The sequence below is a fragment of the Primulina eburnea genome, chromosome 1 (genome assembly GCF_022965805.1).
Source record: "Primulina eburnea isolate SZY01 chromosome 1, ASM2296580v1, whole genome shotgun sequence".
Classification (NCBI taxonomy): Eukaryota; Viridiplantae; Streptophyta; class Magnoliopsida; order Lamiales; family Gesneriaceae; genus Primulina; species Primulina eburnea.
Window position 1 is genome coordinate 34,634,894 of NC_133101.1, and position 72,089 is coordinate 34,706,982.

The following is a 72,089-nucleotide window of genomic DNA, read 5'->3' on the forward strand; positions in this document are numbered from 1 at the left end:
CATTTCCATTCAGGAATGGGTAGTGGTTTCAGGAGCCTTGCTGGTCTTTGATGTTCAATCTTGACCTGTTGACAAGTTAGACATTGTGCAACAAATTGAGCAATGTCCTTTTTCATACCTGGCCACCAAAATAATGGTTTCAAATCCTTGTACATTTTCGTGCCTCCTGGATGGATCGAATAGGGAGTAGCATGAGCATCAATAAGAATGTCGGTTCTGGTCGTTCCTTGTTTTGGTACACAGTCTCCCTCGATATGTCCATATTCCTTCCCCATTCAATTCAAAGTTTGAATGTCCTTTATCTTCATCTCGTTGTCTCAATTGCTGTAATTCAATATCTGTATCTTGTTCGACCTTGATCCTATCTGCAAGTGTTGGTCGAACTATGAGAGATGATAATTTTAATGTAGATCCCTTTGGAATAACATCAAGCTTCAAGTTCTGCAAATCCCATAAAATTTGTTCTTGTACTTGCATTGCAGCAACAGAACTGGACTTTCGACTTAACGCATCTGCAACAACATTGGCTTTGCCTGGATGATAATTAATAACACAATCATAATCCTTCACCAATTCCAACCAACGTCGTTGTCTCATATTTAGTTCTTTTTGCGTGAATAAATATTTCAGACTCTTGTGGTCCGTATATATTTCACACCGTTCGCCATACAGATAATGGCGCCATATTTTCAACGCAAATACCACTGCTGCCAGTTCTAAGTCATGTGTGGGATAGTTCTTTTCATATTCCTTTAACTGTCTTGAGGCATAAGCATTCACCTTCCCGTGTTGCATCAAGACTGCTCCTAAACCTTGTTTCGAAGCATCACTGTACACCACAAAATCTCCTGGTCCTTCTGGTATAGCAAGGACTTGTGCTGATGTCAATTTTGCCTTTAACTCTTGGAAACTACGATCACATGCTTCGTCCCATACAAATTTCACATTCTTTCGGGTTAAAGCAGTCAAAGGCAATGCTATCTTAGAAAATCCCGCTATAAACCGCCGGTAATAACCAGCTAGCCCAAGGAAACTACGTACCTCGGTAACAGTGGTAGGTCGTAGCCAGTTATTAACAGCTTCAATCTTACTTGGATCCACTGATATGCCTTCTTTTGAGATAATATGACCCAAGAATGATACTTGTTCAAGCCAAAATTCACATTTCTTCCATTTGGCATATAAATGTTTATCCTTCAAAGTCTGCAAAATTAATTGCAAATGTTCTCTATGCTCCTCTACAGTTCGTGTGTAGATGAGAATATCATCTATAAACACAATCACGAACCTGTCTAGGAATGGCTTAAAAATTCTATTCATTAAATCCATGAAAGCAGCTGGTGCATTCGTTAGTCCTAATGGCATTACAAGAAATTCATAATGCCCGTACCTGGTTCGGAAGGCAGTCTTAGAAATATCATCTGACTTCACTTTTAATTGATGATAGCCTGATCGTAAATCAATCTTCGAAAAGATAGCAGCTCCTTGTAGTTGATCAAACAAGTCATCAATTCTAGGGAGTGGATACTTATTTTTTATTGTCACTTTGTTCAACCCGATAATCAATGCATAGACGAAGGGTACCGTCTTTCTTCTTCACAAACAAAACAGGTGCACCCCACGGTGAAAAGCTCGGTCTAATAAACCCTTTATCAAGCAACTCCTGTAACTGTTCTTTCAGTTCTTTCATTTCTGTAGGAGCTAATCGATAAGGAGCTTTTGAGATCGGATGAGTTCCTGCCACAACATCAATTACAAATTCGATCTCTCTATCTGGGGGTAAGCCTGTTACATCATCAGGAAATACTTCTGGAAATTCACAAACAACATCTGTATCTTTTAATTCAAGAACAGGTGGATCACTAGTTAACACAGATGCTAAATATCCTTGACACCCCTTCTGTAGTAATTTACAAGCCTTCATACAAGAGATTATCCGAAGAGGTAAGGATATACCTGCACTTGCTACTGTGAATGGTTCAGCTCCTACTGGTGCAAACTTGATCATCTTCAGGCCACAGTCAATATTAACTCTGTACTTCGAGAGCCAATCCATTCCCAATATCACATCAAAATCGGTCATTTTCAAAACAATCAATTCAGCGTACATCTGATGACCTTGGACATATATTGGACATCCTCGCACAATCTGATCTGTCTATAATTCTTGCCCGGAAGGTAAGGCTATGGCGAGTTGTGTCTCTAGTGTAATTGCTGTAATGCCCAGTCTCTTTACAAATGATTCCGAAATAAAGGAATGCGTGGCTCCTGAATCGAGTAAAACAATAGCAGTAATACCAGAAATCAAGAACATACCAGTGATCATCGACGTATCCGCATCCACTTCTTCCTTGGTCATGGAGAAAAGGCGTCCCTATACTTTCTCAGAACTTCCTGGACAATTCTTGGCGAGATTCCCTGGCTTTTTGCAACGATAACAGACATTAGGACCTTGCATACATTCCCCGCCATGGAGTTTTCCACATTTAGGACAAGGTGGTCCGTCCTATTCTTTACGTGGAGGGGGACCCTTGCCACGGGGTTCCTCTGGTCTAGTACCCCTGCTATCAGTCTTTTTGCCTTGTCCTGTTCCTTGGCTCTTCTGAAAGTACTGCTGCCTTCGTTGTTGTCTGTCCCTGTCAATGTCATGTTCATCTTGTTCTGCCATAAGTGCTCTTTCTACTATCTCCCCGTATGTAGCAACTTTCGACATCCGCACATCTCTTTTAATTTCAGACGAAGTCCCCGCATGAAGTGTTCGCCCTTACTTGTGTCATCCTGTGCAATATATGGTACGTATTGGACTCCAGCTTCGAATTGTTGTATGTATTCCGTCATTGACATGGTCCCTTGCTTCAAATTCAGGAAGTCACTGGCTTTCTTGGCTCGTACATCTTTACTGAAATACTTGTTGTAAAACACAGTTTTGAAAGTTTCCCATGTCAATGGTCCAACCGGTAATGCGACCCTTGCACTCTCCCACCATATTATTGCATGTTTTTTAATAAAAAGACGGCACAAGTTACTTTGTCAACATCTTCCATATGAAGGTAGGAGAAGATGGACTCCAACGACTTAATCCATTCTTCTGCTACTGCTGGATCAGTGCTTCCCATGAATTCCGGAGGATTCAAACGTCTAAAACGATCATATACGTCGGTCTGAACAGGCACATGTCTGTGTACTATGGCTTGAGCTTGTGCCTGTTCATGAGTAGTCTGTTGCATCTCCAGTAGCTGCTGGATTTGTTCACCATGGACTTTTGCTTGTTGTTGGAGTAATTGCGCGAAGTCATCTATCGGTCGTGGTGCACTGCCCTCACCTTCGACTGCTGGGGCCTTGCCCTTAGATGACTCTCCTTCATGTACTTTACGTTTCGGTGGCATCGTTGCTTATCTTAACCTACATGTAGGTCACGTAGAAACACATAACTTAGCATAAACTATGGGATACAAAGATACTTACTTGCCGAGTTCTCCATGTGGATGAAGTGCAGTGTCTTCCCTGTCAAAGAACCGTGGGCTCTGATACCATATAAATGTCACACCCTTACTCTATACTTAGCATAATTACCATAATCAAAATAAGGTTTGAATGATATAACTATATTATGAATCAAATCAAACAACGGGCATCACTTTGACGGTTTGTATAATTTTTGGCATGATGTCCCTATATTTTGTATAAGCCAAAAACCCAACTCAAGCAACAACCTCAAGCCTATTCTCATATAAAAACATACTTTTTATCATCATTCATAACATGTAACTTGTTTCAAACCCTCATATAAAATTTACTACAATACATATGCGGAAGCTATACAATAAGAAGTCCCGGTTCTTGTCGAGGTAGGGCACGTCACTAGCATCCATTGGCGAACCGGCATACTAGGCATCTTCACTACCTGATCCTGTAATACATGAGCTACGTGAGTTTATAAAACTCAATAAGTTGGCACTTATACGTATCTATATGCATCGAAGGAACATACATATCAAGTCGTGATCAATAATGAATCTTAAAAACATGTCATACCGTAGCATATATTCAATGTTCATTTTTGTACTTGAGCCTCATTAGTTGACCTGTACTACCGTGCTTGCTTTATTATATAGCTACTACTGTGTTGGACGTCAGGGAGCAACCTTTGGCATCCCCACGCCCCATGAACATATATTGGCCAATAGCTTTGGTGGACTTAAAACCACCCATGATGTCAACAAGCTCTATATCATTGTAAATCAATCCTTTTCTTTTCATGTTCATGTTCTTGTTCATGACATAGCACCCATCGTCAATATTCATGAGTTCCTTACATATTTAATACATAACAATGGAATATGGTGCTATGTTTTCATCAATAAACATACTAACAATGTACATATATCAATAGACAATGAGATGCATTTGAAATTCATAATATTACTCATGTATTACTTCAAGAACATGCCAACTTACAGTCCAAGTGTACGAATACTGGTTTGAGACGATGCTCTCGCTCCTATACTGTCAAACATAACAATAATTCAATCACTATATCTATACTAGGTGAAGTTTGCTCCTCTACCTTTATAATAATCAAAAGAGATGAAAACTTACACCTTTAGGAAGCTCTTGGGATGAAGAACAAAGTTCTAACTTCAATTCTATGAAAGGAATGAAGAAGGAAGCTTTTGGGAGGAAGAAATCTTGTTTTGCTTCGTGTTCTTGCTGTGAATGAAGTGGGGGATGGTTGGAATGCTTGGAAAAGTCGATCCTTATCTTTTTATACAGTAGGCTTCGCTAGGGCGGACGTTTTTGACCGCTAGGGCGAGTAAATCTCGGCCCTAAAATTTTATTTTCTGTATAGGCTCGCTAGGGCGGACTCTTTTGACCGCTAGGGCGAGCAAGTTTCGGCCCTACACATTTTATTTCTGCACATGCTCGCTAGGGCGAACGGTTTTGACCGCTAGGGCGAGTCAATCTCGGCTCTGCACACTGTTTCATCAAAAATCGCTCCAGAAACGGCTCTTCCCTTCATAATCTGGAAAGGTCGTAAACTACAAAGTTGTAGCCCTATGTCTTGGCTTTAAGCTCCCCAAATTGCAGGTCATTTGGAGGTCTGAGTAAAAGGTTATGCCCATTCTCCTAACATGTGTCAGTGAAGAAATGACGGTATACACGATACACTTCGGGGCGCTTTTGGCTTGTCTTCCACAATGATTTGGACAAAACTCAAAACTTGAAAGTTGTAGAATTATATCTTAGCTTTCTAATGGTTATGGCCTCACTCAATTTGGATCAATATTCAACTTATTATGCTAAAACCCGTACGAACTACCATATCTACATCTCATTTCCCACAACTTCTATTACACTATTTCTATGTACACATCTTACCATCACTATTTTGACACATAATCATTCTCAATGCACCATAAACAATATAAAAGTCATGTTCAATCTCAATATTGATACCTCAGTCAATATGTAAAACATAATGAGCTAATTAGCTAACTAATAATGACATAAACGTATTACTAATCATTTGTACGAGTAACCAGGCTGTAATGCCCGAGATTGAATTATTATAATCAGACGTTGATTAATTGACATGATTGAAGTCATACGAACTCAAATGATGAGGTCGGGCGTCGGTGCTAGGAAAACAAGATTTTTGTACAGAACTTGTGGCGCCCGAGCGGCAGAAAGTTACCGCTCGAGCGCCAATGCACCATAAGAAGGGATTTGGACAGAATGTCTGGCGCCCTAGCGGTAGTTTTATGACCGCTCGAGCTCCAGGCGATGGTGAGATGAGTACCCGGGCAGAAGGTTCGGAGCCCGGGCGGTAATTTTTAACCGCCCGAGCGCCGCTTGCATAACACGAAAATCAGCCACGTTTCAAATTGCATGCAACATAAGATATATATATAAGTTTCCTTCTTCAGAAATGATAAGGAAGAAACGAAGAAAGGGAAAGATCGAAAGAAGGTTCTGAATAAGAGTTGAAAATCCTTACGCCTTTTGTGAGAAAGCCGCCCGTTTGATTTTGAAATTGACTTCAGTACTGTGTTCCTATCAACACAGGCTACAACTGGACGTAAGTTTTGTTACGTTTAGACATGTTTTGAAATTATGCTATGGTCAGAATTGAATAGGATTCATATATGATGTTCTTGTCATGTTAGACATCATAGAATCGAAGTCAGATTGAGAAACAGACTGTTTATACAATTGTTATGATTTTCAGAGTCGATTGGACTAGGATTTCATATCAGAATTGTATTATCGTTCAGAGTTTGAGTTGTATCGATATTGAGTATGAATTCTTGTATTATATCTGTGATGTTTAAACTGACGGGATTATCAAGACTGTATTGTTATGCCGTCGAAACATCAGTTGATTCAGATTGTTTAGATTCAGAAATGAATTCGATTATGTCGTGATGTCATTGTTATGAATCAGATTGTATCTTGTTCAGATATTGATCAGAGTAGATTCAGAGTTAAGTATTGATCAGAACAGACTGTATATTGAGTTATTCACTGATACAGAGTATTCGATATTGTCGTTTCAGATTTGATATGGACAGATTCGAGACATTGTCTTCGTCAGATCAGGAAGACAAAGGTATAATTCATGTGATATTCGGGAAACATAACTCAAATTAGATTAATTTGAGTTTCCCAATAAAATCACATACTAGATTATTGTTTATATTGTTACCTGATTATGCTTTGATTATAGAATTGTATTCAAGCATGTAAGATAATTGTGATATTCCGTTATGAATATGATTATGCTTTGTTTATAGATTGTTATTCATTTCATTTAAGATAGGAAAGTCTTGACAGCCATTGTCAGACTTCTAGACGTTCGGTGTATCTCAACTTAGGAGTAGCCATTACTCCTATTGCCAGCCGTCGATACAGCTCGGACCGAAGTCTAGGAATAAGACGTACAGTCGCCCCGAGTGGTTGGGTAGGTGACAGCCAGTGACGTCTTATTCACCCCGGGATCCCTAGAGTTATAGTTGAGTCAAGTCTAGACATGATTTGATTAGAACAACATGCGTTTATGGATTGGTTTCATAGACTATGGAACCTATTGTTATTGCTTTCAGTCAGGACAGCATGTTTCAAGATTTAGATTGTTTATATACATGTTTATCTGATTTGAGTTGCATGTTTAGTTAGACTAGATTTCAGAGATGATGAAATCTATTACTATCGCCTTTGTTTTTATTCATGACAGCATGTTTCATGAATTATTATGTATATGCATGTTTACCATGTTTTATACTGGGATTTATTCTCACCGGAGTATCCGGCTGTTGTCTTGTTTTGTATGTGTGCATGACAACATGTGGGGCTGGATCAGGGTCGAGATGACGATGAGAGAAGACGAGTTAGCGTGGTGATTCCGGACTTGTAGCAGACTTGGTTTATCACTTGAAATTAGTAACTGAACCTTAGACTTAGGTTGTACAGTATTGTACTTTTCTACTGAATTGTAGTGTATATACAGACATGTATATTATTTAGATTCCATTATCTTCCGCATTTACATTTTAAAAAGAAAAATTTTTAGACCCTATTTATCAGAATTGGTAATTAAATCCCAAAGATGATTAAGAAGATGATTAGCGTCCGGGTCCCCACAACAGGTGGTATCAGAGCTTATAGTTCCTTTAGACTTAGATTATCAGAGCGATAGATCCTTTAGATTGAGATAAATAGAGTTGATAGATTCTTCAGACTGAGTTAGCAGAGAATGAGCGGGGTAGATTGAATTTTTTGTCCTTGCATGTGATTGCTAGCATGAGATTTATTTCAATGTTGACTACATTGTGTGTGCTAGCATGATTTATTGCTTTCCCTATTACATGTTGCTTGTTATCTGAGTTGTTTGCAGCAAGTAATTACTAAGCCTGGATCAGAACCGAGTCTGAATCAGAGGTATATGATCAGAGGAGGGCTGAGACAGATTGTATAGATGGTGTACTAATCTGTTTGATATTCAGATATACCGCCTCGAAGAATTTCAGAAAAGGGCAGTACTTCGTCTGAACAGAGAGATGTATCAGAAACTCAGTTAGAAGAAAAGATGAAAGAATTTGAGTTATTACAGCCGCCGGTTCTGAATGGTACCGAGACATCTGAAGATTGTCAGAACTGGTTTGATGATATAGAAATCTTGTTCGATTTACTTGACTGTACAGATGAACAGAGGGTTCAAATGGTGCCTTATCAGTTACGAGAAGCCGCCAGGAGTTGGTGGATTACCAGTAGAAGAATGTGGGCACAGAGAGGTACAGTGATGTCGTGGGAAATATTCCGAACTGAATTCTATCGAATATTTTTCTCAGCTTCGTACCGAGAGGACAAGAAATTAGAGTTTGAGAATTTGAGCCAAGGGCCGCTGAATATTGACCAATATATTGCTAAATTCTCTACTCTACTGTATTTTGCTCCTCATTTAGCTGGAAATGATGAAGCTATAGTAAATCAGTTCATCAGAGGGTTGAACTCAGAGGTAGTTGCATTCATGAATTTGCAGCGACCTTACCATTTTGCTGACATCCTGAGTAGAGCGGAGATGAGTCTGATTAGACAATTGACAAGGTTGTGTGTGAAGCCACTTCAGACACAGCAATCCCCTCTTCGATATGATCACGGCAGTACGAATGGGAAGCAAGATTTGCTGAAAGCTCGAAAGAAGGCATTCAAGAGGTTGGGAAGTGGTTCCTCTAGCTCCAGTGGTTCTAGCCCGAGTTATACTGGAGTATATTGCAGGACTTGCGGAGGGAGACATCCCACCGAGCAATGTCAGGGAGTGACTGGTAGATGCAATATTTGTGGACAGCCGGGACACTTTGCTAAAGTCTGTCCCCAGAAGCGTTCCCGAAGATTGTAGGGAACAGAGTTCAGTTGAAAACACAGATCTAGAATTCACAACAGGTACTATTCTTTATGATTCTATTGCATATGTATTGATATATACTAATGCATTTGTTAAGAATATCTTTGACTAAGTTGCATGGAGATATGTTGTATCTGTTGAGTTTGTATGTACTGTAGTATTAATGTCCTTTCTTGTTGAGGAAGTGTTGATATCAGAGATTTCTGTATATATTGTATACTACAGTAAGATGAGAATGAAATAGAAATAGCTTATGATGTACTTGTGTTCCTGATTTGAATGCATTATTGATATGTATATGCTGAACAAGTATAGACATATTGGTGAATTTTTCCAGAAATGGTAAGAGTCAGATCAGAGATGACTGATCAGTGGAGATACCACGATAAGGATTCTAGATTTAGAATTCCTTTGATATCTGTATTGTATATGACTTGATTAATACAGAAAGGAGCAGATTGCATCCCTATGTATTCAGTAGACCTACTGAAATCGAGCCTAACATTGACAGATATGTCAATGATGTATGAGTTGGCTGATATCTGCCTAGATAAGATTTCAGATTTGTAGATAGATTTCAGAAGCGAATTACGATCCCGTATTGTTTGTCTGTTAGAGTCAGTACAGAACGATATTGAATATTTAAAGATTTTGTTGAATATTCAGAGAACGGTGAGTATTGTATACAGAAATTATTCAGATAAGAATTCCGCTTGAAACAGATTGTATTCAGAATATGCGATATCTGGAAGTAGTATACAGATTGATTTGATACAGTTGAGATTAGGATCAGTGACAGAGCATGATATCGATGTCAGAATGATCAGAAATTTCAGAAAAGTCAGAAATATCAGAATTTTTTATTGTCTGATTGGGCAGGTTATCTTATTCGACTGTTGCCTTATATCTGCTTGCGTATTATTATTGTTCTAAATCAGTATTTGAGATATTTTATATTGTTGGGAACATCTTGTAATTGCAGATGATATATAGCAGTTGATCAGAATGGCATGAAGATCTGATTGATTTGTCAGAATCGATAGTATTGCTAGAACTTACAATCTTATATAGGTACTAGATTAGTATAGATTATTGTTATTCTGAATCAGTATTGATACAGATTTTATGAACCGTTGAGAGTATATACAGGTTAGCTTGTATCAGAAATGAATTCGAGAATTTCAGCAGTTCAGAAACGTGATTAGAGTGGTCAGCACAGTATTTCGATAATCAGAGCAGAGTATCGGTCAGAGAAATAGATATGTGATTTTGTGATTTGTATTAGACTGGTTGTGTCATAATATCAGAATGTTTCAGAGTTGTATAACAGAATTGATATGTATAATCAGAGCCGAATACCAGGTAGGTATTTTTCTTTAAATTTTATTATTAACTGATTTGTTTATACCGAATAGTTTGAATTTGAAATTACAGACAGTGTCAGAAATGCATTGTAGTGGATTCAGTGTTCATTTTGCTGACTGATAATGTATGAGATTCGAACAGACAGGTATGATATAGATAGATTAAATCAGTTATAACAGAATTTGTACAGAAATGTTGGCAGAAATTGTACTGATATGTCTGAATCGCTAGCAGAGAAGACAGAAAGAGAGAAATCGGAAGAGTTATTACAGACTTAGTATATTTCTGATTCGACATGGGGAGTATATTTCGATGAATTTCGTAATAAGATTAACCCAATATGTTCCAGATTGTGATATAATATGATTATGATTAACAGATTGTTCAATCTATATCTATTAGTTTGTACAAGATGATGTACAAACAGAACCAGATGACACAGATTGATGTCAGAGGAATGATCAGAATCATCAGAATGTTGAGATAGAGTATATCAGAATGTGATTTTCTGATTGAGTTGGTACTTGTGACAGAATATATCATGAGTTTATCATTAGATTTGTCGCAGATTGACAGACCGTCAGAGTGTATCTTATCAAGATATTGGAAGATTTTGGTAGAATTATAGAGTGCTGGATGTTAGCACTAATGGACATGACTTAGTATCACTATGTGACCATACCTATAAGCTTATCAGATTGGTAATGGGATAGTTATAGTCAAGACAGTATACAGTGGATACTATAGATTTTTATCTCTTTTGAAGAAAATTCGAAGGAAGATGAAGATAGTTCAGAATGAACAAATTCAAGAAACCAACGTCAGATGATGACGATTGGTCTTTGAAGCTAAAGACTGTATAGATCCTTGATTGGGATAAACAGATTGAATGACAATTACTGGTATTGTTTGTTATAAATGGTAATTGGTTTATACGGATGTTGTATAACCAGCATGGCTAGATGGACTCTGTCAGAGCTAGTTAAGAAGTATTATGATAGCATACTTCATAAAGCCTTAGTATAGATTGAAATCAAAAGTTCACAAAAGAAAGAGATTTTAGAATGAAGATTGTTCTATTGTGGGACCACAGAAAGAGTATCAGTATGTCTACAAGATCATCTGAAGACAGAATCTGATAGCAGACTAAGATTTCAGACTTGATCCATTAAAATGAGTTTTCTGATTTAAACTTTGTATATATTTCTTCTAATACATCTGAATTGATTACTTTTGAGTTCGAGGACGAACTCAGATCTAAGAGAGGGAGAAATGTAATGCCCGAGATTGAATTATTATAATCAGACGTTGATTAATTGACATGATTGAAGTCATACGAACTCAAATGATGAGGTCGGGCGTCGGTGCAAGGAAAACAAGATTTTTTACAGAACTTGTGGCGCCCGAGCGGCAGAAAGTTACCGCTAGAGTGCCAATGCACCATAAGAAGGGATTTGGACAGAATGTCTGGCGCCCGAGCGGTAGTTTTTGACTGCTCGAGCGCCAGGCGATGGTGAGATGAGTACCCGGGCAGAAGGTTCGGCGCCCGGGCGGTAATTTTTAACCGCCCGAGCGCCGCTTGCATAACACGAAAATCAGCCACGTTTCAAATTGCATGCAACATATGATATATATATAAGTTTCCTTCTTCAGAAATGATAAGGAAGAAACGAAGAAAGGGAAAGATCGAAAGAAGGTTCTGAATAAGAGTTGAAAATCCTTACGCCTTTTGTGAGAAAGCCGCCCGTCTGATTTTGAATCCGACTTCAGTACTGTGTTCCTATCAACACAGGCTACAACTGGACGTAAGTTTTGTTACGTTTAGACATGTTTTGAAATTATGCTATGGTCAGAATTGAATAGGATTCATATATGATGTTCTTGTCATGTTAGACATCATAGAATCGAAGTCAGATTGAGAAACAGACTGTTTATACAATTGTTATGATTTTCAGAGTCGATTGGACTAGGATTTCATATCAGAATTGTATTATCGTTCAGAGTTTGAGTTGTATCGATATTGAGTATGAATTCTTGTATTATATATGTGATGTTTAAACTGACGGGTTTATCAAGACTGTATTGTTTTGCCGTCGAAACATCAGTTGATTCAGATTGTTTAGATTCAGAAATGAATTCGATTATGTCGTGATGTCATTGTTATGAATCAGATTGTATCTTGTTCAGATATTGATCAGAGTAGATTCAGAGTTAAGTATTGATCAGAACAGACTGTATATTGAGTTATTCACTGATACAGAGTATTCGATATTGTCGTTTCAGATTTGATAGGGACAGATTCGAGACATCGTCTTCGTCAGATCAGGAAGACAAAGGTATAATTCATGTGATATTCGGGAAGCATAACTCAAATTAGATTAATGATTTTCCCAATAAAATCACATACTAGATTATTGTTTATATTGTTACCTGATTATGCTTTGATTATAGAATTGTATTCAAGCATGTAAGATAATTGTGATATTCCGTTATGAATATGATTATGCTTTGTTTATAGATTGTTATTCATTTCATTTAAGATAGGAAAGTCTTGACAGCCATTGTCAGACTTCTAGACGTTCGGTGTATCTCAACTTAGGAGTAGCCATTACTCCTATTGCCAGCCGTCGATACAGCTCAGACCGAAGTCTAGGAATAAGACGTACAGTCGCCCCGAGTGGTTGGGTAGGTGACAGCCAGTGACGTCTTATTCACCCCGGGATCCCTAGAGTTATAGTTGAGTCAAGTCTAGACATGATTTGATTAGAACAGCATGCGTTTATGGATTGGTTTCATAGACTATGAAACATATTGTTATTGCTTTCAGTCAGGACAGCATGTTTCAAGATTTAGATTGTTTATATACATGTTTATCTGATTTGAGTTGCATGTTTAGTTAGACTAGATTTCAGAGATGATGAAATCTATTACTATCGCCTTTGTTTTTATTCATGACAGCATGTTTCATGAATTATTATGTGTATATGCATGTTTACCATGTTTTATACTGGGATTTATTCTCACCGGAGTATCCGGCTGTTGTCTTGTTTTGTATGTGTGCATGACAACAGGTGGGGCTGGATCAGGGTCGAGATGACGATGAGAGAAGACGAGTTAGCGTGGTGATTCCGGACTTGTTGCAGACTTGGTTTATCACTTGAAATTAGTAACTGAACCTTAGACTTAGGTTGTACAGTATTGTACTTTTCTACTGAATTGTAGTGTATATACAGACATGTATATTATTTAGATTCCATTATCTTCCGCATTTACATGTTAAAAAAAAAAAATTTTTAGACCCTATTTATCAGAATTGGTAATTAAATCCCAAAGATGATTAAGAATATGATTAGCGTCCGGGTCCCCACACGGGCATTACAACATCCGTGGTCAACTCCGAAGGCAATACCAAATCCATGCCAACGAGCTTGTCCACGAGCCCAATCAACTTTAGGCCATGCTCATGGACCGAAGCCCCATCTCGCATGCGTAAAGTGATGAGCTCCTTGACTGTGGCATGCCTTAGAGGCCGAGTCTGCTCACCAAAGAGCTCCTTGAGGTGCATATGAATGTCAGCAGCATTCTTTGCATCCTCTAATCGCCTCTGCAGCTCATCGTTCATCGAAGCCTGCATATAACACCTAGCCTTCAAGTCATGGTCGCACCAATCCTTGTAGGTCTGCAATTCCTCAGGAGTGCAACTAGTCAGAGCCTCAGCAGGGGGCGACTCAGTCAGTGTGTATGCAATTTTCTCCGAGTTCAAGCCAATCTTTAGATTTCTTAGCCAAGTGATATAGTTAGGTCCGGTTAGAACGTGTTTTTCGAGAATAACGGAAAACGGGTTGCGAATTGATGACATTGTCAAAGATTTGTACTGAAAAGTAAAACAGATAAACGTTAATGACTATTTTAAAATATTTAATAAGATATAAAGTTTGGACTTTTACTTTATAAATTGTCGCTCCCACTGTTTTGACATTTTCACTACCCTCTAGTGAAAACGGGAAACACTTTCCTCAGAAGGTACGTAAGGTCCAATTAGCGAATTGTGATCCCGAATAATATCAGCCAATCACAATTCCTAAAAGGTAGTTTCCAATTCCATCGCCATGCAACCCTCTACGTATACTTTTGTCTCACGTTTGATTAGGACCCAATAATATGACGTCGTTCATCTTTACGTGTCAAGCCTAACACATCGATATTGAACCTTAATGGACGGTCGCCATGAGTTCCCTCAATAATATGAGCCGAAATCATGGGAGTTCCACGTAGTTCACATCACCATGTTAATGGATGTCACAGCTTTCCGGCACCCAGGGCCCGCTCAATAATATGAGCCGAGCCCCGAGTACGGGTAGCGTTCATCATGCACCCATTGTCGATAGAAGACAAGGAAATTATAAACAAATTTATAATTCCCCTTTTCGGACTTGATATTAATTTTGAATCTTATTCAAAATGAGGGTTTTTTTTTTTAATTTTGAAAGGTCTCATCATTAATTTTATTTTAAAAGCTCGCCATGTTTGATCGTATGTTTGCCGGATTCATGCAACTTTGTTATTATCATAATAATAACGCACATACTCATTATTTATAACATATCATGCATATATTATAAACAGTAAACAAACAAGGATGATCAATCGCCCCAAAACTAATGGCCCGTGTGAGCTAAATACCTCGAATGGTCATCAGTAAAGGTAATGAAGTAGGATTGCCCATATTTTGTGCTAACACTTAGCGGGCCACAAACGCCTGTGTGGATCAAATCCAGTAGACCATGTGCACGTTCCACGTTTCCATTGAATGGAGTCTTGGTCAATTTTCCTTTTAGACAGGACTTACAAGTAGGTAGAGAATTTATGTCTGACAAGTCAAACATGCTTTCTCCCACTAGCTTGTGCATCCTTCTTTGGGAGATATGACCTAGTCTAGCGTGCCATTTTTGTGTGGAATTTGGATCATCTATCTTTCTTTTGGTTATTTTTGAAATCATGTTTACTTGGACATTCAATTATCATTTCCAGAACATTTCTGGCACATATAATTTCTTATGTCCGGACTTCTTGCAGTGAAATAAGTATGTTCTAACTTATCGAGCTTTGTTGGCCTTTTAAGTGTCTTTCAGAGTTTGCCTCTTATTGGGATTGTTTTTCTTGTGAGGGGCGGAACATTTCTTTCCCTTACCTTGTGGGCTATTTTCGTCCGACGAAAGGCCCATTATAAAAACAACAATTTTCTTATTTTATGGTGATCTCATAAGTCATAAGCATATTGACTAGCTCTTCAAGGCTATCAAATATCTTATTAAATTTTAAATTCACCATAACCCCGTCAAATGAGGAAGAGAAAGACAACAAATTGATGTTATCAATTAACTCGTTAGAATCACATATTCAAAGCCCACCACATTCTCAATAAGCCCAATCATATGTACACCATGCTCATGGGCCAGAACCCCATCTTGTATGCATGTAGTCGTGAGCTTTTAAAATGGTGTGCATCACTGTACGAGTTTCATGTATCATGCAACTCTTGCATGTTTATTCGAATGTCAGCAACATTCTACATTTCCTCAAACTGTCTCTACAGTTCATTTGACAAAGAAGCGAGCATGTTACACTTTAGCTTGTATACTATGGTCCTACCATCTTGCATGTTTTGTCAGTTCAGCAGGACTGACATTAGTGTGTATGCCATTTTCTCCGAATTTAGAACAATTTTCCCAACCAGTTTTTATATTCGGTTAGCTTGTTAATAACAAAATTGGATTATGTGCCGAAATCGAAAAATATACTGATATGGAAACATAATAATTGTTTCTGATTATTTTAAAATAATTTTAAGATATAAAATATGGATTTTTATTTTATAAATTACCCTCCTACTATTTTGACATTTCCACTACCCTCTAATGAAAAAGGGAAATCGTATTTCCTTAGTAGGCACGTAGAGTCCAATTGGCCAATTATAATCCCGAATAATATCAGCCAATTATAATTTCTAAAAGGTAGAATCCAATTGCATCCCTATGCAACCTCCGCGTGTTTTACCTCACGTTTAATCAGGACCCAATAATATGACGTCGTTTATTTTCGCGTGTCAAACGAACCCATCAATATTGAATTGTAGTAGACGGTCGCCATGAGTTCCCCCAATAATATGAGCCGAAGTCATGGGAGTTCCACTCAATTCACATCATATGTCCGGTGGAAGTCACAGCTTTCCGACGTACAAGCCTCCCCAATAATATGAGCCAAACACTGTCCGCGGGTAGCGATCAACATGCAACCACGGTTGATGGAAGGCAAGGAAAAATTAAACTCTTTTAATTTTTACTTTTTCGGTTTGATATAAATTTTGAATCTTATTCAAAATGAGGGATTTTAATTTTAAAAATTGTCTCATCATTTTAATTTAAAAATCGCGTGCCATGAGTTTGTATGTTTGCCGGATTCATGCAACTATATTATATAATAATATCATACATGCATACTACTATATATCACATATATCATAATATGACATTCAACAATAAATAAGGATGATCGATCGCCAACACTATTAGATCCATGTGAGCCAGACATGGATCCAGGTCCAAAACCTAGGTAAATGTAAGGATGCAAATGCAACAATTACAAGAGCTTCCAATATTTTACATGTCTTCATCTCGTTCATCGGGCCCACCATCTTCCAATCTTTGTAATAGCCGAGCCCGGTGTACGGTACGGTTTAAGTTTTCGTATGTTATAAATTTATTGATTAAGTTTGAGTTTAGTTGTGATGTTAAGAGTTGTGATTCTGGGCCATAGTATGATTGGTTATAGTTACTTGGTGGTTTTGATGTTGTTAGTTGTTGGTTGTTGCGTTGTTTCAGTGTTTTGGTTCGATTTTAGTTGCCTTAGATTTTGTCTTGGCCGTGACCAGACCGCACCCGCGCTCAGTGTAAGGACCGCACCCGCGGTCGTAATTGTTAGATTTTGGTGTTTTTCCCGTAGTGACACCGCACCCGCGGTGATGTTAGTACCGCACCCGCGTTAATTGCAGGACCGCACCCGCGGTCATCGATTTCAGAATTTTTGGTGGAGTGCCGTGAGCTTACCGCACCCGCGGTACAAGAGTAGCGCACCCGCGGTGATGAACAGTAGAGGTATGGTCGAGATTTAAAGTGCTTTTTGGAAAAGTTGACTTCACTTTTTCCCTTTCCTTTCTTCTCCATCTCGATTTTCTCTTGAAAGACAAGGGTTTTCTCTTATTTCTTTCACTTCCCATCTTTGATTCAAGCTTCTAGTTGGATTTCCGAGTTGAGATCGAGGTTCCTTGTTGCTCTAAGAAGCTAAGGTAAGCTTTTGGTTGTTTTATTTCTTGGCTTTGGAGAAGAGATGATATGGGATTGTTGTTTGAGTTGGTTTAATGGATTATTTGGCTTAGGTTCTTGGTTATTGAGTTGATAATGGTGTTATTTATGGATTATTGTTGTAGGTGGTGTATCAAGAGCTTAGATTGAGGTGTTCTTGTGGTTTGTAAGTGGAATTTCATCCCTTGTGCTCACATGATGTATATGTATTGTATTTCAAAGGTTTTAATGTGTTATTCCCTTCATTGGTTTCATAATTATGTATTGATTCACTTGTATATCTATTGGAGGCATTGTATGTCTCGATTGTATTGAAAAGGGAATACAAAAGAGTAAGTGATTGCAAAGTGTTGTTTAAATGCCAAAGAGAAAGAGTTTAAATGTTTTATGGATTGATAGATATATAGTCAGAGATTGCATGCAATTAGTTGATCAACGACCATAGGCTTATATCCCTCAGAGTTGTCGATTTATATCGATGGGATACGAGCATCACAGACAGAGTTACTATTGATATCAATCCATACCAGAGAAAAGAGAAATACCATCTCATTGTTATTGTTATTGCTATGTTATTTATGATTCATAGATTGATGGTATTCAATGTTTTAAAGCCATGTTTTACAGAGTATGCTATGTTTATTGCTATGTAAGAGTTCCACTTGCTGAGTTTTATACTCATTTCAGTTATTTCATGTGATGCAGCTAAGAGCGACGGACCAGGACAGTGATTGTGGCCCGAAGTTATTTGCATACGAAGTTGGAAGGATGGCATTTTTGGACATGATCATAGGAATGATATTTTGTATTTTTGTTATGTCATTGGAATGATCATGTATTTATTTTCGTTGCAAATATTTTGTAAATGATTTTATGTTATGAAATTGTAATCCTTCCATCCTTCAATTGAAAATTTTAAATTCCGCTGTATTTTTAATTGTAACGGGTCAAGGTGTCACATTTAGTGGTATCAGAGCACTGTTCTTCGGACCAATGCATATGACTTCGTCTACTTTCTACTGTCCGGGTATGTTTTCTTTGCATCTATCTATTGTTATTTATTGATATGTCTTTTGTGAGCACATTGTAGAGTATGCCTCCTAAGAGGAAAGCTGTAGAGGGTGAGGATAGTTCTTCCTCGAGAGTTGTCGACGAGTTCGGCAAGTTGCTTAAGGAGCAGGCCAAAGTCCATAGCGAGCAGATTCAGCAGCTGCTTCGATTGCAAGGAACAGGACAGGGTAGATGCCAAGTGAGAGGCCAAGTAGCTCAAGCATTTGGCACTGATGCCGTCTTTTCTGCTTTCAAGAGAATGGATCCACCAGAATTCGCAGGTAGCACTGATCCGTTAGTGGCTGTCGAGTGGGTCAAAGCGCTTGAAGCAATCTTCGATCATCTCCAGTATGAAGATAAAGACAGGATCAGCTGTGCAGTATTCATGTTGGTAAAGGCTGCACGTATCTGGTGGAATGCCACTAGGGTTGGTGTCGATGTTTCAGCTCTGAAGTGGTCAGAGTTCACTGATTTGTTCTATGACAAGTACTTTCCCGACGCACTTCGAGCTAGGAAGGTGACTGCGTTCTTGGAGCTTCGACGGGGAGGCATGAACGTCAATGAGTAAATTCTCAAGTTTGAGGAGGGTTGCCTATTTGCTCCGTACATTGCTTCAAACGACAAAGACAAAGGCTGTAGTGACCCGTTCCAGAATCACCTACTAATCAGAACTTAAGCATGCAATTAACTTAATAAAACTGAATCAGATAAACAGCGGAAAAACAACATATACAGCCCGATCGAATCAGTAAGTACGAATACTAAAACAACCAAATCAAACTAAATCCCAAGAATAAAATACCAGCAACTACAGGTCAACCCCTGCTAGCTCCCTGTCCTCTCCCTCCTGGACCGTCCAACCTGAGACCTGCCCCATCGAATAGGGTGTCCAAAACAGAGATAAACCGAGGACGTGAGCATAAAACGCTCAGTACCGAAAGAATGAGTATACAAGACTATGACATGCATGTATGCAAAATGTACTGGATACCAGGGTCTGGGTATAACGAAAAACTGCTCAGGCAAATGACGTCAAGGTATGTAGCACTCTGCGCCGTCGCACCAGGAGGTGGCTCCCATACCATAAACCTGTGGATATACCGGTATCCTGACCACCGTCGGCCAACGGGGTCCAACCATCCACAACAACCGAGGGCTGAGCACCCTCTGAACAGGCTATCTCAAAAGATAAACAGGCCCAACATGATTATGCAAATGCCGCATAATAAACCATGCATCATATGTCAGATAATAATGCAACACATAAACATGCAACACATAGTAAAGCATACTCAACCAGGATATCTCGGATAGTACTTCCGTACCTCAAACCAGTAGATCCTAGTAATCAGCCCTAGAATCAAGCCTACAATCCAAGTGATACCATATCACTAAACCACATCTAAAAGCCTTAACTAGACTAATAGATACTTCCAAATCTCAAGGGAACCTAGAACCATACCTGCGTCCGTAGTCAGCCCACTGATGCCGCTAGCTCCCAACTAGAGCACAGCTCCGCTACAAAGCCAGTAGCTCCCTGCTAGTGCCCGAACCTCGGGAAAAGCTAGAAACCCATCAGAAACGACTAAAACGCTCTGGAACTCTCGGAATTGGTAATTGAAAAGTGAAGCCTCGCGCCTCTATTTATAGACGACGATCGGACGATCCGATCCACTTCGGAAGATCCGATCCTGTGCACTTCGGACGATCCGATCCACTTCGGACGTTCCGAACTCTGCATGTCTTCCACGTGTCCAGCCACCTGTCTTCGGACGATCCGAACCTCTTCGGACGATCCGAACCCTGACACGGTCTACTGTTGACAAGACTCGGTCTGACACCGAACCGAACGGTCCATCCGAACCCACTTCGGACGATCCGAACCTCTTCGGACGGTCCGATCCTGGTTCGTTCCTTCCGAACTCGCAGAATATAATTAATCCAATAATTACTCAATTTAGGCATCGGGATACTACATTCTCCCCCTCTAAAAAGGATTTCGTCCGCGAAATCGAGTCTGAAGCATAACAATTCTGAACAATCAATACATTCATCTCAAGAATGAATTACAAATTGAAAGCCCAACTGAAATTACAATCATAACTGAAAATGCTACAACTAGAACAACTCAGGATGCTCTGACCGCATGCGACTCTCTAGTTCCCAAGTAGCTTCTTCAGTACCTCGGCGCTGCCACTGCACTAAGACAAGAGGAATAGTCTTATTCCGCAGTACCTTATCCTTCCGGTCTAAGATCGAAACCGGTCTTTCTACAAAAGACAAATCCGGATTCAACTGAACTTCTGTCGGATGCAAAACATGGGACTCATCCGCTACGTATCGTCTCAACAAGGACACATGAAACACATTGTGAACACTAGACAGATACGGTGGCAAGGCTAATCTGTAGGCCAAATCTCCCACACATTCCAAGATCTCAAAAGGACCAATGAATCTCGGAGATAGCTTACCCTTGAGTCCAAATCTCAGAATCCTCCGAAAAGGTGATACCTTGAGAAACACTTTCTCGCCTGCATCAAAATGAAGAGGCCTGCGCTTGGTGTTCGCATAACTCGCTTGTCGATCCTGAGCAGTCTTAATCCGCTGCTTGATCACAAGAACTTTATCCTTGGCCTGCTGAATCAATTCTGGACCCTCGACCTGTCGTTCTCCGACTTCCTCCCAGAACAGAGGAGTACGACAACGTCGACCATACAACGCTTCAAACGGAGACATACCAATACTCCTATGAAAGCTGTTGTTGTATGCAAACTCTATCAGTGGCAAATGATCCTGCCAAGCTGGCCCGAAATCCATCACACAAGACCTCAACATATCCTCAAGCGTACGAATAGTCCTCTCTGACTGTCCGTCAGTCTCTGGGTGATACGCAGTACTCAAACTCAAAGTAGTGCCCAAAGCTTGCTGAAAGCTACCCCAAAATTTAGACGTAAATCGAGGATCTCTGTCACTAACGATACTCACAGGCACACCATGAAACCGTACAATCTCCTGAATGTACAACCGTGCCATCCGATCGAAAGTGAAATCTCTGTTATACGGAAGAAAATGGGCAGACTTGGTAAGCCGATCTACTACAACCCAGATAGCATCTCTATTCCCCACAGACATAGGCAAGTGAGTCACGAAGTCCATCGTGATATGCTCCCACTTCCACTCCGGAATAGGAAGATTCTGCAACAAACCTCCAGGTCGTCGATACTCTGCCTTTACCTGCTGACAGACCAGGCACTTGGAGACATACTGATAAACATTGCGTTTCATACCTTTCCACCAAAATCGAGTCCTTAAATCTTTATACATCTTGTTGCTCCCCGGATGAACACTCAACTTGCTACGATGAGCCTGGGACAAAATCTCCTCCCTCAAAGTGTCATCCTCCGGTACAACAACACGACCAGATAAGCACAAAAGACCCTGAGACTGATAGTGGAAACCAGAAGTATTATCTCCATCAGCCAACCGAGCTAATTTCTGAACCTTAGAATCAGACATCTGAGCATCTCTAATCCGAGAGTACAACACTGGTTCAGACAAAATAGTAGCCACACGGATACTCTCTGATCCCTTCCGATGCTTATAATTGAATCCCATCGAACAGAAATCCTGAATAATCCCAGATACAGCACAAGTCTGAAGAGCAGACAATCTCACCTTGCGACTAAGAGCATCAGCCGTGAGATTCGCAGATCCTGGATGATACTTGATCTCACAATCATAATCCTTGAGTAGATCCATCCAGCGACGCTGACGCATGTTCAACTCTGCCTGAGTGAACAGATACTTCAAACTCTTATGATCGGTGAAAATCTCAAATCGCTCACCATACAGATAATGGCGCCAGATTTTCAAAGCAAAAACGATCGCTGCTAATTCCAGATCATGAACAGGATAGTTCTCCTCATGAGGCTTCAACTGCCTCGACGCATAAGCAATCACATGCTCATTCTGCATCAAAACACACCCTAGACCCTGCAAAGAGGCGTCGGTGTAAACACTAAAACCACCAGATCCAGCCGGTAAGGCCAAAACAGGCGCAGATGTCAACCGTCTGCGAAGCTCCAAGAAACTCTCTTCGCACTCTGATGTCCACTCAAATGAAACATCTTTCCGAGTGAGCTGAGTAAGTGGCTTAGCAATCTGAGAGAAGTTGACAATGAAGCGGCGATAATACCCAGCCAATCCCAGAAAACTGCGGATCTCGGCTACTGTCGTCGGACGCGACCAGTTCAATACCGCCTCCACCTTGCTCGGGTCAACTGAAACTCCCTCGCTAGAAATAACATGACCAAGGAATACAACCCTGTCAATCCAAAACTCGCATTTACTCAACTTCGCATAAAGCTGATTCTCGCGAAGTATCTGTAAAATAATTCTCAAGTGTTGTACGTGTTCTCGCTGATCACGCGAATAGATTAAGATATCATCTATGAACACCACAACAAATTTATCCAAGAAGTCTCGAAATACCCGATTCATCAGATCCATAAAAACTGCTGGTGCATTCGTCACCCCAAAAGGCATAACCAGAAACTCATAATGCCCATACCGGGTCCTGAATGCAGTCTTTGATATATCTCCCTGATGAACTCGAAGTTGATGATAACCAGACCTTAAATCGATCTTGGAATACACAGAGGTACCTTGCAGTTGATCAAATAAATCATCAATCCGTGGCAACGGATACTTATTCTTTATCGTAGCACGATTCAACTGCCGATAATCTATGCAGAGCCGCATAGAACCATCCTTCTTTTTGACAAAAAGAACTGGTGCTCCCCACGGGGACACACTGGGTCGAATATACCCCTTGTCAAGAAGATCCTGCAACTGCTGTTTCAATTCTTGCATCTCTGATGGAGCTAAACGATAAGGAGCTCTGGAGATTGGTGCCGTGCCTGGCACTAAATCAATGCTGAAATCCACTTCCCGAACTGGAGGAAAACCAGGAATCTCCTCGGGAAAAACATCCGGAAAATCGCAAACCACTGGAATGTCACTGACCCCGACACTGTCTGCGGACGAATCAATAGCATAGATAAGGTAGCCTTCTCCGCCCGACTCTAAGGCACGACAGGCTTTCAGAGCAGAAACCACAGGCATCGGGGGTCGCGCTCCCTCTCCATAGAAAAACCAACTGTCGCCCTCCACTGGACGAAACTGCACGAACTTCTGGTAACAGTCCACAGTAGCTCTATACACAGTCAGCACATCTATTCCCAGAATGCAATCAAAATCCTCCATCGCAAGAATCATCAAATTAGCAGTTAAGATATTACCCTCAAACTCTAGAGGACAACCCATCACTAGACGTTTAGCTAACACCGAATGACCCATCGATGTGGAAACAGATACCACAATGTCCAAAGAAGTGAAAGGTAAAGCATGACGCTTAGCAAACCTCGCAGATATAAATGAATGCGATGCACCAGTATCAATGAGAACGTAAGCAGGTAATCCACATAAATTACAAATACCTGCAATAACTCTCTCGTTCTCCTCAGCAGCCTGATCCTGGTTAAGAGCAAAGACCTGCCCTTGAGTACGCGGTCGGAGGTTAGAGCCCTGAGTAGACTGTCCCTGCTGTGGCCTCTGATGAACTGAAGCCTGAGAACCAGATCCTGATCCTCCACCCATCTGTGGACAATCTCTCTTCATGTGGCCCATCTCACCGCACCTGAAACAAACACCCGCAACTCTGCGACAACGCTCTGTCGGATGGTCCTTCCCGCAATGCTGACACGGGCCCTTCTTCTTCCCAAAATGGTGAACTCCTCCAGATCCAGAGGAAGAAGAAGTAGATCCAGCCTTCTTAAATGATTGGGCACGGGGACCCAAAGAACTAGTAGGACGAGCAGACTGCATGGCTCGACCCCTCAGCAAACTGCCCTCTGCCTGGCGACAACGGTTCACAAGGCCCTCATACGACGTCGGATCATCACAGACCACGACCCGATCATAAATCTCCTGATTGAGGCCCTGAAGAAAATGATTATACTTGGCCACCGCATTGTCACTGACGTGCGGAACATATGGGAGCAACTCAAAGAACTTCTGCTGATACTCATCAACAGACAAACTCCCCTGCTTCAGATTGATCAACTCAATCGCCTTGGTCTGCAGAAGAGCTGGCGGAAAGTAAAGCAGCATGAAAGCAGCTCGGAAATCGGCCCAAAGAACTCGGCCCTGTCGCTGAACTATCGGTGCAGAGGTAGACCTCCACCACTTACGTGCACCGCCCTCCAGCAAGAAATCAAGGGTATCCATCTGCTGCTCCGCCGAGCACTGGAAAGACTTGAAACAGCTCTCCATCCTCTCAAGCCAGTTCTCCGCAACATCCGGAGTCTCGCCGCCAGAAAGAGGTTTCGGCCCCATCTGCAAGAACCTATGCATACTGAAACTCCGAGGCTCATCTCGTCGGTGTGGACGACGTTCCCGATGCTCTCGACGACGCTCCCGATCGTCGCGGTCTCCCCAGCGTCCCACGCTGCCATGACTACTAGCATCGTCGTCAAAACCAGACATCTCTACAAAAAGTCACCAGAGATTAGACCCAAAAGAACAGTTCTAAATCCCAAAATCTTAATGCATGCTCTGATACCATAAATGTAGTGACCCGTTCCAGAATCACCTACTAATCAGAACTTAAGCATGCAATTAACTTAATAAAACTGAATCAGATAAACAGCGGAAAAACAACATATACAGCCCGATCGAATCAGTAAGTACGAATACTAAAACAACCAAATCAAACTAAATCCCAAGAATAAAATACCAGCAACTACAGGTCAACCCCTGCTAGCTCCCTGTCCTCTCCCTCCTGGACCGTCCAACCTGAGACCTGCCCCATCGAATAGGGTGTCCAAAACAGAGATAAACCGAGGACGTGAGCATAAAACGCTCAGTACCGAAAGAATGAGTATACAAGACTATGACATGCATGTATGCAAAATGTACTGGATACCAGGGTCTGGGTATAACGAAAAACTGCTCAGGCAAATGACGTCAAGGTATGTAGCACTCTGCGCCGTCGCACCAGGAGGTGGCTCCCATACCATAAACCTGTGGATATACCGGTATCCTGACCACCGTCGGCCAACGGGGTCCAACCATCCACAACAACCGAGGGCTGAGCACCCTCTGAACAGGCTATCTCAAAAGATAAACAGGCCCAACATGATTATGCAAATGCCGCATAATAAACCATGCATCATATGTCAGATAATAATGCAACACATAAACATGCAACACATAGTAAAGCATACTCAACCAGGATATCTCGGATAGTACTTCCGTACCTCAAACCAGTAGATCCTAGTAATCAGCCCTAGAATCAAGCCTACAATCCAAGTGATACCATATCACTAAACCACATCTAAAAGCCTTAACTAGACTAATAGATACTTCCAAATCTCAAGGGAACCTAGAACCATACCTGCGTCCGTAGTCAGCCCACTGATGCCGCTAGCTCCCAACTAGAGCACAGCTCCGCTACAAAGCCAGTAGCTCCCTGCTAGTGCCCGAACCTCGGGAAAAGCTAGAAACCCATCAGAAACGACTAAAACGCTCTGGAACTCTCGGAATTGGTAATTGAAAAGTGAAGCCTCGCGCCTCTATTTATAGACGACGATCGGACGATCCGATCCACTTCGGAAGATCCGATCCTGTGCACTTCGGACGATCCGATCCACTTCGGACGTTCCGAACTCTGCATGTCTTCCACGTGTCCAGCCACCTGTCTTCGGACGATCCGAACCTCTTCGGACGATCCGAACCCTGACACGGTCTACTGTTGACAAGACTCGGTCTGACACCGAACCGAACGGTCCATCCGAACCCACTTCGGACGATCCGAACCTCTTCGGACGGTCCGATCCTGGTTCGTTCCTTCCGAACTCGCAGAATATAATTAATCCAATAATTACTCAATTTAGGCATCGGGATACTACAAAGGCGCTCACTTCATTCGAGGCCTTCGTGCAGAGATTCGGAGGGATATCAACATGTCCAAGGCTGTGACTTTCAAAGAGATCGTGTCGAAGGCTTTGTTGGCCGAGCAAGACGAGAAGGATATCGCCAGAGAGAGGCAGGAGAGGCATCAAGCTATTGCTCAGAGAGGCCAAGGCTTGAATCAGAGAGGCAAGGATCGTTTAAAAGGGAAGGGCAAGGTGGAATCGAGTCCTAGACCACTGTCAGTTCCAGTTGATCCCGAGAAGCCACTGTGTCCTAAGTGCAGCAGACATCATCGAGGAGAGTGCAGATTTGGCACTCATAGTTGTTATCGTTGTGGCACTGCAGGCCACATTGCTAAAGATTGTCCAAGGGGAGCGAGCAAGGATAAGGTGCAAGGTCGCATCTTTTCGATGACCAAGGAAGGTATAAACCATGATTCTTCTGTGATCTCTAGCGCTATTTTAATTTCAGGCAGAGTAGCTACGACTTTGATTGATACAGGTGCTACTCATTCTTTTATGTCTGAATTGTTTTTGAGATCGTTGGGTATAGTTCCTTCTGTTCTTCCCCTCCAGTTCAATGTTGTTTTGCCTTCGGGGGACGTGTTGTGCCCGAATTCTATTGTTTATGCATGCCCTGTTTGTATTGAGGAGCGAGTTGTTTTTGCTGATTTGATTGTTATCCCGATGGTTGCCTTTGATGTTATTCTTGGCATGGATTGGCTGTCGACCTATCGTGCTGTTATTGATTACGTTGCTAAGACGGTGACCTTTGCAGATGATAGCATTAAGGGAGGAGTTCTCGCCAGTGCAGGTACTTCGCTGGTCCTTCCTTTTATTTCTTGTCTTGAGGCTGAGAAGTTGCTGTGTAGAGGTTGTGATGTGTTTCTGGCTTCGATTGTGGATGTGGATAGAATGATTAAGTTGAATATTGATGATATTGATGGGGTGAGAGAGTTTGCTGATGTGTTTGAGGATGATGTGCCGGGTTTGCCGCCGGACAGGGATGTTGAGTTTGTGATTGATCTAGCTCCAGGTACGGTTCCTATTTCTAAGGCTCCGTATAGAATGGCCCCTACCGAGATGAAGGAGTTGAAGACGCAGTTGCAGGATCTTTTGGACAAGGGTTTTATTCATCCAGTTCTTCTCCTTGGGGAGCTCCGGTTCTTTTCGTTAAGAAGAAAGATGGGTCTTTGCGGCTGTGCATCGACTATAGGGAGCTTAACAAAGTGACTGTCAAAAATAAGTATCCGTCGCCACGGATAGATGATTTGTTTGATCAGCTTCATGGTGCTACTGTATTTTCGAAGATTGATCTTCGGTCTGGCTACTATCAGTTGAAGGTTAGGGAGTCTGATATCCCTAAGACAGCGTTCCGGACCAGGTATGGTCACTATGAGTTTCTTGTGATGTCTTTTGGTCTGACCAATGCTCCTTCAGTCTTTATGAACTTGATGAACCGTGTGTCCAAGCCTTATTTGGATAGTTTCGTCATTGTCTTCATCCACGACATCTTGATCTATTCCAAGACCAGAGAGCTTCATGCAGAGCATCTTAGAGTTGTTCTCCGATTGTTGAGGGAGAAGAGGTTGTTTGCCAAGTTGAAGAAGTGTGAGTTCTGGTTGGAGCAGATTTCTTTTCTAGGCCATGTTGTTTCGAAAGATGGCATAGCTGTTGATCCAGTGAAGATTGAGGCAGTTCAGAAGTGGCCTATTCCTACTACTGTTTTTGAGGTACGCAGTTTCCTTGGTTTGGCGGGTTATTATCGTCGCTTTATTTCAGATTTTTCCAAGATTGCCTTGCCATTGACCAAACTGACGAGGACGACTGTGAAGTTCGAGTGGTCCATTGATTGCCAGAGTTCATTTCAAGAGTTGAAGGATAAGTTGACGACAGCTCCTGTTCTTTCATTGCCATGTGGTTCAGAGGATTTTGTTGTGTATACCGATGCGTCGAAGAAAGGCCTTGGTGCAGTGCTAATGCAGTGATGTAAGGTTATAGCCTATGCTTCTCGCCAGTTGAAGGATTATGAGAAGAATTATCCGACGCACGATTTGGAGCTAGCAGCTGTGGTTTTCGCCTTGAAGATTTGGAGACATTATTTGTATGGCGAAAAGTGTGAGATCTTCACAGACCACAAGAGTTTGAAGTATCTGTTTTCCCAGAAAGAGCTCAACATGCGGCAGAGGAGGTGGTTAGAGCTTGTCAAAGACTATGATGTGACGATTAGTTACCACCCAGGGAAGGCTAATGTTGTAGCAGACGCTTTGAGCCGTAAGTCGAGTTCTTCTTTGAGTTCTTTGATTCAGAGACCTTTGTTGATGGACTTGCAGAGAGAGGAGATTGATTTGGTAGTTCCTGGGACCATTGCTCGTCTATCAGCGTTGGTCATTCGGGTTACATTGACGGACAGGATCCGTAGAGAGCAAGCTACTGATTTGCAGTTGTTAGAGTTGAGAGCTAGAGCTGAGGAGAGGGGTAACTCAGAGTTTGCGTTGAATGGTGATGGTTTGGTGACTTCCAGAGGCCGTATTTGTGTTCCCGTTGGTGATGATATTCGGCGAGACGTCTTGTCAGAGGCTCATACCGCGCCATATTCGATACACCCAGGTAGTACCAAGATGTATCAGGATCTTCGTCGACTTTACTGGTGGCCAGGTATGAAGAAAGACATTGCCGTATTTATTTCTCAGTGCCTAACTTGTCAGCAGGTGAAGATTGAGCACCAGAGACCTGCTGGGACATTGCTATCTTTGCCGATTCCTCAGTGGAAGTGGGAGCATATTACGATGGATTTCGTGACTGCTCTTCCCAGGACGTAGAAGGGTTTCAATTCCATTTGGGTTATTGTCCATCGATTGACCAAGTCAGCGCACTTTCTTCCGGTCAAGACGACATATTCCATGAATCAGTACGTCGAGGATTACATAGCAGAGATTGTTAGACTTCACGGTGTCCCTGTGTCGATCGTATCTGATCGTGAACCCTAGATTTACTTCAGAGTTTTGGAAGAGTTTGCACAGAGCTTTGGGTTCACGGTTAGCGTTCAGTACAGTTTATCAGCCTCAGAGCGACGGTCAATCAGAGAGAGTCATTCAGATTCTTGAGGATATGCTCAGAGCTTGTACTATTGATTATTCTGGTAGCTGGGATTCTAAATTGCCTCTTGTGGAATTCACGTACATTAACAGTTACCAAGCGACGATTGGGATGGCACCGTACGTAGCACTTTATGGCAGGAAGTGCAGATCTCCCTTGTATTAGGATGAGGTTGGTGAGAGGAAGATGTTGGGACCAGAGTTGGTCCAACAGACAGCCGATGTTGTTTCTGTTATTCGAGAGAGGATGAAGACTGCGCAGTCGAGACAGAAGAGTTATGCAGATGTTCGTCGTAGACCTTTGCAGTTTGAGGTTGTCGATCACGTGTTCCTGAAGATAGCACCTCTCAAGGGTGTGATGCGGTTTGGCAAGAAGGGCAAGTTGAGTCCGAGGTTTATTGGCCCCTTTGAGATCTTGGACAGAGTTGGAGATCGAGCCTACAGGTTAGCCCTACCGCCAGATCTTGACAGAGTTCACAATGTTTTTCACGTATCGATGCTCAGGAAGTATATTGCGAATCCTTCCCATGTTCTTCGCCACGAGCCATTGGACTTGACGCCGAATTTGACGTACCAAGAGATTCCGGTTCAGATTCTGGACCGCAAAGTTAAAGTTTTGAGGAGCAAAGAGATCGGCATCGTCAAAGTTCTTTGGAGGAACCATTTGATCGAAGAGGCTACGTGGGAACCGGAGGATGAGATGAGAGAGAGTATCCTGTGTTGTTCGTGCAGTGACGTCAATTTCGAAGACGAAATTCCTCTAAGGAGGAGAGATTGTAATAGCCGAGCCCGGTGTACGGTACGGTTTAAGTTTTTGTATGTTATAGATTTATTGATTAAGTTTGAGTTTAGTTGTGATGTTAAGAGTTGTGATTATGGGCCATAGTATGATTGGTTATAGTTGCTTGGTGGTTTTGATGTTGTTAGTGGTTGGTTGTTGCGTTGTTTCAGTGTTTTGGTTCGATTTTAGTTGCCTTAGATTTTGTCTTGGCCGTGACCAGACCGCACCCGCGCTCAGTGTAAGGACCGCACCCGCGGTCGTAATTGTTGGATTTTGGTGTTTTTCCCGTAGTGACACCGCACCCGCGGTGATGTTAGTACCGCACCCACGGTAATTGCAGTACCGCACCCGCGGTCATCGATTTCAGAATTTTTGGTGGAGTGCCGTGAGCTTACCGCACCCGCGGTACAAGAGTAGCGCACCCGCGGTGATGAACAGTAGAGGTATGGTCGAGATTTAAAGTGCTTTTTGGATAAGTTGACTTCATTTTTTCCCTTTCCTTTCTTCTCCATCTCGATTTTCTCTTGGAAGACAAGGGTTTTCTCTTATTTCTTTCACTTCCCATCTTTGATTCAAGCTTCTAGTTGGATTTCCGAGTTGAGATCGAGGTTCCTTGTTGCTCTAAGAAGCTAAGGTAAGCTTTTGGTTGTTTTATTTCTTGGCTTTGGAGAAGAGATGATATGGGATTGTTGTTTGAGTTGGTTTAATGGATTATTTGGTTTAGGTTCTTGGTTATTGAGTTGATGATGGTGTTATTTATGGATTCTTGTTGTAGGTGGTGTATCAAGAGCTTAGATTGAGGTGTTCTTGTGGTTTGTAAGTGGAATTTCATCCCTTGTGCTCATATGATGTATATGTATTGTATTTCAAAGGTTTTAATGTGTTATTCCCTTCATTGGTTTCATAATTATGTATTGATTCACTTGTATATCTATTGGAGGCATTGTATGTCTCGATTGTATTGAAAAGGGAATACAAAAGAGTAAGTGATTGCAAAGTGTTGTTTAAATGCCAAAGAGAAAGAGCTTAAATGTTTTATGGATTGATAGATATTGTGGGGACCCGGACGCTAATCAAGTTCTTAATCATAATTGGGACTAATTAATCAATTAAAAACAGGGTCTAAAATTTTTTTTTAAAATTCGGAACGTAGTGAAATCAAACTCATATACATATCAGTATAAAATAAAGTACATGTCCTGTACCGTCTACAAACCAGTAAAACTAAGGTACAACATCTATATATCAAGTGTCACACCCTATATACATCCAAGTCCGAAGTCTCCACTCTATCACGATCTCTCCTCATCTCCTGGACCCTGATCCTGTCCCACCTGTTGTCATGTACACATACAGACAAGACAACTGCCGGATAATTCCGGTGAGAATATAATCCCAGTATAAATCAACAAAACATGCAATCATATAAACAAATATAAAGCATGTAATCAGGTAACAAATATATGTATCAAAATCTGAAACATAATCAATATCAAACTGACGACAATGCTCGTGACTCCACGACTCACACTAGACTCAATCCTAGTCTAGGGATCCCGGTTTCCAGACATTGGCATTCCATATCGACCAACAGTAATAGAAAAGACTCCAGTTCTATCCACGTCGATATAGTATCGATCACCAGTAATAGAGAAGCTCTGTTTCTATCCACATCAGTATAGTATCGATCAACAGTAATAGAAGAAACTCCGATTCTATCCACATCGATATAACATCGATCAACAGTAATAGAAGAAGTTATAATTCTATCCACATCGATACAATACGGATCACCAGTAATAGAGTGAGCTATAATTATATCCACATCGATAGCCCATTATCCAGTGACAGACTATGGCACTTCCGCCAATACAATATCTCATGACATCGTGCAATGTGCCCGTGGTAATCCCACCACTATCAGGCACTTCTGTCATAAGACTACTCGTCTAATACCTGCTATCTATAAATCAAGAGAACAAGTATATCAATCAAATAAATGCAATATGAATGCAATACAGTAAAGTATGTGATTTAGGGAAACTCAAGTCTAACCCGACTCAAGTCGATCTCCCAATACCACATTGACTTATACCTTTCTTTCGTCGGTTTCTGGTTCAGTCGAAATCCTGAACTCACAGTCTGTCTGGCAATGACAATATCAATAATCTCATGTCAATATACCTTTTAAATCAATTACAATCTGATCAATCTTGATTTAATTCAAAATCAACGGCATAACGGTACAATTTCAATATCCCCGTCAATCCAATATTCTCAGATAATAGTTACAATCCATAACTCATATCCAATACATTCTATAATCAATCCATAATCCAAATTTGTCTGGTATAAATCAATATACCCCAGAAAATTCATAACAATTCCAAAATCATTCCGTTTCTTAATCTGACTTCGATTCTACGATGTCTAACATATCAAGAACATCATATATGAATCCTATTCAATTCTGACCATAGCATAATTTCAAAGCATGTCAAAACGTAGCAAAACTTACGTCAAGTTGTAGTCTACGTTGCTAGGAACTCGGTACCGAAGTCGGATTACAATTCAGACGGACGGATTGATCGCAAATCGAATTTTGGAATCAAGGATCAAAGCTTTCCCCGGATTTCCGTTTTCTTCCCCGGAGAATTGAATGCATGTGTATATATATATATATATACATCTCCCACATGCATGAGGCCAAGTGGCTCGGTGTGCCTACTGCACGTCTCGCGCATATGCGCGACCACCTTCCGCGCATATGCGCGAGACATTCTGTCTCGGCGCGTAGCTTCACGGGGACTCGCGCATATGCGCGACACTCTTCCGCGCATATGCGCGAGGATTTCTTCACAACTCTCGGGTTGTGTCGCGCCTACTGTCTGCTTGGCGCATGTGCGCGCGTTCTGTCGCGCATGTGCGCCGATGCTACTGTCCTCGCACATACATTTCCACACGTATTATTATTTCGTGTCCTGATTAATCCTCTCATAATCACATTAAATTATAAATCAATAATTACGGATTAATAGGATTAAATTTCCGGGCATTACATTTCTCCCCCTCTAAGATACGATTTCGCCCTCGAAATCATCGATAATCAAATCATATCATTAAGAAGGAACGTAATTACAATCGAGTACATATTTACATCAGTGGAAAAATGCTGGAAATTCTTGTCTCATATCAGATTCATTCTCCCAAGTAGCTTCTTCAACGCCATGACGAGTCCATTGTACTTTCACCAACGAAATCATCTTCGTTCTAAGCTGTTTTTCTTTACGATCGATAATCCGGATCGGCTTCTCGACATAACTCAACGTCTCATCCAGCTCAGTCTCGTCTGGTTGAATAACATGTGAATCATCAGGGAGATATTTCCGCAGCATTGATACATGAAAGACATCATGTATTCCAGATAAAGAAGGCGGCAATGCAAGTCGATAGGCACGATCTCCTATCTTTTCTAGAATCTTATAAGGACCCACATATCTTGGAGACAATTTTCCTTTCTTGCCAAATATGACAACACCTCTGAAAGGAGAAATCTTCAGGAATACTCGGTCTCCTACCTCGAATACCAACGGTCGTCTTCTGAGGTTGGCATATTTGGCTTGTCGGTCCTGAGCTGCCTTCATTTTCTTTTGAATCAATTTCACTTTCTCAGTCATATCTCTGATCATATCAGGTCCAGTCTCAGGAACTTCAGAGATATCATCCCAATACAGAGGGGATCGGCATTTCTTTCCGTACAACGCTTCGAATGGGGCTATCTCAATACTCGTCTGATAGCTATTGTTGTACGAAAACTCGCAAAGAGACAATGCATCTTGCCAATTAGTGCTAAAATCCAGCACTACAGCTCTCAACATATCTTCCAATGTCTGAATCGTTCGTTCTGACTGTCCGTCAGTCTGTGGATGATATGCGGTACTTAGATGTAGCTTTGTACCTAGAGCTTGCTGCAAACTCTGCCAAAAGTGCGAAGTAAACCGAGGATCACGGTCTGAAACAATCGACTTTGGCACTCCGTGCAGTCTCACTACTTACTTGACATAGATATCGGCCATCTGATCATATCTACAAGTCATCTTGTATGGAATAAAGCATGCTGATTTGGTCAATCGATCAATCACGATCCAAATCGCATTACAACCTCGGGAGGATCTCGGTAACTGCGTCACAAAGTCCATGGAAATGTGATCTCATTTCCATTCAGGAATGGACAAACTCTGCAATAATCCTCCTGGTTTCTTTCTTTCAGCTTTCACCTGTTGGCAATTCAGACACTTGGCTACAAATTCAGTCACATCAGATTTCATTTGTTTCCACCAATACTGTGTCTTTAAATCATTGTACATTTTTCTGCCACCAGGATGAATGCTAAAACGACTGTTGTGCGCTTTTGTCAGTATTTGCTGTCTCAAATCCGAAACATTCGGCACAACCAGACGATTATTCACATACAAAATGCCATTTCTCACTTGATTCCGATTGATGACCAGCTCTGACCATTGCAATTGAATTCTGTACATTCGGATCAACCTTTTGTGCCTCTTTTATTTTCACTATCAATTCTGGTTCAGCTCGAATCGCACATAATCTTAGAGGCTGACTGATATGAATCTTGACACGAATAAATAGCAAACACGATTAAAAATAAATCGCACCCTCTATTCAATTACGATATTAAGATTCGTGTGTTTTTCCCGATCTTTTGAATCAAGTATGGTGTGATATTCACCTCTAAACTAGCAAGAGTTTAGCAACAAATAAACACGAGGATAAACAATCGAAAACTATACGAACCTTCGAAGAACTTTGCCTACGACAATCCGCACAAGCAACGATCGACAAACGCCACAAAGTTGAAAACTTTGATAAGTTTGATTTGATTTTGACAAAGCTTGGCTTTGAAAAGTTGAGAGAAAATTCTCAAAGTTTTGATAAACTCAAAATAAAATATGTATTGTGTGTAAAAATTCGTCCAACATAGTCAATATATCAAAAGATATCAAAAATCTAGTCTCCCAAAATAATAAAACTCTAGAAAAGGAAATAAATCCGCGCAGAAAACGCTAGGCACGGACCCCGTGCAGACCTCCGTGTCTGGGTCCGTGTACATACTGTAAAAATCTTCAATCTGGATCAAAGGACACGGACCCCGTGCTCACCTCCGTGTACGGGTCCGTGTAGGCACTGTATTCGCCAACTTCAAAGGGCACGGACCCCGTGCCTGGGTCCGTCTCCAGGTCCGTGTAGGCACTGGATTTGCTCATCCCAGCTTGGAAAGGACACGGACCCCGTGTGCAGGTCCGTGTATGCGTCCGTGTGGCCTCGGGTTTCTCCAACAATGCGTGAATGACATTCCGTTGGCCTCCAATCGTACTCCCATGCATCACGACCTCTTCCGGCTTGCTCATGACTCCTTGTAGCGCCTCCTTGAACCTCTTTAGTCGACCCCTCGTGATTGGTCCCTCCGGCAACTGCAAAGGATCCCATGCTTTCCTTGGAACGTCCACGTTCGCATCATCCTCCCCTTCTTGAGAAGGATTTGTCCTCAAATCTTGCTCGTCACCTACATCAAACAACGACAAGTCACTAACATTAAAAGTAGAGCTAACATTATACTCACCCGGCAAGTCGAGTTTGTAGGTATTGTCATTGATCCTTTCAAGAACTTGGAACGGTCCATCGCCCCTAGGTAGTAGCTTTGAGCGTCGCTTCTCCGGAAACCTCTCCTTCCTCAAGTGTAACCACACCCAATCACCCTTCTCGAACACCACTTTCTTTTTCCCCTTGTTAGCTTGCTTGGCATATTGCTCATTCTTCTTCTCAATGTTGGCTTTAGCCTTTTCATGCAACCCCCTAACAAATTCAGCCTTCTTTTTGCCATCCATGTTTAACCTTTCACTCACAGGTAAAGACATCAAATCCAACGGAGTCAAAGGATTAAAACCGTATACAATTTCAAATGGTGAATAGTTAGTAGTAGAATGCACACAACGATTATAAGCAAACTCAACAAATGGCAAGCAATTCTCCCAATTCTTTAAGTTCTTCTTGAGAATAGCACGTAATAAAGTTCCTAACGTCCTATTAACTACCTCAGTTTGACCATCAGTCTGAGGATGACAGGTCGTAGAAAACAGTAATTTAGTGCCAAGTTTAGCCCACAGTGTTTTCCAGAAATAACTTAGGAATTTAACATCACGGTCCGACACAATTGTCCTAGGCATGCCATGCAGCCTAACGACTTCTCTAAAGAATAGGTCCGCAATGTTAGATGCATCTTCCGTCTTGTGACAAGCAATAAAGTGTGCCATTTTTGAAAACCTATCCACAACAACAAATATAGAGTCCCTCCCCTTCTTTGTCCTAGGTAACCCCAAAACAAAGTCCATGGAGATATCAACCCATGGTTCACTAGGGACGGGAAGTGGTGTATATAATCCGTGTGGTAGTGTCCTAGACTTAGCTTGTCTACAAGTTATGCACTTCTCACAAATACGTTCAACATCACGTTTCATGTGTGGCCAATAAAAATGTTCATGCAAGGCACTTAAAGTTTTAGCCACCCCAAAGTGTCCCATTAGGCCACCCCCATGTGCCTCCCTAACAAGTAATTCACGAATTGATGACTTGGGAATGCACAACCTATCCTCTCTAAACAAGAAACCTTTATGCAAGTAGAATTTATCATGTGGACCATGCATACAAGTTTCAAACACTTCCTTAAAATCATCATCTAGCACATACAACTCTTTAACTAGTTCAAACCCCAATATTTTAGATTCCAAAGTAGAGAAAAGTACATACCTCCGGGATAGTGCGTCGGCCACTACATTTTCCTTACCTTGCTTATACTTGATCATGTAGGGGAATGTCTCTATGAAGGCCACCCACTTAGCATGCCTCTTGTTCAGCTTTTGTTGCCCCTTAAGGTGCTTAAGAGACTCATGATCCGTGTGAATCACAAACTCTTTAGGCCTCAAGTAGTGCTGCCACGTCTCTAGGGTCCTCACAAGTGCGTAGAACTCCTTATCATACGTGGGATAGTTCAATGCAGCTCCATTGAGCTTCTCACTAAAGTATGCCACCGGCCGCCCTCCTTGCATCAACACTCCACCAATACCTACACCTGATGCATCACATTCAATTTCAAAAGTATTAGCAAAATCAGGTAAGACAAGTAAAGGAGCATTAATCAACTTTTGCTTAATGATATTAAAGGACTTCTCTTGCTCCTCGCCCCAATAGAATGGAACGTTCTTCTTGATCACCGCCGTCATGGGTGCCGCCAATGTGCTAAAATCCTTGACAAACCTCCTATAGAAGCTTGCAAGACCATGAAAGCTTCGGACTTGACCAACAGTAGTAGGCGATGGCCAATCTCGAATAGCACTTACCTTGTCTTCATCCACTTGTATCCCTTGTGAACTCACAACGAAACCAAGAAACACAAGTTTGTTTGTACAAAAATCACACTTCTTTAAGTTAGCATACAAATTTTCAGCCCTTAATGTGATTAGCACAAGTTTCAAGTGTTTAACATGCTCTTCAAGATTCTTGCTATACACTAGGATATCATCAAAGTAAACCACAACAAATTTACCTATATGTGCACGCAAGACATGATTCATTAACCTCATAAAGGTGCTAGGTGCATTAGTTAAACCAAAAGGCATAACCATCCACTCATACAACCCATACTTAGTTTTAAAAGCAGTTTTCCACTCATCACCTTCCCTCATTCTAATTTGATGGTAGCCACTCCTCAAATCAATTTTGCTAAAAATGCAAGAACCATGCAATTCATCTAACATATCATCTAGTCTAGGTATGGGATGCCTATACTTAATGGTTATGTTATTGATTGCCCTACAGTCGACACACATACGCCATGAGCCATCTTTCTTAGGGACTAGCAAAACAGGCACCGCACAAGGTGACATGGACTCACGCACATAACCTTTATCTAATAACTCACTTACCTGCCTTTGTAGCTCCTTAGTCTCCTCCGGATTGCTCCTATAAGCTGGACGGTTTGGCAAGGCACTCCCGGGCACCAAATCAATTTGGTGCTCAATTCCCCTCAATGGTGGTAAGCCTTGAGGTAGCTCCTCCGGAAATACATCGTCAAATTCCTGCAATAGTGAAACAACAATGCTCGGAAGGGATCCGGCTATATCACTTGTGTTAAGGAGGATCTCCTTGTAAAGAATTAACACAAGTGGCTCATGTGTGTGCAACAAGTGTTTTACCTCACCTTTTTGGGCCATATAAGAATTCTTTTTGGCCTCTTTCCTCTCTTTTTCTTTTCCCTCATTTTCTTTCCGCTCTTTTTTTGTTTTTGTGGCTATCTCACTCTTTTGATCACTCTTTTTTTCAGCCACTTCATTTTTGTTTTCAAAGGCCATCTCACTTTTTAGTTCACTCTTTTTTTCGGCCTCATCTCTCTTTTTCTTTTTCAAGTGGTCCTCCAATACTTGCTTTGGGGACAATGGAAGTAGGACAACAGTTTCTTTTTTCAAGACAAACGAGTACTTATTTTTGAACCCATCGTGAGTCACTCGCCTATCAAATTGCCATGGCCTACCCAACAAGATATGACAAGCATGCATGGGCACCATGTCACACAAAACCTCATCTTTGTACTTCCCAATTGAGAATGACACTAGAACTTGCCTATTAACCCTCACTTCCGCACAATCGTTCAACCATTGAAGCCTATATGGTTGAGGATGTTTTATTGTAGGCAATCCCAATTTCTCAACCATCTCAACACTAGCCACATTGGTGCAACTACCCCCATCTATGATGACATTGCAAACCCTACCATTCACAAAACATCTAGTGTGGAACAAATTCTCCCTTTGGCTAGCCTCCTCACTCTTGACTTGGGCACTCATGATTCGCCTAGTCACTAGCGCTTCTCCTACAACCGCCCCATATCCCTCATCGGGATCCTCCAACTCAGGCATATCATCCTCACTACCCTCGCCATCTCCCTCACTTTGAGATTCATACTCACCATAATCATTCAAGATCATCACCCTCTTATTAGGACAATCACTAGAAATATGACCCATCCCTTGACACCTAAAACATCTAACATCTCTAGAGCGATTAGAAGGAGTTTCAGATTTACCTTGGACTCCTTGCTTAGGCGCCTCTTGTTTGGTCTCAAATTTGGGCTTGGCCACCACTTTATTCTCCTCACGCTTCCCCACATTTGATCTCCAAGAAGATGATGCACCTCCGGTTTGATTGGTGCGGCCAACTCCTCGCCTCTTGAGTTGTTGCTCCACCTTTATGGCCATTTGCACCATCTCGTCTAGTTCCAAGTAGTGCCGAAGCTCCACTTGATCTTGGATCTCCCTGTTCAAACCACAAAGAAAACGAGCCATAGTTGCTTCATTATCCTCCTCAATATTTGCCCTAATCATGAGTACTTCCATCTCCTTATAGTAGTCCTCAACACTCTTCAACCCTTGCCTCAAAGTCTGTAACCTCTTAAACATCTCCCTATAGTAATGGTTAGGCACAAACCTCTTCCTCATTACACTCTTCATCTCATCCCAAGATTCAACAGGTCTCTCATTATATTTTCTTTTAGTGGTCACTAATTGATCCCACCAAATGAGAGCATAGTCTAAGAATTCAACCACCGCCAACCTCACCTTCTTTTGTTCGGAATAGTGGTGACATGCAAATACGAACTCTACCCTCTTTTCCCATTCTAGGTACGCCTCCGGGTCAGATTTCCCATGGAATGAAGGGATTTTCATCTTAATACTACCCATGTGACCATCTTCCCTAGTCTCCTCATATCTACCCCTCATAGCTTCCCTTCTTCCTCTACCAAGTCCTCTATCTCTACCATTCTTACCCCAATTCTCATTTTGACTCTCATCGCCTCCTCCTAGATCATACTCCTCATCATCTCTACCCAAATCCCTAGGCTTAGGTTTACCCCCACTAACCTCAAGTTTACCCAACCTCTCATGCAACGACTCCATTTGGGACGCCATCGCTCTACTAAAATCCCCAAACAACGCATCTAGATGAGCTTTGGACACCCCCGAATTCGGACTATCTCCTACCTCCCTCTCCATTTAATTTCTAAGTTGTACCTGCAAGAAAAGGTTAGTAGAAATAAAATAATCCTCACCCAAATGCTCACGATCACTCCAAAGAAATTCACTCGTCTTTTACCTCTTTATTTGTATGCTCACAACAAATACTCACCGTTCACTCCAAAGAAAAGTCACTCTCACTCAAGTGTATCACTCGAATTTTGAAAGCCCTCTTGGAAGTGCTCAAGCTTTGTATTGTGGGTATCAAACAATCAAAGTTCAAACTTGTGAACAAATGCGACCGACTCAATTGGACCGTGTAGACAAGCAATTCGAATATAAATATATATATATATATATATATTTTTTTTTTTTGACTGTGTGAGACAATTGAATATGACTCTATGAAGACAATAGATCAATATATCAAAAAGAAATAATGGTGAATTTTCGGAATTTTTGTACTCTTTTTTTTTTTTTTTTTTTTTTTTTTTTTTTTTTTTTTTTTTTTTCTTTGAATTCCGAAAATTCAAAAGAAAGACAAGGACTCAAAATTTCGTGTATCACAGATTCACGAAAAAAATTACGAAGAACGATAGAACATAAACAGATCTGAAAATACGTGAAGAAGTAATACAGATCTGCAATTTAAAAACAAGATATGTACTTGAATTCAATAAACCTGGCGCTCTGATACCAAATGATATGAATCTTGACACGAATAAATAGCAAACACGATTAAAAATAAATCGCACCCTCTATTCAATTACGATATTAAGATTCGTGTGTTTTTCCCGATCTTTTGAATCAAGTATGGTGTGATATTCACCTCTAAACTAGCAAGAGTTTAGCAACAAATAAACACGAGGATAAACAATCGAAAACTATACGAACCTTCGAAGAACTTTGCCTACGACAATCCGCACAAGCAACGATCGACAAACGCCACAAAGTTGAAAACTTTGATAAGTTTGATTTGATTTTGACAAAGCTTGGCTTTGAAAAGTTGAGAGAAAATTCTCAAAGTTTTGATAAACTCAAAATAAAATATGTATTGTGTGTAAAAATTCGTCCAACATAGTCAATATATCAAAAGATATCAAAAATCTAGTCTCCCAAAATAATAAAACTCTAGAAAAGGAAATAAATCCGCGCAGAAAACGCTAGGCACGGACCCCGTGCAGACCTCCGTGTCTGGGTCCGTGTACATACTGTAAAAATCTTCAATCTGGATCAAAGGACACGGACCCCGTGCTCACCTCCGTGTACGGGTCCGTGTAGGCACTGTATTCGCCAACTTCAAAGGGCACGGACCCCGTGCCTGGGTCCGTCTCCAGGTCCGTGTAGGCACTGGATTTGCTCATCCCAGCTTGGAAAGGACACGGACCCCGTGTGCAGGTCCGTGTATGCGTCCGTGTGGCCTCGGGTTTCTCCAACAATGCGTGAATGACATTCCATTGGCCTCCAATCGTACTCCCATGCATCACGACCTCTTCCGGCTTGCTCATGACTCCTTGTAGCGCCTCCTTGAACCTCTTTAGTCGACCCCTCGTGATTGGTCCCTCCGGCAACTGCAAAGGATCCCATGCTTTCCTTGGAACGTCCACGTTCGCATCAGGGGCGGAGTTTGCCAATTTGAGACAGGGTCAGCTGAACATTGAAGAATATGTGACCAAGTTCTCTACCTTGTTGAAGTTTGCTCCACATGTGGCTGATAATGATGAAGCCGTTGCTGATCAGTTCATCAATGGCTTGAATCCCGATATTTTTACATTGGTGAACACAGGGCGACCGAATAATTTTGCTGATGCCATGAATAGAGCAAAGGGCGCTGAAGCGGGCCTGATAAGGCAGAGAGGAGCTGAATTTGTTCCTCCAGTGGCGAGACCACAGCAACCACCTCCCCGATTCGAGAGTGGCAGTAGCAGTGGTGGAAGGAAAGAGTTTCTGAAGGCTAGAGGAAAGCAGTTTAAGAAGTCTGGCGGCAGTTCTTCTAGCTCCAGTGGTTCTCAGCAGAGTTATACTGGCGTTTATTGCGGAAATTGTGGAGGCAGACATTCCACTGAACAATGCCAAGGAGTACTTGGTAGCTGCCACTTATGCAAGCAACAGGGACATTTTGCCAGAATATGTCCACAGAGGGGTTCCCAAAGATCCCAGGGAGCTGAACCATCTGGATCAGAGGCACAGTGGCGTAGACGATCAGCTGCCGTTCCTTCATTTCAGCCAGCACCATCTCAGTCACAGCAGAGGCCAGGAGGAAGCCAGACAGTTGGCCAGCCTCCTAGACAGCAGGCCAGAGTATTTGCTTTGACCGAGGAGCAGGCTCAGGAAGCACCAGAGGATGATGTTGCAGGTAACTGGTTTGTTTGATTATCCTGCATATGTATTGAGTGATGCCGGTGCTTCACACATTTTTATTTCTGAAAGATTTGCATTGATGTATGCATTAATTGTCGAGTCCCTATTTACTGTAGTATTTGTTTCTTTTCCTTTGAGAAAAGATCTTGTATCAGTGATTTCTGTTAGATTTTGTATACTACAGTAGGGTAAGAATGAGATCGAGTTAGATTGTGTGGTAGATGGTATTGTACTGGTCTTCCCTGATTTTAGAACTACATTACTGATATTGATATGTTGATCAAGTACGAAGCTACCATAGATTGATTCCAGAAGATAATAAGAATCAGACCTGAGATGACCAAGGGATGAATATAGTACGATAAGAATTCTAGACTGAGAATTCCTTTGATATTCGTACTAGCTATGACTCGATTATTACAGAAAGGAGCAGAATGACTCCTTATGTATTCAATTGATTTACTGAAATTGAGTCTATCATTGGCTGATTTACCAATGATAAGAAAGTTCTTGATGTTTTCTCTGATAAGATTTTAGATTTGATTTCAATCAGAGAGATTGATTTTAGTCATGACTGATATCAGAAACTGTTGAAATGGTAAATCCTGATTGAGACAGATTGTGTTCAGGGATTTTTGTATCTGAAAATGATATATTTGTTGATGTTAACAGAATCGCGATTAAACCGTAATTAGTCAGCTGAGGTTGACATCAGTGTCAGAAAGTTGCAGTTTATGAATTTAGCATGTTTTGAATTTGATTGAATATTGATGTTATTCTGAATATGTGGTTGAGACGGATTGTAGACAATGGAGATTATATTGTACCGCCCGAACCAGAGCTAATTTTGAAACGTTAGCAGTTCAAAACGCTGATTAGAATGTTTCGAACTCAATATCGATAATCAGAACAGAGTGTCGATCAGAATATCAGGCAAGTAATACTGTATTGTATGAGATTGATTATTCTGTGATGCCAGATGTGTCAGAATGGTACAATAAAGCTTGATATTGATAGTCAGAGCCGAATACCAGGTAGGTATTTCCTCTTTAATTTATGTTATTAACTGATTTGTGTATATCAAATAGTTCGAATCAGAAATGACAGATATTGTCAGAAGCTTACAGTCGTGGATTTAGTGTTCAGTCTGATGATTGAGACTGTATTGTATTCGAACAGATAGTTGTGATATAGACAGATGAGATCAGTTATAACAGAAATGTATTGAAATGTTGGCAGAAATTGTACTGATATGTCTAAATCGCTAACAGAAAAGATAGAAAGATAGAAATCAGAATATTTATTACAGAATTGTATAATTCTGAATAGAAATGGGAATACATTTCTATGGCCTTCGTAATAAAATTACCATCATTTTTACAGATTGTAATATGATATGATTAAGATTGACGGATTGTTCAATCTATATCTATTAGTTTGTACAAGATAACGTACACACATGACCAAATGTCACAGATCGATGTCAGATCTATATCTAGACTATGAATGCTGTAAATCATATCTAGATTTCATTTGTTTCCACCAATACTGTGTCTTTAAATCATTGTACATTTTTCTGCCACCAGGATGAATGCTAAAACGACTGTTGTGCGCTTTTGTCAGTATTTGCTGTCTCAAATCCGAAACATTCGGCACAACCAGACGATTATTCACATACAAAATGCCATTTCTCACTTGATTCCGATTGATGACCAGCTCTGACCATTGCAATTGAATTCTGTACGTTCGGATCAACCTTTTGTGCCTCTTTTATTTTCACTATCAATTCTGGTTCAGCTCGAATCGCACATAATCTTAGAGGCTGACTGATATGAATCTTGACACGAATAAATAGCAAACACGATTAAAAATAAATCGCACCCTCTATTCAATTACGATATTAAGATTCGTGTGTTTTTCCCGATCTTTTGAATCAAGTATGGTGTGATATTCACCTCTAAACTAGCAAGAGTTTAGCAACAAATAAACACGAGGATAAACAATCGAAAACTATACGAACCTTCGAAGAACTTTGCCTACGACAATCCGCACAAGCAACGATCGACAAACGCCACAAAGTTGAAAACTTTGATAAGTTTGATTTGATTTTGACAAAGCTTGGCTTTGAAAAGTTGAGAGAAAATTCTCAAAGTTTTGATAAACTCAAAATAAAATATGTATTGTGTGTAAAAATTCGTCCAACATAGTCAATATATCAAAAGATATCAAAAATCTAGTCTCCCAAAATAATAAAACTCTAGAAAAGGAAATAAATCCGCGCAGAAAACGCTAGGCACGGACCCCGTGCAGACCTCCGTGTCTGGGTCCGTGTACATACTGTAAAAATCTTCAATCTGGATCAAAGGACACGGACCCCGTGCTCACCTCCGTGTACGGGTCCGTGTAGGCACTGTATTCGCCAACTTCAAAGGGCACGGACCCCGTGCCTGGGTCCGTCTCCAGGTCCGTGTAGGCACTGGATTTGCTCATCCCAGCTTGGAAAGGACACGGACCCCGTGTGCAGGTCCGTGTATGCGTCCGTGTGGCCTCGGGTTTCTCCAACAATGCGTGAATGACATTCCGTTGGCCTCCAATCGTACTCCCATGCATCACGACCTCTTCCGGCTTGCTCATGACTCCTTGTAGCGCCTCCTTGAACCTCTTTAGTCGACCCCTCGTGATTGGTCCCTCCGGCAACTGCAAAGGATCCCATGCTTTCCTTGGAACGTCCACGTTCGCATCACTGACAATCTGTTTCAAAAACTAGTCCAAACAAACAGCAGTCTTCTATCAAATTCGAAACACCTATCGTCGATAAGGATAGTGCACATACCTTTCGACTCAGCGCATCTGCTGCTGCGTTGGATTTCCCCGGATAATATTTGATTTCACAATCAAAGTCTTTCAGTAAATCCAACCATCTCCGCTGTCTCATATTCAACTCTGATTGCGAAAACAGATATTTTAAGCTTTTATGATCAGAATAAATCTCAAATTTCTCACCGTACAGATAATGTCGCCATATCTTCAGTGCGAAGACTATGGCTGCCAATTCAAGATCATGAATTGGGTAACGAGTTTCATGGGGTTTCAGCTGTCTCGAGGCATAAGCAATCACATGCCCGCGCTGCATCAAAACACAACCTAATCCGCGGTGAGATGCATCACAATAAACGACAAATCCACCAGTGCCTGAAGGGATCGTCAACACAGGCGCACTGGTCAGTCTCTTTTTCAACTCAAGAAAACTGGATTCACAGTCTTATGTCCACACAAATGGAGCATTCTTCTGAGTCAACTGTGTAATCGGTTTGACAATACTCGAAAAATCTTTAATAAATCGGCGATAATATCCTGCCAAACCCATAAAGCTGCGTATCTCTGGTACAGATGTTGGTCTCGGCCAAGAAATCACTGCCTCAACCTTACTGGGATCAACAGATATACCGTCTCCGGATATAATGTGACCCAAAAACACAACCTGTTTCAACCAGAACTCGCATTTCGACAATTTAGCATACAGTTTCTCCGACCTCAAAATTCTCAACACAGTCCTCAGATGATTAGCATGCTCAATCATACTCTTTGAATAAATCAATATATCATCAATGAATATGATAACAAAATCATCCAGATATTTCTGAAAGACGCGGTTCATCAATCCCATAAATACCGCCGGTGCATTGGTCAAACCAAATGTCATGACAATAAATTCATAGTGTCCATACCTGGTTCTGAATGCTGTCTTAGAGATATCAGAGTCCCTGACTCTCAGTTGATGGTATCCAGATCTCATATCGATCTTGGAATATACAGATGAACCCTGCAACTGATCAAACAAATCATCAATACGAGGCAATGGATATTTATTCTTTACCGTTGCCTTGTTCAGCTGCCGATAGTCGATACAAAGTCTCATCGACCCGTCTTTCTTCCTCACGAACAGTACTGGAGCACCCCAAGGAGATACACTCGGTCTGATATACCCCTAAACCAGTAAATCCTCCAACTGTTCTTTCAATTCGATCGGTGCCATCCTATATGGAGCTCTAGAAATCGGAACTGTTCCTGGCATTAACTCAATGCTGAAGTCTATTTCTCGAATCGGAGGCAATCCAGGAATCTCATCCGGAAAGACATCAGCAAATTCACACACCACTGGCAAATCCGCCAATGATGGGCTCGATTTCAGTAAATCAACTGAATATACCAGGAATCCATCCGCTCCCTTCCGCAATAATCGAGTCATATTCATTGCAGATATCAAAGGAATTCTGGCACGAGAACCTTTACCATAAAATTTCCACTCCTCAGCCATCTCAGGTCTGAATCGAACTATCTTATGGAAACAGTCGACTGTAGCTCGGTACTTGGTCAACATATCGATACCGACAATACAATCAAAATCAGATAAACCAAGCACAATACAGTCTAACTCGATCGTATGACCATCGTACTGCAGTATACACGATTTAACATATTTCACCGATATCAAACATGTTCCTAACAGAGACGTGACAGACACTACTGCAGACAATGACTCAATAGGCAATGCATGACTCAATGCGAATCTCTCAGAAATAAAAGTATGAGATGCACCAGTATCAATCTGTACATATACAGGATAACCAAAAATAAAACAGTTACCTACTACAACCTCATCAGGTGCATCCTGTGCCTGCTCCTCAGTCAAAGCAAACAATCGGGCATGCTGTCTCGGAGGCTGGCTCACTGTCTGGCCCCCTCCTGGCCTCTGCTGTGACTGAGTAGGCGGTGCTGGCTGAAAAGTATGAACGGCAGATGGTCGTCTACGTGCCTGAGCCACGGATCCCGATGACTCAGCCGCCTGTGATCCCTGGGCACTCCTCTGGGGACACACTCGGATAAAGTGTCCCTGCTGTCTACAGATATGACAGCTGCCGACCACTCCTCGGCACTGATCTGTGGAATGCCTCCCTCCACAAATACCACTGTACGGTCTTGTATAACTCTGGCCCTGACCGGTCTGTCTAGAGCCACTTGAACTGGACGAGCTTGTTTCTGATTTCTTGAATTGCTTCCCTCTAGCCTTCAAGAAATTCCTCTTCCTGCTACTGCTACTGCCACCTTCAAATTTAGGAGATGGTTGTTGCTGTCCCGGTACTGGAAGCACAAACGAAGCCTCTCTCTGTCTCATCAGTCCTGCTTCGGCTCCCTTGGCTCTGTTCAAGGCATCGGTGAAATTATTTGGCCTCCCGGTATTCACCAAGGTAAAGATTTCTGGATTTAGGCCATTTATAAACTGGTCCGCAACGGCCTCATCATGTTCAGCTACGTGGGGAGCGAATCTCAACAATGTAGAGAACTTGGCCACATAGTCCTCAATGTTTAACTGGCCTTGTCTCAAGTTTGCGAACTCAGCTCCCTTGTCCTTACTATAAGATACTGAAAAGAACCGTAGATAAAATTCAGTCTTAAACACATTCCAGGTAATGGCCGTACCTCGTTGTTCCAATGCCCGTCTAGTCGTAATCCACCAAAGTTTAGCAACGTCATGCAGTTGGTGTCCTATCAGTTTCACCCTCTTTTCCTCCGTATATTCCAAAAATTCGAACATCGCTTCAATATCGTCCAACCAACTTTCACATTCCATGGAATTCTCCGTACCTTTCAAAGTCGGTGGACGGAAAGACTGAAATCTTTTCAACAGTTTCTCCATCGGTGTAGGAGTCACATCCATGGGAGGATTCGATGTACTCCCTTGTTCTGGTATTCTTCTCGGTGGCATATCTGAAATCAAAATGATTAGTAACCCCAAACAAGAGTTCTATTTCAATCCTCCTCTGATCATCTTAGTGCTGATCCAGAATCGGCTCTGATTCATTCTCAATAACACATGTTTTCAAATCAAATCAGATAAACAGATAAACATGCATTCTAAAGCAGTAAATCATGCTAGCAATCAAAAGCAGGAAAGGAAACACATTCTACCCCACTCACTAGCCTCTTCTATCTCAATCTAAAGGATCTATCGCCCTGATACCACCTGTTGTGGGGACCCGGACGCTAATCAAGTTCTTAATCATAATTGGGACTAATTAATCAATTAAAAACAGGGTCTAAAATTTTTTTAAAAAATGCGGAACGTAGTGAATGAAAGCGGACCGGTTACGGTGGCCGGAAGCGCAACGGAAGTCAAAATTTTTTTATTTTCATGCTAGAAAATTCGGCCACCTCATTTTGTGCAAGATTTACATTTTAAACACCATAGCATACATAGGGTGTAAAAAAGTTATTACCTATCAACCTCACAAGGTTGATGATGGCACCAACTTAGTTGACAAGCAACTAAGCTCTTGAAAGGGATGACAATCTACAAGCTCTCCTCCTCCTTCAAAATAAGGCCCACCACTAGCAAGGTAAAACCCGGCCTCTTGATTTGCACTAGAAAATCAAGAGGATTTTTCAATGAAAAGATTTTTACTCTCCAACAAAAATGAAGAACAAAAGAGAGAAAAATGAGAGAATTTTTGAGTCAAAAATTCGGCCAAGGTGAGAGACTAGGAAGAGTGAAGTGTAGTCTAGATTGTGGGAAAAGTGAAAAAGCTTGTCTAGCATGCCATGCATTTTTTTTATTCAAAAATAATCCACACCTCTTCACCTCCCAAGCATGCAAACCCTAGTGGGCTTGCAACTTTTGCAAGGCCCATGGACTTTTAATTGTCTCTAACACTTTTGAGCCCAATTAAACTTTACTTGATTTTACTCAAGCCCACTAGTTAAATAATTATTTCCAATTGAGCTCTACAAGGCCCAATGTTATTTAATTAATCCAACACTTGAATTAATTTAATTATTTGGACTCTACTAGGCCCACTAGTGTTTAATTAATTCAACACTTGAATTAATTTAATTTAGTCCATAATAATGTTTATGAAAATCACAATTTTCAAATACATTATTCACTTGGCCAAATTTTAATCTAGGAACACTTCCATAAATTAAAATTTATATTTCTCTCATAGAAGTCATACTTCTATTTTTCTTTACGCTTATAAACACATTTATAAGCCGTTCAACACATTGAACTATTTTACTTCTCATCGGGATTTACAAAGCTAGTACTTGTGTGGCCCTCAATGGTTCGTTGATACAACTAGCCGTGGGTTCATATCTCCATGTGATTCGGACTAAACATGTCCTTATTCGAGCATACCCCAATTGCTCCATTCTTACTTATCAACTCCTTGATAATAAGAACGTCAGAACTCAAGTCTGATAGTACCCAACCAATCAGGTTAAACGCCTAGCAGCATCGCTTACGTGATTCCCTAGGTATCACATGATAGTGCCTGCAAGAACCATTCAATTATGGTTAGCGTACAGTACGGTCCCTTCAACTCATATATCCCGACCGATTCGACAACTATTGGTTTATCGAGAGTTGTCAATGAATCGATACTATGTGTCATGTTGCGGTTGCATCGATGGTGTAATCTATGAAACCCCTTTCATAATTACCACCATACTCTGATCAGAGATTTCAACCCACACATACATGAAAAACACATAGGATATCCATACCCGTAGGTAAGCGGTGAATCCCCGACTACAATGCATCGACTCCTATATGTTTTGCCGTAACACCCAACCTTGCCACCTGATGACCCCATAAGAGTCGGTAAACAAGTCAAAGTGAAACGCTGGCACATAGAGTCTCAATGTTGTCCCGGGTCATAAGGACTAATGGTGTACAACCATAAACTAGGACTTTTCCACTCGATAAGTGACAACCACTTGGAAAGTCCTTTATAGAGGGTTGTTCAGTGCACTCTACCAGGAGCACCTATCTGCATGCTCGGACATCACAATGTCCCCTACCAATGAAACATGGTACTCACATCGCAGATACTAGTCTCTAACTCGAGCAGCCTATATCCTTCTTAGTGGCGGCTGAATCGACTAGGAACCGTTTAGAATATACAGTATTACAAATATGAGTTTCATGATACTCATCATATGAGCATCTCATATTCTTTCTACTATTTGTATATTCAAGGACTTTATCTATGCAACTAGCATGGGTATACAGATAAAGATGCGCAAAAATTAATAAATTCAAATATTATTAAAATAAAGATCGTTTATACATAGAGTTTCATTGTGAACACTCGGCCAACACTTGGCTCGACGTGCACCTACTCTAACAATCTCCCACTTGCACTAGAGCCAACTACCCATATACTTCAAACCCAATGATTCGCGATGCTTCTCGAATGATGGTCCAGGTAAAGGCTTAGTAAGCGGATCAGCAACATTATCTGCGGAGCCGACTTTGTCAATCGTGACATCTCCTCTTTCCACGATCTCTCTGAGGATGTGGTACTTTCTCAATACATGTTTGGACTTCTGATGAGACCTTGGCTCCTTTGCCTGAGCTATGGCTCCTGTGTTGTCACACATCACCGGGATAGGAGCAACTCCATTAGGAATGACACCCAACTCTTGGACGAAATTCCTAATCCAAACAGCCTCCTTTGCTGCAGCCGATGCAGCAATGTATTCTGCCTCAGTGGTGGAATCCGCAGTACTGTCTTGCTTGGAACTCTTCCAAGAGACAGCACCACCATTGAGCATGAATATGAATCCGGAGGTTGACTTCGAGTCATCGATATCGCTTTGGAAGCTAGAGTCGGTATAGCCTTCCAATTTTAGTTCTCCACCCCCATAGACCAAAAACAACTTATTGGTCCTTCTCAAATACTTGAGGATGTCTTTCACAGCTTTCCAGTGTGGAAGACCAGGGTTGGATTGATATCTACTCACTAAACTTAGTGCAAATGCCACGTCAGGACGTGTAGATATCATCCCATACATGATACTACCAATAGCCGAAGCATAAGGAATTCGTGTCTGAAAGCGGACCGGTTACGGTGGCCGGAAGCGCAACGGAAGTCAAAAATTTTTATTTTATACACAAATTTCGGCCACCATGGTTTTTGCACAATATTTACAAAACAACATCATACATAGGATGTTTAGAGATTTACCTATCAACCCCTTGAGGTTGATGTGTGGCTCCAACTAAAGTGTAAACACTTTAGCTCTTGAAGGTTGGCAATCTACAAACTCCTCCTCCAACTCCAAAATTATGCCCACCACAAGCAATGTAAATCCCTTCTTGCTTTGCACTAGAAAAGCAAGAAGATTTTTCAATGAAAAGAGAGTGTTCTCCAACAATTGAAGAACACAAGAGAGAAGAAAAATGGAGAGAAAAATGTGCTCAATATTTCGGCCAACATAGGAGAATGAGGGAGGGAAGATGAGTCTTGGTAGTCCAAAAAGTTGGAAGGAAAAAGTTGCATGCCTTCACAATATTTTATTCAAAAGTATTCAAGACCCTTCACCTCCCAAGCATGCAAACCCTAGCATACTTTGCATGTGGGCTTGTAACTTTTACAAGGCCCATGGACTTTTAATTGTCTCAAACATTTTGAGCCCAACTAGACTTTACTTGATTTTACTCAAGCCCACTAGTTAAATAATTAATTCCAATTGAGCTCTACAAGGCCCAATTAATTCAACACTTGAATAAATATAATTATTTGGACTCTACTAGGCCCACTAGTGTTTAATTAATTCAACACTTGAATTAATTTAATTTAGTCCTCAATAATGTTTATGAAAATCACAATTTTCAACTACATTATTTACTTGGCCAAATTTTAATCTTAGGAACACTTCCATAAATTAAAATTTATATTTCTCTCATAGAAGTCATACTTCTATTTTTCTTTACGCTTATAAACACATTTATAAGCCGTTCAACACATTGAACTATTTTACTTCTCATCGGGATTTACAAAGCTAGTACTTGTGTGGCCCTCAATGGTTTATTGATACAACTAGCCGTGGGTTCACATCTCCATGTGATTCGGACTAAACATGTCCTTATTCGAGCATACCCCAATTGCTCCGTTCTTACTTATCAACTCCTTGATAGTAAGAACGTCAGAACTCAAGTCTGATAGTACCCAACCAATCACGTTAAACGCCTAGCAGCATCGCTTAGGTGATTCCCTAGGTATCACATGATAGTGCCTGCAAGAACCATTCAATTATGGTTAGCGTACAGTACGGTCCCTTCAACTCATATATCCTGACTGATTCGACAACTATTGGTTTATCGAGAGTTGTCAATGAATCGATACTATGTGTCATGTTGTGGTTGGCGTTCCTTAATTTAGGAAATTCCACAATCACCCATAAATTGTTGGCGTTCCTAATTCCATTTTATAAGTTTCTTGAAACATAAAGTTCAATAATTTTAAGTTTCTCAGACCCAAAATCAATTCCCATAACCTCGAATAATTGTTGATTTAACCCCCAGTGTTCCTCAAAAGTTCGAATTTAATCCTTAAAAATTTCAAGATTGGCAACTTGGCCCTTAAAGTCCTCGAAAATTACATTTTTGGCCCTACAGCTCTTCGAAATTTGCATTTTTGTCCCCGTAAATTTTCGACTTGGCTTTATTAAACTTTAAATTTCTCAAAACTAAAAATTTAATCCCAGAGTTTGAAAAAATTAGAAATAGTACCTTAGAATTTTTATTGTTGCTCTTAGATCCTCAATTATTTATTAATACAGTTAGGTCCTTAAAATTCGCAATTCATGCAATTCAATCCTTATATCCCACTAGGTAGAGCATGCATCCTAAATAAATTCTACGTTTTTATACTTCCAAAGATCATCGTAGTCTTCAAATCATTAATCTTTACATGGAATCCTCAAAAATTAATTCAACTAGCAACCACGAACCATCAATAATTTCTTAGAAATTCTACAAGTCTCAAAAGCATTTCATTATTTTCAATATTAACTTATGACCCATAAGGAAGACATCAGTACTACTGACCTAAAAATCAATATAGTCACATCATTATCAACCTCTCCTAAAGCCCAATATTCGAATTCTTAGTCACGTCGAATTCCAAACGTGTGAGGACCCGGACGCTAATCATCTTCTTAATCATCGTTGGTATTTAATTATCAGTTCTGATAAACAGGGTCTAAAAATTTTTCTTTTTAAAATGTAAATGCGGAAGGTAATGGAATCTAAATAATATACATCTCAGTATAAAACTACGTTTCAGTACAAAAATACAATAATGTACAATAGTCTCTCAATTAATCTAAGGTTCGGTTACTAAGTTCAAGTAATAAACCAAATCTACAGTTAGTCCGGAATCACCACGCTAACTCTTCTTCTCTCCTCATCCTCTTGACCCCGATCCAGTCCCACTTGTTGTCATGCACACATACAAAACAAGACAACAGCCGGATAACTCCGGTGAGAATAAATCACAGTATAAAACATTGTAAGCATGTAAATACATCAAGTAAATCATGAAATATTCTATCATGAATAACCTAAAACAATAGATTTCATAGTCTATGAAATTAATTCCAAATAAGCATGCCACACAAATCAGTTAAACATGCTACTCAAATCAAATCATAAAAACATGCTATCATGACTGAAGGCAATAGCAATGTGTTTCATAGTCTATGAAACCACATCCATAAACGCATGCAGTTCTAGTCAAATCATGTCTAGACTCGACTCAACTATAACTCTAGGGATCCCGTTGTGAATAAGACGATCTATCACCTACTCTCCAATCGGGGTGACGGTATGTCTTATTCCTAGACTTCGGTCATATCTGTATCGAATAATCTACAATAGGGCGGTGTCTGCTCCTATGTAACGATACACCGAACGTCTAGAAGTCTGACTGTTTCTGTCAAACTTTCCTATCTCAAATGCAATGTATAACAATCTGTAAACAAAGCATGTTCATTTCAAAAGATTTGAATATAACGTCTATAAACAAATCATAATCATATCAGAAGATAAACAATAACCAAGTATGTGATTTTATTGGGAAACTCAAATGAGGTCTGATTTGAGTTATATCTTCCCAGATATCACATGAATTATACCTTTGTCGTCCCGGTCTGACGAAGACGATGATCTGTATTCAAATCTGTCCATATCAATCTGAAATGACAATATCGAATACGCTGTGTCAGTGAATAATTCAATACACAATCTGTTCTGATTAATACTCAATTCAGTATACAATCTGATCAATGTCTGAACAAGATACAATCTGAGTCATATCATCGACATCACAATATAATCGAAATCATATCAGAATCTGATCAATATCAATATATTGATGTTTCGACGGCATAACAATACAATCTGAATAACCCCGTCAATCTGAACATCACAAATATAATACTGGACTTCATAATCTGTGGCAATATAATTCATACTCTGAACACTAACACAATTCTGATATAGAATCTCAGTCAATATCTTTCAAAAATCATAACAATTACAGAAACAATATGTTCTTTAATCTGACTTCAATTCTATAATGTCTACGGTAGCAGAAACAACATATCTGAATCCTATTCAATTCTGACAATATCATAAATTCAAATCTTGTCTAAACGTAACAAAACTTACGTCCAGATAAAGCCTGCGTCGATAGGAACACAGTACCGAAGTCGAATTTCAATTCAGACAACCGGATTCTTTGCAAATTGAATTTGAAAATTAAGAACGAAGCCTTTCCCTAAACTTTCTGATTTTGGCTGAGGGAGAATCGAGCTTTACATGTACATATATATATATATATATACATTCCGTGCATGCAAGGCAAGTGGAATCGTTCATGTGCTGCACGTTTCGCGCATATGCGCGCACAAAGTCGCGCATATGCGCCAGTTATTCAAACTAGCGATTTTCCTTCTCGCGCATATGCGCCAATTACTTCCGCGCATATGCGCCCACCATTCTGTCCCTCCCGCGCACATGCGCCATTCACGTCGCGCATATGCGCCGATGCTTCTGGACATGCCACGCATGTGCGCGCAGTGAAGTCGTGCATGTACGCGCGGGCTTCTGTCCTCCTCGCGCATGTGCGCCGATACTCATCGCGCATGTGCGCGAGGACGCTTTCTTGGCACATTTATGTCGATTCTTTTCTCGACTCTCTCGGTCTAATCTGTTCCATATATAATTATCTCGATTAATCAATAAATCATTTCAGATTAATCTCAGATTACCGGAATAAAATCTCGGGCATTACAAAACGTAACCAACATGCAATTTAATCTGATTTTTTTCTAAAACAATAAATGATTAAATCATAAAAGCAGGTAAACATATACCGTAGATCGTCATAAAGCGTAAATCATGTTAACATGCAGGTGATAAGAGTAAATCATTTAAAACATTTAAATCATAAAAGCTTACAAACTTGAGGCTTGAAGACTGAGCGGCAGAAGCTGGTGGTGGCACAACCCTATACAGGACCCTTGCTCTGATACCAACTGAAACGTCTCACTCGTTTTTAAAAAATGCGGAATATATTTTTTTTAAAATCATACGTACACATAAACGAGTATAAATCTTAAAATAATCGACGTATGAAAATATTATCTCCTCTCAATTTCATAAATCGTAATGCGGAAAATATGTGGTCCTCGGGTCATGTCACCGCACCAGGTCTGCCTACTCAGAGTTCGGCACCTCCAGTCTCCTCATCATTAAGCTCACCTGCATCACACACGCCTAGTGAGTCTAAAGACTCAACACACCTGCACCGTTAATAACAAGTACATATACATAGCACACAGCAGTGAAAAATATCATACTCAATATATCTTTCATGAACTTAAAAGCATTCGTGTCTGCAGTAAAAATCATATATGTAAACGTGTCCTTTAAAAACATGATAATAATCATAGCATGTCATCTCATGTCATCATATACGTATACGTGTCGTGTAAAATCATATCGTCTCAAAACATGTCATCTCATGTCATCATATACGTATACTTGTCGTGTAAAATCATATCGTGTCAAAACATATCATCTCATGTCATCATATACGTATACGTGTTCTTTTTAATTGAATTCAGTTCATTAGTTGTGACTTTCGTATAAGCTCTATCGTATCAGCTCTATCGATGGATCCATCTATAAAAACCGCGGTACTCGGCGGCGGGGACATCAGCGACAGCATTACCTGTCCACTGAGCCTTGGCCTCAGCTCATCATATCTCATATCATCGTATACATATACATCGTCAGTCACAACCAAATCACATCCTTCAAAAATAGCATCATAATCACCACTTAATAAAAATATGCATATACGTAACTTTTTCCTTTAAACCAAGCATGCACCGTATTTATCATAATTGCGTAAAAATCATAAACTTGATGCATAAACATTTAAATCATGATAAAATGTGCTCAGGGTGCTGCCATGACCAAAATATCACCTCGGGTACAAAATGTCCATTTTGCCCCTGGAAACCCAAAAATTATCGTTTCACCCCTAGACGTAAAATTTCACTTCTTTGACATTTTCTTAATTCCATTGACTCTAACACATCCCAAATAATTATTTAAGCTTACAAGAACTTTCCCATAATTTTATTTGGCTTAAATCTATGACTATTAAATTAATCTTTAAATATAACCTATTAATGCTTTTTAATCACGAATTAAACAAAACCTTAGCATAAAATTCCCAAATTAAAAACTTAGTCTTCTAATAATTATTTCAGCTTAAATATAATTTCCCATAATTTTTTTAAGCCTAAATCTAGGTGTTTCAATTTATCCTTTAAATTACGTTTCGTGCGGTAATTAAATCCCGGATAATTCCAAAACTCATTATTTTGATCCGAAACTTACCAAACTCCTTAAAAATGTCCCAAAACATATATAAAAGTATTCCTAGACGTAAACTTGAGCCCCTTTTAAAAATTATCCAATTCGTTTTAAATCTTGGATCGAGGTCCAGGTTTTAACCCGAATCGACTCGAAATTTAACCAAATAATTCCCAACTTTTTACCACACCTCATAAACTCTTAAAAGTCCTAAAACCCAACAATTCAGTCCCCTAAACCCATAAAACCAGTCCTCTACATTTGCTGGAAAGTTGCTGAAAAAATGCAACTTCCTTTTCCCAAACCCGAAATGACATTACTCGCATCCTAGCGCTCCTAGGCTCGCACCAGCTCACGCCAGCCACGAACCAATCTACTAGCGACCAAGATCAGACCCTAATGGACCTACCAGAACCACACCACAAGCCCCAAGCACACCGCTGGCTGCTAAGAACCGAGACTCCTCAAAAGACTCCTACCGCGGCTAACTCTCCTACCCGTGCTCGATCGGCTTCGTGGCTCATCCCAGCACTGGCCGAGCCTTTCCAGGCCGTGGTTCAGACACCTCAGGGTCTGGTCCATGGCTTGGTATGGCTCCTGCAACGCTGGTCCTCTACCACTCCATCGATCTACCCTCTACGAACCCCAAAACCTAAAAAACGTGAACCACTCTTCCTCAACGCCGTGTGATCTCGTTTCCAGCCTATCATTTCTCTTCTTCTCGGTACTCACAGATCTCAACGCACCACATGACAGTCCCATTGCACAAACAGGAGCAAAAACCGTGAGTCACAATAAAGAATGCATGTATATGAACAAAAACCGAAAATCTTCCCTGTGCATGGATGGATCGAAACATCTATGCAAAAAAACACCCAAATCCGAAAATAACTAGCATGTATGATGCAGAAATAAAAGTACATGCGTGCCTTTGATGATTGAAGATCAAGAACGAAGCGAGGGAACCCGAGAGACAATTTTTTTCTTCCTTCCTTTGCACGTATGATTGAAAAACTAATGCCACCAGCTGGTTTTAATTCTGAAACTGATGGTAAGAGACTTTTGAATATGTATGTCGGCTGTTGGAAAGAGTTATAATGGTTGTAGGGTCAATATGTAATATTTTAATAGTTATCTATTAGTTTAATGAGTCCTTAAATTTAAATTAAAAGGAATTAAAAGAGTTTTAAGTCCAATAAATATAAAATTAGGCTCATTAAATCCGAACATACTCCCGAAAAATATTTCGTGATGGAAAGATTTTGAAAATATTAGCCGAACCCTCAAAAAGTCCCCCGATTCGATTAAATTTACGTACCGTTAAAAATTAAAATCATACGGGTAAAAATACCCAATAAATCCAATTTCCTGAAAAATACCTTTAAAACATCTTATATTAATTAATAAAAATGAATCATGTTATTAAAATAATTTTCCTGAAACTTATCCGGTCTCCGATCCTCGTTCGAGCGCGAAATGCAACTTAAAAATCTTTAATGCATGAGCCTTTAAAATTCCATGAATTAAATTCTATTATGCAATAATTAAGCATAAAATGCATAAAAATAATTAAACTCATAATTTATGAAATAAACCTGCATTAATGCTTTAAAACAAATTAATAAAATACCAAAGAAATTTAATAAATTACATGCATGTGGTTTACGTGAACCTTCAAATGATCGGGACGTTACAGTATCGATCAACAGTAATAGAAGAAACTCCGATTCTATCCACATCGATATAACATCGATCAACAGTAATAGAAGAAGTTATAATTCTATCCACATCGATACAATACGGATCACCAGTAATAGAGTGAGCTATAATTCTATCCACATCGATAGCCCATTATCCAGTGACAGACTCTGGCACTTCCGCCAATACAATATCTCATGACATCGTGCAATGTGCCCGTGGTAATCCCACCACTATCAGGCACTTCTGTCATAAGACTACTCGTCTTATACCTGCTATCTATAAATCAAGAGAACAAGTATATCAATCAAATCAATGCAATATCAATGCAATACAGTAAAGTATGTGATTTAGGGAAACTCAAGTCTAACCCGACTCAAGTAGATCTCCCAATACCACATTAACTTATACCTTTCTTTCGTCGGTTTCTGGTTCAGTCGAAGTCCTGAACTCACAGTCTGTCTGGCAATGACAATATCAATAATCTCATGTCAATATACCTTTTAAATCAATAACAATCTGATCAATCTTGATTTAATTCAAAATCAACGGCATAACGGTACAATTTCAATATCCCCGTCAATCCAATATTCTTAGATAATAGTTACAATCCATAACTCATATCCAATACATTCTATAATCAATCCATAATCCAAATTTGTCTGGTATAAATCAATATACCCCAGAAAATTCATAACAATTCCAAAATCAGTCCAGTTCTTAATATGACTTCGATTCTACGATGTCTAACATATCAAGAACATCTTATATGAATCCTATTCAATTCTGACCATAGCATAATTTCAAAGCATGTCAAAACGTAGCAAAACTTACGTCAAGTTGTACTCTACGTTGCTAGGAACTCGATACCGAAGTCGGATTACAATTCAGACGGACGGATTGATCGCAAATCGAATTCTGGAATCAAGGATCAAAGCTTTCCCCGGATTTCCGTTTTCTTCCCCGGAGAATTGAATGCATGTGTATATATATATACATCTCCCACATGCATGAGGCCAAGTGGCTCGGTGTGCCTACTGCACGTCTCGCGCATACGCGCGACCACCTTCCGAGCATATGCGCGAGACATTCTGTCTCGGGGCGTAGCTTCACGGGGACTCGCGCATATGCGCGACACTCTTCCGCGCATATGCGCGAGGATATGCGCGAGGATTTCTTCACAACTCTCGGGTTCTGTCGCGCATATGCGCGGATACACGCCGCGCATATGCGCGAGGCCTACTGTCTGCTTGGCGCATGTGCGCGCGTTCTGTCGCGCATGTGCGCCGATGCTACTGTCCTCGCACATACATTTCCACACGTATTCTTATTTCATGTCCCGATTAATCCTCTCATAATCACATTAAATTATAAATCAATAATTACGGATTAATAGGATTAAATTTCCGGGCATTACAGATATATAGTCAGAGATTGCATGCAATTAGTTGATCAACGACCATAGGCTTATATCCCTCAGAGTTGTCGATTTATATCGATGGGATACGAGCACCACAGACAGAGTTACTATTGATATCAATCCATACCAGAGAAAAGAGAAATACCATCTCATTGTTATTGTTATTGCTATGTTATTTATGATTCATAGATTGATGGTATTCAATGTTTTAAAGCCATGTTTTACAGAGTATGCTATGATTATTGCTATGTAAGAGTTCCACTTGCTGAGTTTTATACTCATTTCAGTTATTTCATGTGATGCAGCTAAGAGCGACGGACCAGGACAGTGATTGTGGCCCGAAGTCATATGAATACGAAGTTGGAAGGATGACATTTTTGGACATGATCATAGGAATGATATTTTGTATTTTTGTTATGTCATTGGAATGATCATGTATTTATTTTGGTTGCAAATATTTTGTAAATGATTTTATGTTATGAAATTGTAATCCTTCCATCCTTCAATTGAAAATTTTAAATTCCGCTGTATTTTTAATTGTAACGGGTGAAGGTGTCACAGTCTTGATCTCCCACTATTTCTAATAATTACATTTAAATAGCCATGGCACATAAGGGATACATCTCATGGGGTGGGAACGGGCCATAAACCAGGCCCACTTTAATAATATCAAATATTAAAAAAAACGAATAAAACGGTAAAATATCCTAACATACACCTAACACATTGGTCAAGGCTCTCGATCATCCTTCATGCATTTAATATCAAATATTAACATCAATTTAAATAAACAATTTAATTAATTGATAAATCATATATCTAATAATTTATCACTAACCACCACAATTATCAAAGAATTTAATAAATTAAATAAACTCTTTTATTTAATTTCCAATTAAATCAATAATAATTGATTTCTGGTAAAAAATCATTTTTACCATAAATAATTAAAATCATATTCTAATTATTTATTTAAAGAGAAAATTACTAATTTTCCAAAAATTAATTTCCAAAATAAAAATTGAACCAATTTTCAAAAATATCAATTTTGCCCAAAAATTTGAAAAAACAGAAAATTGCACCCTAGGCCCAAACAATTCAGGCCCATCATCCAACACGCTTCCTGAGACGATCCCGGGCAGAGGCCCGCGCTGCCCGCCCGCTGCCCGAACGTTTCGGGCAGTGGCGGCAGCCCCTGTGCGCTCTGGGCGCACAGGTGCGGGCGGCGCCGCTCTAGCGCAGCCGCCGCGCGCTGTGCGGACGTTCCGCACAGCGCGCTAGCGCAGCCGCCGAGCGCTGTGCGGACGCTCTGCACAGTGCGCGCCAGGCGCGGCCGCCGAGTGCTGTGCGGACGCTCCTCACAGCGCGCGCGGCCGCTGCGCGCCCCCGTGCGCGGCCCTGCGTGCACGGGCTGCCCGGAACAGTTCCGGACAGAAACGAATTTGTTTTTTTTTTCGAAAATCTGGAAAAATAAATTTTCATGGTGCCATAATTTTCTGAAAAATTTTCTTGTGTGGATAGAAATAAATTATTCAATATCAAAACCATACGATCTAGAAAAAACCTGGCTCTGATACCACTGTTGGATCTCGGTTTTCTACGTGCCCAAAACGCAGCGGAGGTTTAAAATTTTTATTTTATTTTGAAAAACAAAATAATTGTTTGGACACTCGTATGGTTTCATAAATTAAACATTCATAGGGTGTTGAAATTTTATACCTTTGTGAATTAATCACGTGGCTCCAACTAATCCGGTATAAACAGATTAGCTCTTGATGAATCCCTACGAACTTTCTTCAAGAACTCCTTTCTTCTAATCAGGTCCACGACTAGATGATTTGTTCCTCTTCTAACTTGCACTAGAAAGTGTAGAAGGATTTATCGTTGGAGATTAAAAATCGAGAGACGGCACAACTCCAAAAACTATTCATGGTGGCCGAAATACTCATGCCTTTTTGAGAAGGAATTTTCGAGAGAAAGAATTCTCTCCTTGGAAGTGCCGAAAAATCCTTTTGAAAATTAGAATCTCATTCTCATGATTTCATGCCATTAGAATAAAATATTCTAATTATCTTTCTAATCCATTATTTACTTAATTAATTCAATTAATTAAGTAAATATAAGATTCTAAAATGCATGCCTTATCAAATGCAATCTCGATGCATATCTTATGGAGGTTAGGTTTTTAGGTCTCCCATTTAAATAAAATATCTATGGCCTAATTACCATAATAAAACAATTGGACCCATTTAATTAACATTAATGAGCTTGATTAATTGGACTAGTCCAACTAGTTTAATTAATTAATCAAAGTCCATTAAAATTTAATTATTTAATATATTGGACTTGTATTCCTACAAGCCAATTAAACATATTACCCATCATATTTAATTTATTATTTAATAAACTCAACCTTTGAGCTTAATAAATTAAATACATTATAAATTCAACATTTGAATTTAATATTTAAATTATAAATTCAACTCCTTGAATTTTATCACCTCCAAAATTTAATATTTAACTAGTACAACGACGCACGCGTTGCGTGCTTGTACGATATGTTTTTATAATTTATTTGAATTATATTTAAATGAGGATCAAAATATATTTATAAGAAATAATGAGTGGCTACATTATAATTTTGATATATGAACTAAAAAATAAATTAAAAAAGAATAAAAAAGACCCAAGCAAAAATTGAACCTACAACCTCATGATTAAGAAACATAGGCTTTATCCACTAAACTACATGTGACTTGCTTTTATTTTTTAACACTTTATTAATATATATAATTAGTAATGTAGAGAGTGGGGGTGAAGAGTATTTTAGGTATTTTAAAAAACAGACCAAGGAAGTTACTCTAACCTACTCAGCCTTAATAAATAGTAAGAGATAAACTCAACTTTTGAGTTTAATAAATTAAATTATCAAATTTTATAAATTCAACTCCTTGAATTTATTTTCTCAAAATTTAATTATCATAAATTCAACTCCTTGAATTTACTATATTATAATATAAATTCAACTCCTTGAATTTATTCTCTCAACGGGAACAAATGATTCAGTGCTTGTGTGACCCTCAATGGTTCATGGATACAACTAGCCGTGGGTTCACAACTCTTTGTGATTCAGGACATAATCTTTTATTCGGGCTTACCCTAGTTAGCCCCATTCTTTTTATCAACACCTTGATCAAGAATGTCAGAACTCATTTCTGATTGCACCCATCGGATAATGGTAAGAGCGTCTAGTAGCATCGCCCCATGATCCCCTAGGTATCACTGATAGTGCCTGCAAGAACCAGTCGATTATGATTAACGTACAGTACGGTCCCTTCATCTCATATATCCCGATCGAATCTGCAACCATTGGTTCATCGAGGGTTGCATAATAATTCGATAACTATGTGATAACTATAATAGTGGCATCGCGTGTACTATTGGAGAACTCCTTCTCCAACGTACATCTCATACTCTGGCCAGAGATTCCATGCACTATTATTTCATCAGATCACATAGGATATCCACACCCGTAGGTGAGCGGTGAATCCCCGACTACAATGCACTGGCTCCTATATGTGTCGCAACTGTACCCAACCTCGCCACCTGATGACTCTCCTGGAGCCGGTAAACGAGTCAAAGCACAACCCTAGCATATAGAGCCTCAGTGTTGTCCCGGGTCGTAAGGACTAATGGTGTACAATCATAATCACGGACTTATCCTCTCGATGAATGATAACCACTTGGAAAGTCCGATGGAGGGTTGTTCGGTATAATCATCATATGACTACCCATCTGTTTGTTTGGACATCTCTATGCCCTTACCAAGAAACGCAGTACACAACATCACAGATGCTGGTCTCGAGCTCAAGCGGCCTTTATCCCTGTTTTAGGCGGCTGAATCGACTAGGAACGAATTTAGAATATGCAGTGTTTACAAATGAGTTTCAACATCGAATTACGATTCATTTGTATTAAACCATAATCAAGGACTTTATCTATGCTGTCTGCATGGGTATACAGATAAAGTATAACAAGACCATAAAAAGTTAAATTATATTAAAATAAAGATTGTTTATTTCACTTGAGTCAATAAATTACCTAGCCAACCGTTGGCTTGCAGGGCATCTACTCTTACACCAATAACAACGGATTCTGAATCAACGAGCTCAAAGAAGAAACTGACTTGCGGCTCAAAGCATCTGCAACGACGTTTGCTTTACCTGGGTGGTAGCTAATGGTCACATCATAATCTTTAACAAGTTCTAACCACCTTCTCTGCTGCATATTGAGTTCTTTCTGTGAGAATAGATATTTCAAGCTCTTGTGGTCTGTGAAACTTCACATTTCTCGTCATACAGATAGTGTCTCCATATTTTCAGTGCGAATACCGCAGCCGCTAATTCAAGATCGTGGGTGGGATAATTCTTCTCGTAGTCTTTCAACTGACGAGAAGGATAAGGGATTACTTTCCCATGCTGCATCAGTACAGCTCCAAGTCTCATCTTTGACGCATCAGTGTATACAATAAAATCTTTAGTGCCGCACGGAAATGCTAGGATAAGGGCTGATGTCAACTTTTCTTTCAACACTTGAAATCCGTGTTGGCACTCGCTTGTCCACTCAAACTTCACCGCTTTCCTTGTCAAATTGGTTAATGACAGAGCTATTTTGGAGAAATTGGCAATAAAACGTCGATAATAGCCTGCCAAACCAAGAAAACTACGCACTTCGGAGACGGTCGTAGGAATAGGCCATTGTTTAATTGCTTCAATCTTCATGGGATCCACTACAATGCCGTCTTTTGAAACAATATGGCCTAGAAATGATACTTGCTCTTACCAGAATTCACACTTTTTCAACTTTGTGTATAACTGCTTTTCCCTTAATAACTGCAATACAGTTCTGAGATGCTCGGCATGAAGTTCCCGAGTCTTAGAATAAATCAGTATATCATCAATGAAAACGATAACAAAGCTATACAGATATGGCTTGAAGACCCAGTTCATTAGATCCATGAAGACAGACGGAGCGTTCGTCAAGCCGAATGACATGACTAAGAACTCATAATGGCCATGCCTGGTTCTGAATGCAGTTTTAGGGACGTCAGCTTCCCTAACTTTCAGCTGATAATAACCAAAACGCAGATCGATCTTTGAAAACACTATCGCTCCATGCAGCTGATCAAAGAGATCGTCAATCCTCGGTAATGGATATTTATTCTTTATCGTGACTTTATTTATCTCTCTGTAATCAATGCACAACCGCAAAGATCCATCTTTATTTTTGACAAATAAAACTGGAGCTCCCTACAGAGAAGAACTCGGAAGAATAAAGCCTTTGTCTAATGGATCCGGCAACTGATTCTCCAGCTCCTTCATTTCAGTCGGGACCATTCGGTATGGAGCTTTCGAAATCGGAGCAGTACCTGGAACCACGTCAATCACAAACTCAACTTCACAGTCAGGTGGAAATCCAGGCTCATCATCTGCAAAAGACGTCAGGAAAATCTCGAACTACCTCAATCTCACCCAACTTCATTGTCATCTCAGTATTCACATCTATTACAGTAGCTAAAAACCCCTGACACCCCTTTGATAACATTTCCTGAGCTTTCAAACAAGAAATATAAGGAGTGCCAATCGAAATACCTAAACTTTGGAAAATCCCGCTATCATCATCTTTTGCAGGAAATCGCACTATCTTAGCCACACAGTCTATAACAGCACTATATGACGATAGCCAGTCCATTCCCAAAATAACATCAAACGCCACCATGGGAATAATAATAAGATCAGCAAAATAGATTTTTTCATTAACTTGTATTGTACAACCTTTAAGAATACTAGAAGGCCATAATTCGTCACCCGATGGCAACAAAATACTATAGTGAAGTGGTTCACAAGATGGAACAACATTCAAGGAGTGCAAGAAAATTTCAGACATAAAGGAATGTGTAGCACCAGTGTCAATCAATGTAATAGAGGCCTTGCCTGAAATTTAAATAGTACCTGATATAACAGAAGAATCAGGATTTGCGCCTTCTTTGGTCATTGCGGAGATTCCGCCTTGAACCCTATCATTCCCTTTCTCACCCTTTACTGGACAATATTTGATAACATGCCCAACACCTCCACAACGAAAACATCTCTTACTTTCAACCAAACACTCACCTGTATGCATTTTGCCACATTTCGAACATACAGGTCAATCATACGCAGGCGGTAGCATAGGAGCTTTGGGTCGATGCTCCTCTTTCTCTTTGCCTCTAAACTTGCCCTTACATTTCCATCCAGAACCTTGGCCCTTAGTAGAAAAATCTTGGCGCTTCAACTGTCTTTCTCTTTCAATTTACTTCTCGTCTTGCTCGGCCGTCCTTGCTTTTTCAACAATCTCTTTATATGAAGCAGCTTTAGACATTCGAACGTCTCTTTTAATTTCATCCCTGACACCTCTAAGAAAATGCTTACCCTTTTCAATGTCATTACTGGTGAGATATGGGGCAAACTGTCACCCCTCTTCGAACTTGAGAATATATTCTTGCATTGACATATTTCCTTGCCTCAGTTCTAGAAATTCCTTCACTTTCTGACTTCGAACATCTCGAGGAAAATATTTGTCGTAGAATAAATCTTTAAACTCCTGCCACTTGAGTGCCGATACATTAACTGATACCTTGGTGGCGTCCCACCAAATCCTCGCGGTTTTGGTTAGTAGAAAAATGGCACAGCTGACTTGATCTTTATCGTCAAACTGCAGATAATCATAAATAGCCTCCACAGCTTTGACCCATTCCAAGGCAACCAAGGGATCAATGCTTCCCTCAAATTCTGGTGGCTTCATCTTACGAAATCTTTCATATGCGCCTTCACTACTGGGATCGAGCCTCACTTGCTCTCTTTCTCTCCCTCGGCCTTCATTCTGCATCTGTAAGAGCTGCTGGATTTGCTCTCCATGTAACTTGGCCTGTTCTTTCAGTAACTTGCTAAATTCATCAACCACTCTAGATGATGAACTATCCTCCCCTTCTGATGCTTTACGCTTAGGCGGCATGATCCTATAGTACATATTAATTTAAAACCATTTCCAGATAAAACATATCATACTTATTGAGGCTACACATCCATATTATATCAAATAATGCAGGTACAAACATACTGAATTGTCGACAGCAGAGGAAGTCATATGCCAAATCATTGGTCCGAAAATCTTTGCTCTGATACCACTAAATGTAACACTCGAGACTAAAATGCATACTTAGTGCGGAAGCTTTAAAATATAATTTGGAGAAAATGTATACTTTAAAGAAATTTGGGCAGCATCTCCCCGTAAATAGGACATGCTACCTATCTCAAGCAACACATAAACATATGCAAAAGATTTTCATATACATCAGATACCATTTCATATATTATCCACACATATTTTTAATTCAAATACCAAAACAACATTTTCAAGGTTTCCCAAAATAACCAAAAGTTCAACACATCAAAATAGCATCAAACCACTATCTCCAAAGTTTGGCATATTCCCTTCTCTTGCTTCGACAACTCAGGGATGATCAGTCTTTCTTACCTGTATCTGCATCACATGAACATAACTGGAATGAGTATAAAACTCAGCAAATGGAATCAATAATAACAAGGTACATATATATCATTTTATTGTAAAACATAAAATGTATAGCCTCAATTTCATTTTCTTGAAAACATTATCCTTCTCATTTCATAAACGTCGAATCATCATTAATATCATTCGTCAAGAATTATAATACAACAATACATAGGGATGATATTCATTTCATTGATCAACTGAATAATTGATAGTTCTTATAAGATAGTTCATTCATTGCTAACCCTCTTCGTAAAAACGAATCTTATAAGAGGGACATGTACCTCTGCATAAAATGCATCTTATAAGAGAGCACATGTTTTCATCGTTAATTGGCCAATTACATTGCGGATTTAGAATTGCCAGGGGCAACACCGCTACTATCACTATTAATCCAATTATTCAATCATATAAAACTTCATTCATGTATTTTACCGAACACCTTAGAGGCATCATTTAAAGTTTAACTCCTTTCATTCAAAAATCCATATAATTGCACTACCATATTTACATATATATATCATGAATGGAATTTGAAAGGAGTTAACGTAATAAAATCATCAAAAAACATATAGGATCATGTGATGTATTTAAGAATTGATTCCACTTACAATACTTGGAGCACTTGATTTCCTAAACCTTGACGATGATCCTACAACAATAAACCCAAATAATAACCTTAAATTACCATTTAATCCAATACATCATCACAACTATCATCCCCTAACTCCAACATCTTCAATAACCCAAGAACAAGAAGAAAAACCACTTACCTTAGCTCCTTTCACTAAAAAGATGTAGTTCCAACTCCGGATTGAAGATTAATTGCTTAAAATAAAGATTGGAAAAATAGAAAAATGAAGAACCCTTACCTTACGCGATGGAGAAGAGAAAGGAAGAGAAGGGAAAACAGAAAAATGATAGTCTCCTTCGATTTTATGCCTAAAATTACCCAAAACACGTTTTTAAACATTTCTGGCCGCCCGGCGCATATCTTTTTCCGCCCGGTCGCGGAACTCTGGGCCAAAATACATTTTTCTCGAACAAGGCCCGCCCGGGCGCACATCGTTTCCCGCTCGGGCGCGCGCTCTGCGCACAAACCCTTCAAATATCGCTTCCGAAACGCCTCTTCCCTTCGTAATTTGGAAACATGGTAAACTGGAAAGTTGTAGCTCTATGTCTTGGTTGCATCTCCAATTAGTTTCATGTCATTTGGAGGTCTGAGTAAAAAGATATGCTAAATCTCCCAACATGTGTCACCTGGAGGAACGACGAAACACACGACACACTTCGGGTCACTTTTGGCTTACCTTCCACAATGATTTGAACAAAACTCAAAATAAGAAAGTTATAGCTTTATATCTTATCTTTCTAATGGAAGTGGCCTCACCTCATTTGGATCAATATACAAAACATATGCTAAAAACCACAACTACTACCACAGTTTCATACCGTTTCAGCACTTCCTTTACCTATTTGGCTAAGGATCAACTTTCTATTCTACCATCCATTTTTTGTTTCATTCTATATCATTCAATACCATTCATATCATATCTTGAAGCCATAAACCATCACCATTACACTACATATCCCAAATGATCATCATAACAAACCATAAAAGTAATAATAAACATACTTAATCAAATTCATTACCTTACATCATATGCATAGAAATGTCTGGGTGTTACACATTACAACCGCCGATTTTGAGGGGTATCGAAATGACGAGTGATTGTGAGAATTGGCTGCATGATATAGAGATACTATTTGATTCACTTGAGTACCTAGATGAACGAAGAGTGAAACTGATTGGGCACCAGTTACAGGGAGTCGCGAAGAGTTGGTGGATTGAAACCAAAGAAGTTTTAGAACGGCGTGGTACAGTGATTACGTGGGACATTTTCAAAGTAGAATTCTATCGAAAATTTTTCTCAAGTTCATACCGAGAAGAAAAGAGGGCAGAATTTGAAGATTTGAAACAAGGTCAGCTAAGCATTGAAGAATATGTTGCTAAATTTTCTACCTTGCTACGTTTTTCTCCTCACGTGGCTGGAAATGATGAGCTGTGACGGATCAGTTTGTTAAGGGATTGAATCCTGAGATATTGACATTAGTGAACACAGCCCGACTCTACACTTTTGTTGATGCTCTGGGTAGAGCCAAGATAGCCGAATCCAGTCTAACAAGACAGAAAGGAACTTCGTTTGCGCCTCTAGTATCGAGACCACAGCAATCACCTCTCGCACCTGAGACTGGTAGTAGTAGTGGTGAAAAGAAAGACTATTTGAATGCTTGAAAGAAGTAGTTTAAGAAGTTAGGCATCAGTCTTTCTAGCTCCAGTAGTTCGAGTCAGAGTTATTGATGCGAAACCTCGTGCGAATGAGAAGCAAACACGATTATCGAAATCGCACCCTCGACTCAATAACAAACAAGGATCGATTTGTTGTCTCGATCTTTTGAAACAAGTAACGGTTTGTGATATTCACCTCTAAGTTATTAAACCTTAGCAACAAATATCAACGATAAAACAATTGAATTTCAAACGAACCTTCAAAGATCTTGTTTTGACAATCCGAGAGAAAAACAATCGACAAACGCCACAAAGATGAAAATCTTTGATAAGTTTGATTAGTTTTTCTTCTTGTGAAGAACAAAGCTAAAAGCTTTGAAAATTTGAGAGAAATCTCAAGAATTTATTTTCATCTGAATTGGTTTCGTTCATGTCTATTACAATACATTATATAAGCAATAAAATACAAGAAAAGTAGTGTAGAAACATTAAATAAAGTTGTCTAGCAAGTTTGACACGGCAGGGCGCGCGGTGGCGCGACTTCTCGCGCGATGGCGCGCGAGTTACTGCACTTCTGCATCACCCGGCGCGCGGGGGCGCCACTTCTGGCGCGGCCGCGCGCGCAGCTCTGCTGGCCTGCGCTAGCGCGCGCTGCTTCTGGCGCGGCGCGTGCACAGTTCTGTTCCTCTGCGCTAGCGCATGCTGCTGCTTCTGCACATCTGCGCTAGCGCGTGCTGCTGCACTGCTTCTCTCGGGCAATTTTTCACTCATATGCTTGATTGTTCGGTACTGCTTCATTATATTATTTGTTGAATTCCACCACTTGCTTGGATATGCTTGACTCATCATTATTGAGCTTGAAGGTCCGAAGCAACAACGCATCTTAAATCTTCCCCCAAACATTTGCACACGGTGCCTAGCCAGATTCATATCATACTCCCCTTCTTCAAAAAGATTTGTCCTCAAATCTTGTCTACCTACACATAAACGAAGCAAGTTAGTAATAATAAGAAGTGTATTATCAACATGCTTAAGTTTAAGCTCAAGATTGTAGACATTGTCATTTATTTGCTCCATTAGCACTGGAAACCCCAACTTCACGGTCGCCTTCCCTATGTATTCATCAACCTCAACATACATCAAATTATAAATGACACTAAATGATAAAATATCACTAAGTATCACAAATATAAAATTCCTCTTCTTAGACCTAGTCAACACCAAAATAATATCCATACACATGTACGACCATAGCTCACTAGAAATACGATATAACTGATGCACGACATATGAATACACTCGACACGTCATTATCCCGTATGCAATACACTGTATGACATTCACACTCAACACATCG